At 53.9% G+C, this 68292-nt stretch overlaps 3 protein-coding genes across 9 annotated transcripts in view; 2 read left to right on the forward strand and 1 right to left on the reverse strand.

The window, feature by feature from the left end:
- LGSN (lengsin, lens protein with glutamine synthetase domain) overlaps positions 1–52 on the reverse strand; it is a 5075-nt gene extending 5023 nt beyond the window's left edge. The window contains exon 1 of the mRNA XM_054399188.1: positions 23–52. Coding sequence (XP_054255163.1) covers positions 23–52 — 30 coding nt within the window. The remainder of the gene's footprint in view (positions 1–22) is intronic.
- Positions 53–15889: 15837 nt separating this feature from the next.
- Positions 15890–20798, forward strand: PTP4A1 (protein tyrosine phosphatase 4A1). 4 transcript variants are annotated; one of them, XM_054393722.1, is made up of 5 exons: positions 15890–16006; positions 17829–17921; positions 18703–18833; positions 18974–19048; positions 20681–20798. In XM_054393722.1, the coding sequence occupies exons 1-5, from the start codon at positions 15902–15904 to the stop codon at positions 20796–20798; spliced, it is 522 nt and encodes a 173-aa protein (XP_054249697.1). In that variant the 5' UTR covers positions 15890–15901. The 4 variants fall into 4 exon arrangements, with proteins under 4 accessions (XP_054249697.1, XP_054249705.1, XP_054249714.1 ...); XM_054393730.1 differs by having other exon boundaries at positions 18742–18833; XM_054393739.1 differs by lacking the exon at positions 18974–19048.
- Positions 20799–31070: 10272 nt separating this feature from the next.
- Positions 31071–54537, forward strand: PHF3 (PHD finger protein 3). Of its 4 annotated transcripts, none has more exons than XM_054399300.1 (15): positions 31071–31203; positions 32136–32300; positions 33264–35010; positions 41353–41665; positions 42586–42763; positions 43363–43513; positions 43628–43784; positions 44444–44560; positions 45271–45402; positions 46953–47085; positions 47855–48050; positions 48836–48983; positions 49431–49520; positions 50730–50925; positions 51638–54537. In XM_054399300.1, exons 2-15 carry the CDS (start codon positions 32156–32158, stop codon positions 53761–53763), a joined length of 5829 nt encoding a protein of 1942 aa, XP_054255275.1. In that variant the 5' UTR covers positions 31071–31203; positions 32136–32155; the 3' UTR covers positions 53764–54537. The 4 variants fall into 4 exon arrangements, with proteins under 4 accessions (XP_054255275.1, XP_054255277.1, XP_054255276.1 ...); XM_054399302.1 differs by having other exon boundaries at positions 31092–31203; positions 32227–32300; XM_054399301.1 differs by lacking the exon at positions 31071–31203 and adding an exon at positions 32003–32024.
- Positions 54538–68292: the final 13755 nt, after the last annotated feature.

Consider the following 68292-nt stretch of genomic DNA (forward strand, 5'->3'; position numbering starts at 1 on the left):
TCAACCATTCAGAGTTTCTTACCTGCTGAGTAAGGTCTTTCCTGCTGCTCATGTCCACTTCATTCTAGTTCAGGTCCCCATCAGAAGTGCCCTGGTCAGAGCCCAGCAGGAAGCCATTTATAGCCACGAAGACAATGGAGCTGAGCTGAAACAGAAGTGCTGTCAGGTTCTTTTTCCCAGAACGGCAGGCAGACATGAACCATGCAGAACAAGCCCAACGTGCCATGGCCAGGGGCACCAGGTTCTGGAACAGGCCTGAAGTGCAGAGTGATGCATGGACACAGAGGCAGCTGAGCAGCAGAGGCCTTTGTGCAGCCTTCCTCCTCACAAAGGCCTCTTTGTGTTCCAACAAACCACTCCTGTTCTGGAACAGGAGCTATTGTGGGCTCCTGCCAGGGCAAACCTGTGTGGGAAGGACCAGCAGCAGGCTGCTGTGAGGCACATGGGCAGGGCTCTGGAAGGCCACACCATGGGGGTGGCTCTGCCCTTCTAGAGCCTGGTGTGTTCATGGCGAATGCTGGGGCTGCCTGAGACACAAGAGAGGGCAAAGGGCTCTGAAAAGGTTCCAAGCAGATGGTCCAGCTTCTCCTGCTTGGACAGGAATTCAAAGCACCATATCTTTGCCTCTGAAACACCCCCAGGGATGGGCATTCAGCCACCTCCCTAAGCAGCCTGGGCCAGGCTTGAAGAACTCTTGCAGGCAAGAAGTTTCTGTTAATGTCCAACCTAAAGCAGGGGAGATTTGGATTGAGTATTAGAAGAAATTTCTTGAGTGGTGCAACTTGAGGTCATTTCCTCCTATCACTTGTTACTGGGGAGCAGAGCCTAACCCCCAGCTCACTGCAGCCTCCTCTCACAGAACTGTAGAGAGCAAGGAGGTCTCTTCTAAGCCTCTCTTCTCCACACTGAACACCCCCAGCTCCCTCAGCTGCTCCTCCCCAGCCCTCTTCTCCAAACCCTTCCCCAGATCTGTTGCCCTTCTCTGGTCCTGCTCCAGCCCTCAATGTCCTTCTGGGAGAGAGAGCCCAAACCTGAACCCAGCACTCAAGCTGTGGCCTCCCCAGTGCCAGGTCCAGGGGCACAATCCCTGCCCTCTGCTGCCACCCACACCATTGCTGCTCCAGGCCAGGCTGCTGGTGGCCTTCTTGCCCACCTGGGCACCCCCTGGCTCATCTCCAGCTGCTGGCACCCAGCACCCCTAGGGCCTTTTCTGCTGGGCACTTTCCAGCCACTGCCCCCAGCCTGGAGCCTTCCTGGGGTTGTTTTGACCCAAGGGCAGGACCCAGCACTTGGCCTTGTTGAACCTCAGCCCACTGGCCTCAGCTCATGGATGCAGCCTGGCCAGGTCCCTCTGCAGAGCCTTCCTGCCCTGAAGAAGAGCAGCACCAGAGGGGATCTGATCAATGCTGATCAATACTACAAGGGTGGGGGTCAGGAGGATGGGACCAGGCTGTGTTCAGTGGTGCCCAGGGACAGGACAATGGGCACAGAGTGGAACATCTGAACATGAGGAGGAACTTCTGTACTTGTAGGGTGCTGGAGCCCTGGGGCAGGCTGCCCAGAGAGGTGGTGGAGTCTCCATCTCTGGGGACTTTCAAAATCCAGCTGGATGCTGTTGAGGGCAACCTGCTCCAGGTGCTCCTGCTCTGGCAGGTTGGACTGGATGATGTCCAGAGGTCCCTTCCAACTCCTGCCATGCTGTGACTGTGGTTCTGTGGCTGGAGAGCAGTTGTGGAGTCCTCTGCTCACATTAGGTGGCACCATCCTCACAGGCCTGGGGTTTACAGGAGCTGAAAAAGGCTCACTGAAAGCTTGATGCAGAAGGCACTTGAAGTGCAACCAGAAGTAACACCTGGTGTTCATGTGGAGAAGAAAGAGTCTTGCTGCTCTCAGGGTGAAAGAAATCTCCATAGAATCATAGAATCAACCAGGTTGGAAGAGACCTCCAAGCTCATCCAGTCCAACCCATCACCCAACCCTAAGCAATCAACCAGACCATGGCACTAAGTGCCTCATCCAGTCTCCTCTTGAACGTCTCCAGTGATGGTGACTCCACCACCTCCCTGGGCAGCACATTCCAGTGTTCAATCACCCTCTCTGTGAAGAACTTCCTCCTAACACCCAGCCTGGACCTCCCCTGGCACAACTTGAGACTGTGTCCTCTTGTTTTGCTGCTGGTTGCCTGGGAGAAGAGACCAAACCCCCATCTGCCTACAACCTCCCCTCAGGTAGTTGTAGACAGCAATGAGGTCTCCCCTGAGCCTCCTCTTCTCCAGGCTAAAAACCCCAGCTCCCTCAGCCTCTCCTCACATGGTTTGTGTTCCAGACCCCTCACCAGCTTCGTTGCCCTTCTCTGAACACTTTCCAGTACCTCAACATCTCTCTTAAATTGAGGAGTCCAGAACTGGACACAGGACTCAAGGTATGGCCTGACCAGTGCTAAGTACAGGGGAAAAATAACCTCCCTTGACCTGCTGGCTACACTATTCCTGATCCAGGCCAGGATGCCATGGGCTCTCTTGGCCAGCTGGGCACACTGCTGGCTCATGTTCAGCCTACCATGACTGAAGGGGAGCTGCACAGAGTAGGCAGGAGGAGAGCAGAGATGCCAAGGGGTTTACTCTGGAAAACAGCAGCCGAAAGCCACTCAGACCTCAACTTGGTGAGCTAGGCTGTGGTGCTTAGACCTCAACTTGGTGAGCTAGGCTGTGGTGCTTTGGAGGATCCTTGGCCCTCAAAGTTCTTCTTGGAGTGAGGGGACCAGAAATGAACCCAGCAGTGGAGGTGTGGCGTCAGTAGTGCCAAGGAATGAAGGCAGGGGATCCTCACCCCTCTGCAGAAGTCAGTCACAGCCTTGTCACTGCTGGAAGCTAAGCCCAAGTACATCTGAGCCTGGAGAGCTGGCTGAGCACTGCAGCTGCTGGCAAGGCCAAGAATTGTCAGTCCCTCCCTGCCCCCTCCAAGGGTTTCCACTCTACAAGTGAGGATTTTCCTTTGCTGTAAGCCTGCACACATTCCTGAGAGGAACACTTTGTCCTCCAGCTGGCAGAAGGCTGGGCTGAATATTTGCCACTTAGTGCTCTGCAAGCTGCTAAGCTTCCTGTGAGAGCAGCAAAGCCACCCCAGAAGCCTTCTGCTGCAAATAGAGTCCTGCAGCACTGGTGTGGCACCACCCAGGTGGGAACAAAGCAAGGGGATGCTGCATCAGCGAGTGGGCTGCAGGTGGGGCAAGGGGAAGCCCTTACCTACATGGGCACAGGATGAAGCCCACAAATGGTACTCAACCAGGAGACCTTCTCCAGGGACAGCATGGAGAAAAAGGCAGTTCTAGGGCCAAGCATGAGACAGAACAGGAAGAAGGGTGGGATGTGAGAGTAGTCCTGAGCTGGAACTGCAATGGAAAAGCAGGAGACAAGACCTGTGAAGGTTCCAGAGGTTCTGGAAGAGGTGCAGAAGCTGGGCCACAACAATCTCAGGCAACCCTCCAGCCATAGGGAGGAGTGGTTGGACAGCTGGGGGGGTTGAACCTGGGCCAGCTGGAGAGGAGTCAGGGGGTGTCCAGGTGGCCAAGAAGGCCACCAGCAGCCTGGCCTGGATCAGCAATGATGTGGCCAGCAGCAGCAGGGCAGGTATTGGGGCCCTGGAATGGGCACTGGGGAGGCCACAGCTTGAGTGCTGGGTTCAGTTATGTGGCTAGAGGAGAGGAGATACCAGAGCCTGGACCCCCTCCCTCTTTGGTTTTGGGTGGGGGGTTTCAGATAAGCCCATCCAGTCCAATGCCAACCTGCCGGACTGCAGGCCATGCCCTGGAGCTCCTGTGCTGGCTGCAGGGAGCTAGTGTGGGGCTGCGCTGCTGGTAAGTGGCAGGAGCAGCTCAGCAGCACGAGGCAGGTGTCACTAGGCAACACCAGTATCCATGGCTACCTCCATCCCAAGCCACCTGGGGATGGGCTTCCCAGATGACTCATCGAGCTGGAAAAACACTTGGTTGAGAGGATCCAAAGGAGGCTGCCACAGCACAGCACCCTCTCTGCACCAGCATGCTGCCTGCTGCCGCTGGGGAGAAGCACTGAGATAGATCTCACCTGCCTGGGACCTGTCTGCTCCAGCTCAGGCTTGGAGAGCCTCATGTCAGATATCTGGACACAGCCATGGAGCTTTGGCCAGTGCTCAACAGGGTTTGATCTCTTCCTTGGGGACAGTGAGGGTGGGGAGACACTGGAACAGGCTGCCCCCTCTCTGGAGGTGTTCAAGGTCAGGTTGGATGAGGCCTTGAGCAAGCTGGGCTGGTGGGAGGTGTCCTTGGCCATGGCAGGAGTTGGAACTGGATGATCTTGAGGGTCCCTTCCAACCCAGCCCATTCCATGATTCTATGAAATACCCTGGAGAAGCTTTAACTGCTACAGCAAAAGTGGTGCAGGAGCAGGGCAGGGGTGGGAAGGGACCTCTGGAGGTCATTAAGTCCAACCAACCCCCCTGCCAGAGCAGGGTCACCCAGAGGAAATCACACAGGAACAGATCCAGGTGGGACTTAAGAGTCTCCAAAGGAGACTTCAAAAACCTCAGCACCAACTGTTCCCCAGAAGGGTATCACTGGAGTTCAGTTCCCACACAATATGCAATGGGGTGGCCAGCAGGACCAGGGCAGGGTTGTCTCCCTGGACTCAGCACTGGGGAGGCCACAGCTTCAGTAACAGCTGCAAGAGTGGTCTAGCAGAGGGTGCCCAGGGAGGTGATGGAGTCCCCATCCCTGAAGGTGTTCCAGAAGGGTGTGGCCATGGCACTTGTGGCCATGGTTTGTGGGCTATGTTGGGGTTGGGTTGCTGGTTGGGCTGGATGGTCTCAGAGGGCTTTTCCCACCCAAACAGCAACAAGATCCTATGAATGCAGATCTCCAAGCCAAGGAGGTGCTGATGAAAGCCATGCTCCACCTTGCCCATCTTGCCTTGATTGGACTCATTTAATTATTTACCACTGGAATGGGCAGGTCCTTGGAAACTTAATCTCCTTACCCTGATGAAAATCCTGCCTGTCAGCTGTGCTGGCTCAGCCAAACAATCCCCAGGGAGAGCAACCAGCTTAGGGGAAGCTGCCCCAGCTCTGCTGATCGCTCTTAACCCAGCAGGTCAGTTGGAGCTGCACATAATGAGCCCATTTTTTACTTAGCAAGCCTTGGAGGAAATCCCACTGCCAATGTTCCTAAGCTCAGAGGGCAGACATTGAGGACACTCAGAGACACCACAGGATCATGGAATGGTGGTGTTGGATGTGACCTCTAGAGATCATCCAGTCCAAACCTCACAGCCCCTCCCCAGCCTGCCTGTAGGTCCCCTGCAGATACTGAAATGCAGCTCTAAGGTCCCTTCCGACCTGACCCAGTTTAGGATTATATGATAAGCAAGAAGTCTGAATCTGGACATTGTGCCAGCCAAGGAGGTCACCAAGAAACCAGGAAGCCAACAAATATAAAGCAGAAACAATCCTGAAGATGAAAAACTAAACTAAAACAGACAACTCCTCCCCCCACCCCCCAGAGATTGTGCAGAAGCAATCATTTAAATCCTAGGGAAAAACCCAACACAACAGATCCTACAGACCAATTCCTGTCCAGCTGAGGTCAATCTAAATCCAGATGAAGCAAGGTAAAAATAGCAGCAGGAGAAATTCACCATAGCAAACGAGTTCTGCAGAGGAAAAGCCCTTTTGTCTGAGAGGGAAATCAGAGAGAGACCTGGAGGTGTGAACTACTCTGGCTGTGCCTGCCCTGCTCGGGCCTGGACTCAAAGATCCCCAGAGGGCCCTTCCAACCCCTACCATGCTGTGATTCTGTGAAGTCAAAGAGCTAACCAGCAAGCCCTCCAGTGTGGACCTGGATCCCACACAGAGAGCAGGAATGGAAGGAGACTTCATTGCTCTCTACGGCTCCCTAAAAGGACCTCTGGAGCTCACCCAGCCCAGCCCCCTGTTCCAGCAGGGCACCCACAGCAGCTTGCCCTGGAGCACAATGGCCAGGGGGGTTGGAAGCTCTCCAGAGGAGACTCCACAACCTCTCTGGGCAGCCTGCTCCAGGCCTCCAGCATTCTCACAGCAAAGAACTTTCTCCTCCTGTTCAGGTGGCACCTCTGGGTTCTAGTTTGTGCCCTCTGCCCCTTGTGCTGTCCCTGGGCACCACTGACAAGAGCCCAGCCCCAGCCTCTTGCCCCCATCCTTTAGTACTTGCTGAGCATTGATCAGATTCTGTCTGGGGCTGTTCTTCTCCAGGCTCAGCATTCCCAGAGCTCTCCTCACAGAGCTGCTCCAGGCCCCTCGGCATCTTCAGAGCCTCCACTGCACTCCAGAAGTTCCCTGTCCTTCTTGAGCTGGGGAGCCCAGAACTGGACACAACACTGCAGATGTGGCCTCACCAGGGCAGAGTAGAGGTTCAGAAGAACCTCTGTTGACCTGCTGGCCACACTCTTCTTCAGGACACTGATATTTAGGAGTTGATACCTAAAGACTCAGGTCTCAAACACAAGAGCAGTATTTTGAAGTTGAACCTTCACAAACTCCACAGAAGCTGCTCTCTCACAGCTGAAAGAGCAAGAAATTACAGACCACTTCAAAGTGGGGCAGGGACACTGTGTGACTGCACGCTGCAGACCACATCCTGCTCTGCTTCCTCTGGGGCAGAAAGTGGAGAATGGATTTGTGTGAGGATGAGAAGGAGCTTTAGGAGTGAAAAAAACTTCACCATGAGCCCTGAGTGCTTCCTCCTGACACAGTGCAACAGAGCTGGAGAGTAGGGCTGGGGAGGAGCAGCTGAGGGAGCTGGGGGCATTTAGTGTGGAGAAGAGAAGGCTGAAGGAGACCTCCTTGCTCTCTACAGCTTCCTGTGAGGAGACTGCAGTGAGCTGGGTGTTGGGCTCCGCTCCTCAGTACAAGTGATAAGAGGAAATGGCCTCAGGTTGCCCCAGGGGAGGTTTAGGTTGGAGATGAGGAAACAAGAGTGGCCAGGGATTGGAACAGGCTGCCCAGGGAGATGGTGGAGTCTTCTGACAGGGACTGGGAGTGCCAGGACGAGGAACAATGGCTTTGAAATGGAAGAGGGGAGATTGAGACTGGAAAGGAGGAAGAAATTCCTGATAGTGAGGGTGGGAGGCACATTGCCCAGGGAGGCCGTGGATGTCTCCTTCCTGGAGGTGTTCAATTCCAGATGGATGAGACCTTGAGCAACCTGGGCTGGTGGGAGGTGTCCCTGCCCATGGCAGGGGGTTGGGACTGGATGGTCTTTGAGGTTCCTTCCAACCCAACCCATCCCATGCCTCTGTGCCTCCCCTTCACTGACACCTGTATCACAGGCAGCATTCCCTGGAGGAAGGGGCAGCACCAGGCTGAGTGTCCCCTCCTTTCCCACACCACTTCTGGACTGCTTTCCATCTGTAAACCGAGACATGGTGATTTGTTTTATCTGGGCTCAGAAGCACAGCATAATCTGGGGGCAAAATGCTCTAAGAGCTTCCTATTGACATTAAAGTCACTAAAGAGGTTTTGCAGCCCCCGAGCACCAGGGGAGCTGTAGGGATTAAATGGAGCCATGGCTGCTCCCCCACTGCTCAGCCTCGCTCGCCCCAGGAACCAGAAGGCGATGGCCTCGGGTCGCACCAGGGGAGGTTTAGGTTGGACATCAGAGGAAACTTCCTGACCGAAAGTGTGGTCAGGCCGTGGGACACGCCGCCCAGGGCGGTGGTTGAGCAGGGAGGCCCAAGGCGGTGGTGGAGTTCCCGCGTGGGCTGCGGCGCTGGGCTGATGGTTGTTCTGGGAGCTGTTTTCTAGCCGAACCCCTTCCACGCCCCGAGAGCTGTTCGGCGGCGGCACTCCCGCTCCCTGCCAGCCGGGCTCCGCCGAGTCCCGCCGTGCCGCCGCCGCCCCCCGCTCCATTCACAAACCGGTTCCTGCCGGCTGTCTCCGCCTCCGTCGCCGTGCCGCGCCGGACGCGCAGCCGGCGGCGGGTATTGGGCGGCCGGGCGGCGCTGGCTGACGTGCTGCGAACGCGGGGCGGTCTCCGGAGCGCTTGTGCAGAGTTGTGAGGGGGGAAGGCGGCGCTCGGTGTCCCTCCTCCCGCTGCTGCAGCCGCGCCAGCCCCGCAGAGCCGCCCGCCGGTCGCAGCTGTATGGTCCAGCCTCGCTCCTCCGCCGCCGCCGAACCTCCGCCGGCAGCTCCGCGGCCTCCAGGGCTTTCTCCTCTTCCTTCTTCTTCTTCCGCCGGTTCTGCTTCTCCTGCCCCCGGCGGTGGCGCCCGCAGCCCGGCTGTATGATCAGGCTACAGTCTTCAATGAGTAACCATATTCCTGTGAGTGTCCTCCGAGCCCTGTCCGGCTCCGCTCCCCTCTATCCAGTCCTGCCCCAGCCCCAGCTCCTCCATGTTTGTCTCTTTGTTCTGCCGCCCCAGCCACGCCGTCGGCTCCGGCTGGCTCCTGGCTGCGATGAGCTGCGGCTCCTCCCGGATGAAGTCCCGCCAGCGCGACCTTCCTCCCTCTGCCTGGAGAGGAGAAGGAGGAGAGGGAGCGGAGGCGACCCCTCCGCTCGGTGCGGCCACAAAGGCGCTTTGTGAGCCCGGCTGCCGCACGGCCCCACCCGCCGGCCCGGCCTGCCCTCGACGCCGGGCTCCGGATGGAGGTGTCCGCCGGGCAGGGCAGAGCCCCTGCGGCCGCGGCTCCGTGGCCCTGCGCCGTGCCGCGACGGGGTGGTGAAGGGCTGGGCGGCTACAGGCGGGGGCCGGGCGCGGCTGCTCCGGGACCAAGATGGCTCCGCGTCGGGAGCCCGAGCGAGGCGTGATGCGAACCCGTGACCGCCGCGGCTCCGGCGGCGCCCGGCCCGCGGGGGGGAGGCCAGCTCCGGGCAGCGTCTCCTTGGCCCCGGAGAACGACGCGGAGCAGGCCTGGGGCCAGCCGCGGCTCGGGGTGGCTCAGGGCTTTGCGGGCAGGTCGGGGCTTGTCTGTGGGCAGCCCAGGTGGGTGGCGTGGCCGGGCCGCGGCTGCTCTCGGCCGTGCTGGGCCCCGCTGTGAGTGCGAGAGAGGCCGGGAGGCTGCTTTGTCTCCGTAAGAGTTGCGAATGCTTCCCAAATGAGCTTTGCGCGGCCTTTTGTAGGGCTGTGGCGTGCCTGCGGGGCGGCTGTGTGGGTATCAGGCTGCTGGTGATCGTCGTCGGCTCAAGTACAGGCAGAGCCCCTGGCTGCTGAGCAGACCTTGCCGTCTGGCTTTGTAAGGAAGGCATTTCCTGCTGGAAGTGGATCGCAGCGCACCAACAGAGCTTTCCCTTTCCTCGTCTGTTTGCTTTCTAAATGTATTTATTATTTACTGCCTTGTTAACTGCCTGTAATTGGCCTCGATGATCTCAAAGGGCTTTCCCAATCTAGGCAATTCTGTGCAAATTGATTATGGACTCTACTGTTCATTTCTTATCTATTCTCCTGCTAACCTCAGCATCAGGAACAGGTTGCCCAGGGAGGCTGTGGATGTCCCCTCCCTGGAGGTGTTCAAGGCCAGGCTGGATGAGGCCTTGAGCAACTTGGGCTGGTGGGAGGTGTCCCTGCCTGTGGCGGGGGGGTTTGAACTGCATGGTCTTGAAGGTCCCTTCTAACCCAGGCCATTCCTTGACTCTCTGAATCTGTGACCACAGAGCACATTGTATTTTAAGTGCAAACACTTTAAGGTTTGGTGGTTGTTCATACCCCCTCCAAAAACAGGGAAGCCAAATGGCAGGACAGGCAGGCTTAGACTCATAGAATGGTTTGGGTTGGCAAAGCCCTCTAAGATCATCCAGTCCAAGCATCAACCAGCACCACCATGGCCGCCAAACCGTGGGCCCAAGTGCCATGGCCACAGGTTTCTGGAACACCTCCAGGGATGGGGACTCTACCACCTCCTTGGGCAGCCTGTGCCAGTCCCTCACCACTCCTGCAGCAAAGAAATTTTTCCGCTTCTCCAACCTAGCCCTCCCCTCTCACAATTCCAGGCCGTTTCCTCTCCTTCTGTCACCTGAGCCTAGGGAGCAGAGCCAAACCTCCAGCTCACTGCAGCCTCCTGTGCAGTTTTGCACAGATCTTGGCTGCTCACTAGTAGCCAACTACACACACTGCAGGTCATGGAATGGCAGGGGTTGGAAGGAACCTTCAGGGTTCACCCAGTCCTACGCCCTGCCAGAGCAGGGACAGCTGGGGCAGGTCACACAGGAACACTTCCAGGTAGGGCTGGAAAGTCTCCAGAGAAGGAGACTCCACAACCTCTCTGGGCAGCCTGCTCCAGGGCTCCAGCACCCCTCTAGTAAAGAAGTTTCTGCTCATGTTGAGGTGGAGGTTATGTGCTGACAGGTGCTGTGGCACAAGGGTCTTGAGATGCTGGTGCTAATTTCTGCTGGAGACTTGGTCTTGAGGTTCTTGTGTTAACAGCTACCTGCTGAAGAGAGCTTCCCAATATGACTCCTTGCATCTGTGGAGCCTTCCCGAAGCGGTGACTCAGAAGCATGAACCCTGGCTCCTTGTAATCTCATAAAGCTGTCAAGTCAGAAAGAAAAACCCAATCAAACCCTGCAGCTGCCACCTAAATGTCAGCTCTGATTGCACATTGATGGAACAGCAAAGGGGATGGGAATTGGCTGAGGAGCAGAAGCATTTCAGGGGGGGAATGTTGGAAGGAAGACAGAAATGACACAGAATCAGAGAATGGTTGGAAGGAACCTCTGGAGCTCACCCAGTCCAACCCCTTGCCAGAGCAGGGACACCCAGGGCAGGACACACAGGAACACAGCCAGGTGGGGCTGGAAAGTCTCCAGAGGAGGATACTCCACAACCTCTCTGGGCAGCCTGCGCCAGGCCTCAGCACCCTTATGCCAAAAAACTTTCTCCTCATACTGAGGTGAAACCTCCTGGGTTCCAGTTGGTGTCCACTGCCCCTTGTCCTGCCCTGGCCACCCCTGAACAGAGCCTGGCCCGTTCTTGCCCCTCACCCCTCAGGTATTTGCAGGCATTGCTCAGATCCCCTCTCAGCCTTCTCCTCTCCAGGCTTAGCAGCCCCAGGGCTCAGCCTTTGCTCCTCACAGAGACGTTCCAGGCCCCCAGTCAGCCTCATAGCCTCTGTTGGACTCTCTCCAGCAGATCCCTGTCTCTTGAACTGGGGAGCCCCAGACTGGACACAAGACTCCAGCTGTGGTCTCAGCAGGGCAGAGCAGAGGGGCAGCAGAACCTCCCTAGCCCTGCTGGCCACACTTCTGATAGCCCCAGGGTGCTCTTGGCTGCAGGGGCACATTGCTGTCCCGTGGGGAACTTGTTGCCCACCAGCACTCCAAGGTCCTTCTCCATGGAGCTGCTTCTGTAATAAAATATATATTTTCATGACCTTTCAGGACACTTCCCAGCAGGACAACCCATAGTCTGTGCTGGTGCCTGGGGTTGTTCCTCCCCAGATGCAGGACTCCTTGTTGAACTTGCTGATGTTCTTCTTCCTCCAGCTCTCAGCCTGTCCAGCTCTCTGGATGCCAGCACAGCCTGTGGGGTGTCAGCCACCACCACCAGCTCCATATTCTCAGTGAACTTGCTGAGGGCCCTCCTCCAGGGCACTGATGGTGACATTGAACAAAACTGGACCTAGCACCGATCCCTGGGGAACACACTGGCCACAGGCCTCCATGTGGGCTCTGTGCTGCTGATCACAGCTCTCTGAGCTCTCTTCTTGAAGCCAGTTCCCAGCCCACCTCAGGGTCCCATCCTTTGGCCCACAGTGGGAGAGAAAGAAGTGACAGAGTCATCAGGAGCCAGGGGAGAGGGCTGGCATTGTCCTGCCAAAAGGAACTGCTGGCAGTGGGGCTGGGGGTAAAGAGAATTTATCATTGTCCAAGGGCTTAGACCTTGTGAAGCCTCCCTGCTCTGCCATTCCGTGTGGAAATGCTGCTCTTCAGGACTAACAACAGCACCCAGGCAAGGCATTGATGAGGTCTCAGCTGGCAGGAACTGTCACCTTCTTCAGTCAGTTCAAATCCAGTTCATCAGCTCAAGGCAGCTCCCTGCAGCTGTGCAAGAAGCCTGTGGCCATGGCTCTTGGGGCCAGGGTTTAGTGGCCACGGTGGGGTTGGGTCGATGTTTGGGCTGGGTGATCTCAGAGGGCTTTTCCCACCCAAACCATTGTGTGATTGAGATAAATGTTGCAGGCCAAAGTCCAAACAGCTTTCTGCACAGACACAGCTCCTTGTCTGGCACTTCTACCTTCATCAGACTCCATGAAACAGCAGCAACTCTCCCTACACTTCTCTTGCTGGGCTAAGAACTGGGTGAGGGCCAGGCCCAGAGAGTGTAGGGGAATGGAGTTAACTCCAGTTGGTGGCTGGTCACCAGTGGTGTTCCCCAGGGCTCAGCCTGGGGCCAGGTCTCTTTAACATCTTCATCAATGGTCTGGGTGAGGGGTTCAGGCACCCACAGTCAGCCTGCAGATGACACTAAACTGGGTGGCAGTGGAAATCTGCTGGAGGGGAGGAAGGCTCTGCAGAGGGACTGGGCCAGGCTGCATCCATGGCTGAGGTCAGTTGTATGGAGTTCAACATGGCCAAGTGCTGGTCCTGCACCTGGGACACAACCCCAGGAAGGCTCCAGGCTGGGGACAGTGGCTGGGAAGTGCAGCAGAAAAGGACCTGGGGGTGCAAGGTCCCAGCAGCTGGAGATGAGCCAAGGGGTGACCCGGTGGGCAAGAAGGCCACCAGCAGCCTGGCCTGGAGCAGCAATGGTGTGGCCAGCAGCAGCAAGGCAAGAGTGGTCAGGAACTGGCAGAGGCTGCCCAGGGAAGTGGTGGAGTCCCCATCGCTGGAGGTGTTCCAGAAAGGTGTGGCTATGGTGGGGTTGGGTTGCTGGTTGGACAGGGTGATCTCAGAGGGCTTTTCCAACCCAAACACTTCCCTGGCTCCCTGCTGCATCTCTGATGTTGCCCAGACTCCCTGGGTCATTTGTTGGTAGGAGGCAGCCTTTGCCCAGTTTGCTGTTGCAGGAAGCTCAAGCAGGTTCCTTTGCAGGGAGGTGGAGTGGTCCCTGTGGTGGCTTCTTCTCCCTGGTATCTGAAGGCTTCTCTGCCCGTGGGGTTTTTCATGGGCCAGGCAGAGCTGGGAGCAGTCACATGGGCTGGGTTTCATCACCTCTGGAGTTGCATCAACTGCTTCTGCAGGAAGTTTGGAGATGATTCCTTCTCTTCCCTCACTTGCATACTGCAGGAAGCCTCCTTCCTTCCCTGAGGGTGCTGCAACCATAAACCTTTGGAATCTCCCACCTGGAGTCTGTCACCTTAGGCCTCAGGTGGCTTCCTCTGGCCCCAGAAGGGTGCTGTCCTCACTGTGGGTATCACACTGCAGTCAGTCATGGCTCAGAAGATCAGGAGATGCATCTTGTCCCTGATAGCTATTGTCCCTGATAGCTAACAGAGATGGACGTCTGCCACCAGAAACAGCTCAGCATGGAGTCACAGAATAGGTTGGTTTGGAAGGGACCTCAGAGATCATCCAGTTCCAACCCCTGCCATGGGCAAGGACACCTCCCAGCAGCCCAGGTTGCTCAGGGCCTCATCCAGCCTGGCCTTGAATACCTCCAGGGAGGAGGCAGCTACAGCCTCCCTGAGCAGCCTGTGCCAGTGTCTCTCCAGCCCCATTGCCAAGAATTTCTGCCTCACTTCAAGATATCTTCTTGCTGGAACAAAGCAAAATTCTCTAAGTTCTCCTAAGAAGTGGTAGTGACCCAGTCATAAGGACCATGACTGTGTCCCAGCTTCTGCTGACAGCTGCTCTTGGCACTTGACCTTAGCTTGCCAAGGTTGTTTTCCAGTCACAGAACCTTAAAAAGCTTTTCCAGCTGAAACCATTCTCAGATCATAGAGTCTAGGCATGGCCCTCAGCACCACATCTCTGCCTCTGTGAAACACCTCCAGGGATGAGGATTCAGCCACCTCCCTGGGCAGCCTGGGCTTGGAGAATCCTTTCAGGCAAGAAGTTTCTTCTAAAGTCCAACCTAGCCTTCCCCTGGTGCAACTCAAGGCAGTTTCCTCTGCTGCTTTCCCTTGTCACCACCTGCCTGCCCCAGTTAGAGGCCATGGTCTCAGTTCTCACTCCCCCTCCATCCTACTGTGCCCCAGCTCTCCCAGCTGCAAAGGTCTTCTCACCCTCGTGAGCCTTCTGCTCCTGGAGCTCCCTGGGATGCTGTTCTCTTTCTGGCTCTGCCAGCCTCCACTCCTCACCCCGTGCCAGGGCACAGGCCTAGCTCCGAGTCCTCTGAGCAGCTTAGCAGGAGATAACCCTGGGATCTGCCAGCCCCTGTGGGAAGCAGCCCAAGGCCTCTTGCAGCTCCAGCTGCTTAGAGCTGGCCTGTCCCTCTGTGCTGCTCTGCTCCTCATTGGAAGTGCCTGGAAAAAGCTCTCTCTGGTTTCTGCTGTTCCAGGTCTTCCTAGCTCTGTCCCTAGCACTCTGAGGCTCCCCTCCCTCTTGCTGGGGCATGGCTGCTCTGCAGATGACAGCTCTGGGAGTTCTGAGCCTCAGTTTTCCTGGGTCCTGTTACTCTTGTTGGCTTTGGACTTCAGAGGATCCTTCTTGCTCCTTTTCCATGCTGATTTGATTTAGAATTCACTGGCCCTCAAGCTGCCACAAACCAAGACACTTGAGAGAGGTCTTTTTAGCAAGTCACTGGCAAGCTCCATCCCACAGCCTGTAAAGAAGTGGTAGTGGTGGCCCAGGGCACAGCAAAGTGTCCTATCAATTTCTGTCTCATCTCTGGTAGGAAGCCATGTGTGGGAGTAAGGTGCAGCCTTGAGGCTACTCTCCAGGAAGCTGTCTGAGAGCCTGCCTGGAGGTGTCTGGTTTGGTGTTCTGAAGGTCCTTTCAGTACTCCATCATGCAGCTGCACCACCTGCTGCACTCCAAGCACCCTGGAAGTGTTCCAGAAAGTTGTGGACTGGAAGATGTCAGAGGGCTTTTGCAGCCCAAACAATGTCATGGATCTGTCAGACTACCCTACCTGGACACTTTGTATTACTAACTGTGTTTATTTCCAAGGAATCCTTCTGAGAGAAGTAGAGTCACAGAATGGGTTGGGTTGAAGGGACCCTAAAGATCATCCAGTGCCAACCCCCTGCCGTGGGCAGGGACACCTCCCACCAGCCCAGCTTGCTCAAGGATTCATCCAGCCTGGCCTTGAACACCTCCAGGGAGGGGACAGGATTATTGGGTTAAAAAATCCACATTGGGAAACTCCTTAGGGCTTGGGCTTTTATTTCTTTTTGTTTTCAGTGTATAATTGTTTCTGGGCCTCATGGGCTGTGATGTCCCTGGTGGGCATTGCTGGCCTTGCTGTGCCCTGGTTTCCCTCGGTGCTGCTCCTTGCTGTGTCTCACTGACTGCTTTCCCCCTGCTGATGGTGCTCTCCTGTGTTTTGTCCCCTCTCTCTGCAGCAGTTCTGTGGTGTTCTTGGTCACACATTTATGGAGTTTCTGAAGGGCAGTGGAGACTACTGCCAGGCACAGCATGACCTCTATGCAGACAAGTGAACTGTAGACAGTCATTCCTACTCCACCAAGAAGCCCCCTTGAAAGTGGTCGACCCAGAAGTATTGATTTGAAGTTTGGCAGAGCATTTCCACAACAGAATTCCAACCTGGATGGGGTAAACCTCAGTGCACTGCCTTCCTTGTTTTGCCTCAGTATTACTGGATTGAAGAATTGCTGCTGCTGCTTCTTCTTAGGAGGTTCATTTCATTGCCCATTGCCCCCTAGACGTCATCCTTCCCAGCACTGAGAAGCTCACGTGGAGCAGAGTGAAGTAGACATCAGGTTCTGTGCATCACTTCTCCAGTCAGGTTTTTGTTAGTGGTTCTTTCATCACCTCCCTGCCTATTGAATTGAGTCACCATGGCGCGAATGAACCGCCCAGCTCCTGTGGAAATCACCTACAAGAACATGAGATTCCTCATCACACACAACCCGACCAATGCAACCTTAAACAAGTTCATAGAGGTAAGGCCACCACACAGCTCCTCCTGATCTACCTTGTGCTCAGTGCCTCGCCAGCTTCCTCTGGCACTTTGCACCTTGACTGCTTGATGGTGGAAGCCCTCTGGGTGGGGTTGGGTTGGATGATGACATCTTAATGGTCAACAGCTCAATGTCCAGATTCATTCATAGTGTCTTGGAATGGGGTAGGTTGGAAGGGATCTTCAAGATCATCTACTTCCAAGCCCCCTGCTGTGGGCAGGGACAGCTCCCACTAGTCCAGGCTGCTCAAGGCCCCAGCCAACATGGCCTGGAGTACCTCCAGGGAGGGGAGATGGAGATGAGTGAAAAGTGGTGTCCCTCAGGTGTCCATATTGGCAGCAATGCTTTTCAGTGTCTTCATCACTGATACAGAGCCTGAGGCACCCTCAGCAGGTGTGTAGGTGGCACCAGGCTGAGTGGTGAGGCTGGGAAGACAAGATGGGATTGGAGACATCCAGAGGGACCTGGACAGGCTGCGGAGGTGGCTGAGGAAAACCTCATGAGGGTCAATAAGGCAAAGAGGAAATAGCCTCAGGTTGCCCCAGGGTAGGCTTGGGTTGGACATTAGCAGAACCTTCTTGCCTGAAAGGATTCTCCAAGCCTGGACATTAGCAGAACCTTCTTGCCTGAAAGGATTCTCCAAGCCTGGCCCAGGCTGCCCAGGATGGTGGCTGAATCCCCACCCCTGGAGGTGTTTCAGAGCTGTGGTGCTGAGGGCCATGGGTTAGCCCCAGCTGTGGCAGAGCTAGAGAAGGGTTGGATGAGCTGGCAGGGCTTTGGCAACCCAAACCATTCCATGATTCCTCTGTAGCTGAAGAGGATCCTCTGAGTGTCACAGTGAGGTTGTGGCAGTGGCCTTGCTGTGCAGGTAGTGCTGCTGGTGGTGCTTGGACGTTGAAGTAGTTGAGTGACCAAAGCCAGGTGCCTGGCAGGTATTGCTTGTACCTGAACCTATCACCTGGCCCTCCCATCTGGCACTAGGAGCTGTGAGGTACACAGGTCAGAGTGTCCCCATGTGAGGTAAGGAGTGGCTCCTCCAAAGCCATCTCCTATGATGCCTGAGCTAGCAGTGCAGCCCCTCAGGAGCACCAGTAAGGGTCTCACCAAGCTGTTGTTTGAAGCAGAGGGATAGAAGGGTGAGATCTAAACCTACCAGAGAAGTCCCCAAGTGAAGTAGGTAGCTTTGCAAACCAGGACACCTCCTGTTCCTTTCAAAGGAGAGACCCTGTGGGGGCAGAGTGCTCCTGGCACCAATACTGAGCTGCACCCGGGCTTCCAGGAAGGAAAGCCTCATCCAGCAGAGCAGGACTTGACCTTCAGATGGGCTTGCAGAAGCTCAGCTGGTATCAGCAGACAGGTTCTCAGGTAGTTCAGCTTTCTGTGGTCTGCAGCTTCTTTCTGTCAAGAAGGGGCCAGGCTCTGTTCAGGGGTGTCCTGTGACAGGGCAAGGGGCAATGGACACCAACTGGAACCCAGGAGGTTCTACATCAACAGGAGCAGAAACTTCTTTGGTGTGAGGATGTGAGCCCTGGAGCAGGCTGCCCAGGGAGGTTGTGGAGTCTCCTTCTCTGGAGACTTTCCAGCCCCACCTGGCTGTGTTCCTGTGTGCCCTGCTCTGGCAGGGGGTTGGACTGGGTGAGTTCCAGAGGTCCCTTCCAGTTGCCACCATTCTGTGGTTCATTGGCCAGCATTTGTGTGTCGAGTTGCTGGAAAGTTGTGGAAGAAGTTAAGCTGTGAGGAGGTGGTCAGGTTGGGGCAGCCAGTGTGACCCTAAAGCAGCCTTTGGTCGCTGTGCCCTCCCCAGGAACTTAAGAAGTACGGAGTCACCACCGTGGTCAGAGTGTGCGAAGCTACCTACGACACTGCCCCGGTGGAGAAAGAAGGCATCCAAGTGTTGGTAAGTACATGAGGGGTAGCAGGGTTGGCATCCAGGTGTTGGTAAATAAATGAGGGGCAGCAGGGTTGGCATCCAGGTGTTGGTAAGTAGGGGGGCAGCAAGGTTTGATCCCAGCCCATCCCCTCACCCCCACAGCTGGCTTTTAGCTCTGGAATTCTGTTCCAGCAGCTGCTGGAGACATCTCTCAGCTTCACAGACATCCTCTGGCTGGAAGCAAGAAAATTGGGTTTGAGCCAATACATTTTCTTGATGCCAAATAGATTGGACAAGGGGCAAGGGCCACAAACTAGAACCAGGGAGGTTCCATCAGAACATGAGGAGAAGCCTCTCTGGTGTGAAGGTGCTGGAGCCCTGGAGCAGGCTGTGCAGAGAGGTTGTGGAGTCCCCTCTGGAGAGATTCTAAACCCACTTGGATGTGATCCTATGTGACCTGATCCAGGTGCCTCTGCTCTGGCAGGAGGGTTGGACTGGCTGATCTCCAGAGGTCCCTTCCCACCCCACCATGCATGGATTCTGTGAAGATATTCCTAGCATTGCCATAATGATACCTTTAGAGATCCACAAGCATGAGTGGCTCCTTGGCTGTCATCTCCTTGTGCCATCCTTTTGCATGGATGCACCCCTGGGGGTGTTCCAGAAACCTGTGGCCATGGCACCTGGGCACAGGGTTTGGTGGCTATGGTGGGGTCAGGTTGCTGCTTGGGCTGGGTGATCTCAGAGGGCTTTTCCAGCCCAAAGAGTGTGTGATCTCCATGTCCTGATGGCAGTGCTGTCTCTCCAGGACTGGCCCTTCGACGATGGGGCTCCCCCCTCCACCCAGATCGTGGAGGATTGGCTGAACCTGCTGAAGGTGAAGTTCCGGGAGGAGCCTGGCTGCTGCATTGCCGTGCACTGCGTGGCTGGCCTGGGAAGGTGGGTGAGGGGAGCCTGCTGGCCTGCCCTTGCTGCTCACACTCCTGAACACCATGCTCAGTGAGGCCTTCAGCAGCCTGGGCTGGTGGAAGGTGCAGTGGCAGCAGCTGAGCTTTGCTTCTATTTGTTTTTTTCCCCAGAGCTCCAGTGCTGGTTGCTCTTGCACTGATCGAATGCGGGATGAAGTATGAAGATGCAGTGCAGTTCATCAGGCAGTGAGTATGGAGCCCGCAGCTGGCTGCTGCTGCATTGGCACAGCTGGGCCTGTCCTGGGACACTCAGGGAATGTGGCAGTGCTGGGCTGGGCTTCTCACTTCGTGAGATGTGGCACTCTGGGGATGTGGCTTAGTGGCCACGCTGGGGTTGGCTTGATGTTGGACTGGATGATCTTAGAGGGCTTTCCCAACCCAAACAGTTCTGTGATTCTGCATTTCTGTTTTTGGGGTGAGATCTGGAGATCTCAGCTCTTGACCTGAGGGATGGAGGTGTTCTGTGGCTGTGGGAAACAGTCAGGGACTGTTGAAGCAAGGTTAAAAAAAAAAAAAAAAAACAACCAAAGGCCCCCCCCCCCCAAAAAAAACCCCAAACCAACAAAAAATCCAAACAAACAGAAATCCCCAAACCAACACAAACCCCAAACCAAAAACCCAAATAAACAAAACCCAAACAAGTAAAAGACCCCAGAAAAACACAAAACCCAAACAGAGAAAAGCCAAACAAAAAAAAAAGAGAGCCGAGACAAAAAACCCCCAGAAGTCTAAATGACTGAAAAAGCCCCCAAGTGACCCAAAAGCACCCAACAATCAAGCCCAAAAGCCCCCAAGTGACCCAAAAGCACCCAACAATCAAGCCCAAAAGCCCCCAAGTGACCCAAAAGCACCCAACAATCAAGCCCAAAAGCCCCCAAGTGACCCAAAGGCCCCCAACAACCCAAAGAGGAAACACACAAAGAAGCAAAAAGTCCCCAAACCAACCCAAATGCCCCCAAACCAACATAAGGGAGCCCCAAAGAAAGCAGAAAACCCCCAAACAAACAAAAACCCCTTGAACAGGCACAAAAAAGCCAGACAATAAACCCCAAACAAACAAGTGCCTGAGCAAACAGAACTCCCACCCTGGACCCCAGGGCAAGAGCCCAGTCCCCTGACTTGGGTTTTGTCTGCTGGAGAGCAGCTCTTGGGAACAGACCTGGGGGTGCTGGTGGCCTGCAGGATGCCCAGGAGCCAGCAAGGTGCCCTCGTGGCCAAGAAGGCCAAGGGCAGCCTGGGGGGCATCAGGAAGAGTGTGGCAAGGGGAAGTTCTCCTGCCCCTCTGCTCTGCCCTGCTGAGGCCACAGCTGGAGTCTTGTGTCCAGTTCTGGGCTCCCCAGGACAGGGACTTGCTGGAGAGGGCACGGCCAAGGGCTGCAAAGCTGCTGAGGGGCCTGGAGCAGCTCTGTGAGGAGCAAAGGCTGAGAGCCCTGAGGCTGAGAGCCTGCAGAGGAGCAGCCTGAGAGGGATCTGATCAGTGCTGATCGATACAGCAAGGGTTGGGGTCAGGGGGATGGGGTTAGACTTGGTTCAGTGATGCCCAGGGACAGGGACAAGGGGCACAGAATGGAACATCAGAAGTTCATCTGAGCATGAGGAGGAACTTCTATAACTGAAGGGTGCTGAGCCCTGCAGCAGGCTGCCCAGAGAGGTGGTGGAGTCTCCATCTCTAGAGACTTTCCAACCCCACCTGGATGTGTCCCTGTGTGCCCTGGCAGGGGGTTGGACTGGGGGTTGCTCCCAGTCCCCCTGGCTCCCTGGTGGCTGTGTATGCAGCAGCTGCCCATGGCGCTGAGGCTGCCTCTCCATGCCCCGCAGGAAGCGGCGCGGAGCCTTCAACAGCAAGCAGCTGCTGTACCTGGAGAAGTACCGCCCCAAGATGCGGCTGCGCTTCAAGGACTCCAACGGCCACCGCAACAACTGCTGCGTGCAGTGACCCACGGCTGCCCCACGCCAGCCGTCCAGCCTCACAGCCCAGCGCCGGCTGCCCAGCCCACCGCCCAGCCCCACTGCCCAGCCCCACAGCCCAGCCCCACAACCCACCCCCGCAGCCCAGCCCCACCACCCAGTGCCGGCTGCCCAGCCCCGCCGCCCAGATCCACAGCCCAGCGCCAGCCACCCAGCCCCGCAGCCCAGCCCACCGCCCAGCCCCACAGCCCAGCGCTGGCCACCCAGCCCTACCACTCAGCCCCACCACCCAGTGCCGGCTGCCCAGCCCCGCCGCCCAGATCCACAGCCCAGCGCCAGCCACCCAGCCCCGCAGCCCAGCCCCACAGCCCAGCACCGGCCACCCAGCCCCACTGCCTGCCAGCCTTGGTGGAGAAGTAATTTCTGTGTGTAGAGAAACAGCCACCTGTTCAAGAGCCAGCCAGTGCTTTGTGTGTCCTGTCTCTGTCTGCTCCTTGGTCACATCCCCTCCAGTCATGGAGCTCCTTCCATCATGCCATCGACTCGAGCTGGTTGGTGACCAGATCAGACGTCCTCCAATCATACCATGCACTCGAGCTGGTTGGTGACCAGATCTCCTCCAATCAGGCCATCCACTCTTTCCCACCTCCTTGGTTAATGGTCACATCCCCTTCAGTCATGCCATCCACTCGAGTTGGTTGATGACCAGATCAGAGCTCCTCCAATCATGCCATCCACTCTTCCCCACCTAGTTGGCTGATGACCAGTTCTAGCTGGCTGATGACCAATTCAGATCTTGTCCCACCATGCCATCCACTCTTCCCCACCCCCTTCCAAGCCCTGCCAGCCTGGGTACTGGAGTCAATCAGTGGCAGAGATGAGGTGCCAAACACACACCACCATGTCAACTGTTTCTGCTCCTGGGTGAGCGTAGCTCTGGTGCCCTGGGACCTACCAGCTCAGCTGGACCTTGCTAGCAGGTTTTTGTTTTCTTTTACATTTTCACTTTCTTCCTCTTGACTGCCCTCCAGGCAGCCCTGGCCTGCTCACCCTTTTCCATTTCCCACCCCAGAACTACCAGAATTTGTACAGTTGGTTTAATACTTGGAGTTAGATCAATTCCTCCCTCCCCTGGTGTCTCTACTTCTTCTGTTAGCTCAACCTCTCCGTTTTCCAAACCATGAGTCTCGATCCTCATCTAGAGAATCTTTCGGAATCTTCATGGAGAGATTCTTGGGAGGTCCTCATCTAGAGACTCTTTGGAGATCCTCACCTAGAGTCTCTTGGGATCCTCATGCAGAGAATCTCTTGAGATGTTCGTGTAGTGAGAATCTCTTGAGGTCCTCATGCAGAGATTCTTTTCCAATCCTCATGTTGAGACCCTTTTGAAATCCTCATCTAGGCACTTCAAAGCCTCATCTAGAGACTTTTGGAATCTTCATCGAGAGACTCCTCAGACCCTCGTATAGAGATTTGCAGTCCTGCAGAAGCACACAAAATCTTGAGCACCTCCAGCCACCACCACCACCAACAGAAAGCCTTACAGTACAATTTTACCCCTTCATGTGCAACTCGAGGGCCTGCAAGCAGGTTGGGAGAGGGGCCCCTTCCTATCTGTAGTCAGCTGCTGCCTTTGGTGCAGGAAGTGGAGACCTGAGCCCTTTGGTTTCGTGCAGAAGTTTTTAGAGAGCTAGAAACGCTTTGTTAGGGCAGCTCCCAGCTCCCCAGCCACAGGATCTGCCTGAGGGGTTGGGAACTTCTTTTTCTCTCCCTAGCAAAACTTTCCCCATTCTTTGCTTTCTTTAGAGTGTGGTTTCTTGATTTCCTTCCCTTTGTCTCCCATCCTCGAGTTCCTGCTGTGACTCTGGGCAGAGCTCTGTATGATTTTGTATGCCTTCCAAGCTGCGGAACTGAACTCTTTGGATACTTGATGATAATTCTGATTATTTTGGGGTTTTGTTTTCTGATGTAATTGAGACAATTGGTGATGTGTAATAATTCCTGTTAGCTGAACCATCTATTTATACTGTCTTGGGAATGTGTGGTGATAGTTCTGTGGGAGAAATAACTTTTGCCAGTGTTTCACCAGCTTGTAAAACTCTAGTGCGAGAGCTTCAACATCTAAATAAAAACTGAGATGCACTCACCCCAGCTAGTGCCACAGGCTCCTCACTGCCACCTCCTGGCCTCATGCTCCTCGGCTCGCAAAAGACCTCCAAGCTCATCGAGTCTGATCCAGCCACCCAACCCCACCGCGGATGTCCAACCTTGTCCCAAAGGGCCGTGCCATAAGTCATAGAAGCATAGAACTGTTTGGGTCAGGAAAGCCCTCTGAGCTCACCCAGCCCAGCCTCCCACCCAACCCCACCATGGCCACCCAACATTGGCCCCAGGTGCCATGGCTACACCTTTCTGGAACACCTCCAGGGATGGGGACTCCACCACCTCGTTGGGCAGCCTGTTCCAGTGTCTCCCCACCGTCACTGCAGAACTTCCTCCTGATGTTCAGCCTAAATCTCCCCTGCTCCAGTTCCAAACCATTGCTCCTGGTCCTATCCCTACAGGCCCCTCTGAACAGTCCCTCCCCAGCCTTGCTGTGGGACCTTGCAGATACTGAAATGCAGCTCTGAGGACTCCCTGGAGCCTTCTCCAGGCTGAGCAGAAAGCCTGACCCCCATGTCACTACTGCTTTGGTTTCTGCTGCACACCAGCTCCCAGACTGCCTCTGAAGTTCTCATTTGAATCCCAAATCCCAGCAGGCAACTTGATCTCCTGGCACTGTCCCCATCGGCCCTTGTTACACCACTGGTACCTCACAGAGATGTTTGCTACTCATGATTAGATCACCTTGTCCTTCAGATAAGGACTCACCAAGGCACTGGGGACACAAGGACACTGTCTGTCAGAGCAATAAACCTGTAGGTGAGCCTGAGGAGCAGACCAGCACCCACCCAGGCTTGCTGTGGTGTCCTGTGGCATTGATCTGTATCAATAAAATCACATCAACTCATTGCCAGCATCTATTGGACACAGAGAGAGATGCTGAGACACCCAGAGCATGAGCTGAGACTGTGACCTGTCCTCCCCAGCCTGGAGAAGTGAGCTGAGATGCATTTCATCCACCTCTAGGTACCAGCACTGCAAACTCCATCTGCTGTCCCAGCCTCTGCTCTCAGCTCTGCACGGCTCTGAGAACCAGAGAACCATTTAGGCTGGAGAAGAGCTCTGAGCTCATCTAGTCCAACCCTTCTCTGACTCTGCTCATGGCCCTCAGCACCATATCTCTGCATCTCCGAAACACCTCCAGGAATGGAGATTCAGCCACCTCCCTGGGCAGCCTGGGCCAGGCTTGGAGAACCTTTTCAGGCGAGAAGGTTCTTCTGATGTCTAACCTAACCCTCCCCTGGTACCACTTGAGGCCATTTCCTCTCATTCATGACAGAATCATTTTGGTTGGAAAAGACCTTTAAGATTGGGTCCAACCATTCATGCTCGCACACAGAGTCATAGCTTCATGGAGTGGGTTGGGAAAGGACCTCAAAGCTCATCCAGTTCCAACTCCCTGCCCATGGTTGCTCAACCAGCCCACATTGCTCAAGGCCTCATCCAGCCTGGCTTTGAACATCTCCAAGGAGGAGGCATCCACAGCCTCCCTGGGCAACCTGTTCCAGGGTCTCACCACCCTCACTGGCAAGGATTTCTTCCTCATCTCCAGTCTCAATCTCCCCTCTCCCAGCTCAAAGCCATTCTCCCTCGTCCTGTCACACCCATCCCTTGTCCAAAGTCCCTCCCAAGCCCTCCTGGAGTCCCTTCAGGTACTGGAAGGCTGCTTTGAGGTGTCTCAGGAACCTTCTCCTCTCCAGCCCTTGGTCTATAGGTGCAGGCTTTCCCCCCGCAGCTTCGGCCATGGCAGTGAAGCAATGCATCATACTCTCCAATCAGTAAGTTCTGCTGCTCCTGCTCCAAGTGCTCTCCAGGCTTTGGAGATGAACTCAGCTCCTCTGCGTCTGCTGTGGACAGCTTGAAGGTCACCAAGTGTCTTGGAAAAGGTAGGTCACAGGTAAACTCCATAAATCCCAGACTGGCTGCTATCCATTTTTTGTCCACCTTTATTTGGGAAGCAAACAGTGCAGCACAGGGGCCCTTGGGGCCCAGCCTGAGGAGCAAAGAGGTGCCTGGGGAGATGGCTGAGTGCTGGCACTGCCAGGATTGATCACAAAGGATGGATAAGGTGGGCCGGGGAGGTGGCTGAATGCCCACCCCTGGAGGGGTTTCGGAGCCGAGGGCCGTGGTTCAGTCGCAGTCGGCTCCGTTGGGACCTTTTGGGTCCCTCTCCCGCCGCAGTCGCTCTCTGATGCCCACTCCACGCCTTCCGCGCATGCGCAGCCCTCTCCCACCCCCTCCCACCCCGGTCACGTGACCGCGGGGCCGGCGCCGCTCGCCTGACGCAGCGGGGACGCGCCTCGGGAACGCACCCCGGGGGCAGCGGGCACGCGGCTGGCACGGCGAGCCCAGCCGAGCCGAGCCGAGCCGAACGGAGCCGAGCATTGCCGAGCCCAGGCAGGCCGGGAGCGGCGGGGCCGAGCAGGCAAACGCAGCCCGGCTGGTAGTGGCCGGGGCTGACATCTCCGCCACCCATTGCCTGCGGTGCGGGGCCGCCGCCGCCGCTTTGCCCTTCCGAGGCTGCCGGTCGGCGAAACCGGGTGAGTTAGTGCTGCTGCGGCAGGTGAAGGGGGACGGGGAGGAGGAGAAGGCGGCTCAGACCGGGGGAGGCCGAAGGGCCTGGTCGCTTTGCGCAGCCTCGGCCTCGCCTTGGAGCAGCGCGGCCCGGCAGGGACCCGGTGGGGCCCGGCGTGGCGGAGCGGCCCGAGTGGTTCGCGGCCTTACTTCCGCCGCCACTCGGCCGCACGGGCTGGGTGAGCAGCGGGCGCTGCCACCGGCCCCGCTGCCAGCGCCGGTCCCGTGGTCTGGCTGCGGGCCCGGCAGACGCTGCCCGGCGGAGCCCGGCTGGCTGCGCTCCGCCCCGGGTGCGGCCCCGCGGTTCCGGCGCTGACCTTGTGCAGGCTCCACTCCTGAGGGCTCCAGAGCTCGGGTCCTTTTGCGGCGATCGGGGCCCGGCCTCGCTGCCCGCCGCGGCCTTCCCGGCCCTGCGGGACCCTGCCGCAGGCCCTCCGGCCGGCGCCGTGCTGCTGCGAGCTGGTCCGCTCCGCCTTCCCTGCCCTTTTGCTGCTCAGCTCTGGAGCTGCTGCTGCCTTGCTGCCCCTGACAAACCTGAGCAGTAGACGCCAACTGAGACCCTGCTGCTCTCCCTGCTGTTGGGCTCCTTCTCCCATATCCCAGAGTCAGCAGCATCATCATTAATTTCTGCCTTTAACTCTTGTCTGGAGTCCTCGCTGTAGGAAGTGCAGGCGAAAATGAGCTCATCAGCAGTTCCCCCGGGGATTTGCAGGCCTAGTGGTGCTTCGGGTCCTGTGCTTGAACGAGAGGCTGGATCTGAGGTGGGATGTCCACACTTCTTGCTGGCTGTTGGAATGCAGAGGCTATCTAGAGGGCTTTAGAAGAGATGTGCCCTTTCTAAAGTGTGCTTCTATGTGTGTGCACGGCACAAGAGACCTGCCAGAGCCATGAGGAGAGGCATAAGAAGAGCTTTCAGTGTCATGTAGGTTTATAGAATCATGGAATGGTTTGGGTTGGAAAAGCCCTCTGAGATCATCCATCCCAACCATCAAGCCAACCCCACCATGGCCACCAAACCATGGGCCCAAGTGCCATGGACACGGGTTTCTGGAACACCTCCAGAGATGGGGACTCCAGCACCTCCCTGGGCAGCCTCTGCCAGTCCCTGACTGATCCCTGGAGTTGGTAGAAGGAGCCTGCAGAATGAAGCATAAAAGTGAGGGAGACAGGAACGTGGCAGAATAAGAGCTGGGCCGTACAAGTTGCATCTGTGGTGTTGTCTTTTCTGTAACTGGGAACCCATTGTCAGTACAACAGCTTTGCTTTGTCACTCTGGGTGCCAACAGCAGGCTGAAGGTAAAGGGTAGTAGACACCTGGCACCTCTGTAACACCATTGTTTGTTCTGCACTGTGCCCTCCTGGCCAAGAAGGCCAAGAGGCTCCTGGGGAACATCAAAAAGAGTGTGGCCAGCAGGCCAAGGGAAGTTCTCCTCTACTTTGCCTGGGTGATGCCACTCTGGGAGTACTGTGTCCAGTCCTGGGCTCTCTAGGTCAGGAGGGACTGGGAACTGGGACTGGGAACTGAGAGTCCAGGGGAGGCTGTGACGATGCTGAAGGGCCTGGAGCAGCTCTGCTGTGAGGAAAGGCTGAGAGCCCTGGGGCTGCTGAGCCTGGAGAGGAGAAGGCTGAGAGGGGATCTGAGCAATGTCTGTAAATATCTGAGGGTTGGGGGGCAAGAAGGGGCTCGGCTTTGTTCCGGGTATCCTGTGACAGGACAAAGGACAGTGGACACCACCTGGAACCCAGGAGGTTCTACCTCAGCATGAGGAGAAAGTTCTTTGTTGTGAGGGTGCTGAGCCCTGGAGCAGGCTGCCTGGAAAGGTTGTGGAGTCGCCTGCTCTGGAGCCTTTCCAGTCCCACCTGGCTGTGTTCCTATGTACCTCTGATCTGGCAGGGAGTTGGAGTTCATCTCCAGAGGTCACTTCCAACCCCTGCCAGTCTGTGATCCTGTGCCTGTGTTGTGCTAAGAGCCGAGCTGAACCTCGTGGAATGATTTCAGCTGTTCTGTGAATGGATGTTGTATTGAAATCTGAGTCTTTTTCTCTGTGCTACTTCCTATTGTGAGACCCAAGGCCAAGTGTTCAGTACAGATCCCACCAGGAGATCAATTATTTGGAGGAGAGAATAAACTTTGATTGCTTTATTGAACACTCCAGGCTGGGGGCAGAGTTGCTGGAAAGTGCCCAGCAGAAAAGGCCCTGGAGATGCTGGGTGCCAGCAGCTGGAGATGAGCCAGGGGGTGCCCAGGTGGGCAAGAAGGCCACCAGCAGCCTGGCCTGGAGCAGCAATGGTGTGGCCAGCAGCAGCAGGGATTGTGTTTGATGGAGGACTCTGGCATTTTCACCGCTCCTCAGAGCTCTCTGTGGCTGCACTGCTAGTCCCACGCTATGCAGTCCAAGTGTTGGTCCTGTCAGAAGTGCTTTGTTGATTCTTGAGGACTGATGGCATCTAGGGGACATCTGGATGATGGGAATGGATCTGGTGTGAGCCAGGGCAGCAAGTCCCTTGGTGTGAAAGTTGTGCAGGTGAGGTTTGCTGTCCAGGCCTGCAATTGAGTTGCCTTTTTTCCATGCGTTCATGAGCTGCAAACGACCTGGGTCTCTCTCCTGGCTTTGGGTGCTATAATATCCTTAAATGCTGGAAGAACCTTGGGTTGATTGTCCAATGAGAGGGAATTGATTGGATGATCACATCCAGAGGGTAGTGGTGAACAGCTCGATGTCCAGATGCAGTTGGGTGACCAGTGGTGTCCCTCACAGTCTGCACTGGGACCAGTGCTGGTCAATGCCTTCATCAGTGACACAGAGATTGAGGCACCCTCAGCAGGTGTGCAGGTGGCATCAGGCTGAGAGGTGAGGCTGGGATGGGTGACATCCAGGGGGACCTGGACATGCTGTGGAGGTGGCTGAGGAGAACCTCATGAGGGTCAATAAGGCCAAGTTCAAGGTCCTGCATCTGGGTCAGGGCAGTCCTGGATATCAGTTCAGGCTGGGGGAGATGAGATTGAGAGCAGCCCTGCAGAGAAGGACTTGGGGTGCTGGGCGGGGGGAGAAGCTGAACAGGAGCCAGCAGTGTGCACTGGCAGCACAGAATGCCAGTGGCAGCCTGGGCTGCCTCCAAAGCAGTGTGGCCAGAGCTGGAGAGGTGAAGCAGGTGAGGCTGAGCAGATGATTTGTGCTGTTGAACGTTTTCCGTTTGCTGCTTTGCTGCCACTTTGGGAAATGCCTTTGGATGCTCTGAGCAGGCAGTAGGTGCTGGTCGGCATGGTGTGCATGGAGATGCACTGCAGGGAGTGATTAAAATAGTTTTGGTTAGGGAGCTTTCAGATGAGTCAGGCCACGCTGCTGGTGGCCTTCTTGCCCACCTGGGCACCCTTTGGCTCATCTCCACCTGCTGGCACCTAGCACCCCCAGGGCCTTTCTTGCTGGGCACTTTCCAGCCACTCTGCCCCCAGCCTGGAGCCTTCCTGGGGTTGTTAGTGTCCCAAGGGCAGGACCCAGCCCTTGGCCTTGCTGGACCTCAATCAAATGACCTTGACGCATGGCTGCAGCCTGGCCACAGAAGGTCTTTGTGTGACATTTAGATAGAGAAGAAGCAGCCCTGGGCAGCTGTTCCCTGGAGAGCAGCTTGCTGCTTCCTGCCACTAGGCAGAGCCAGGGGACTTCAGGTCTTGGTTTCCATCAAGATATAACAGTTACAAGAAATCAAGGGGTAGTAATGTCCAACAAATCACAGGATAATCAGTTAAAAAAGGGTATTTGGGGTAATAAATCTTAAAATAAACAGAGAAGGGAGTCTTAGGTCTGCAGTTGGCCATGCTAAGATTTTTCTTGTTGTTTTTAGCATTCTTTATTAAAACACTGGGAAGCCCAGAACTGGCCACACCGCTCCAGATGTGGCCTCTCCAGGAGTACAGAGCAGAGGGGGAGCAGAACCCCCTTTGGCCTGCTGGCCAGACTCTTCTCCCCCTTGGCCAGTGACCATTGTCAGGTCCCTGGGTGAAGGCAAAGGCTGCAGGAGCAGTACAGGAGCTTCTTTTTGGCTGCTGTGCCCATGTGCCCCAGGCTGCAGCTCCCAGCAGGCAGTGGCTGAGTGGTGCAGCAGCATTATCGGGTGGCTGCAGCTGGTGCCCTATCAGTCTGTGCATCCCCACCCCCAGCACAGGGGTGGCTCAGCACAGCAGAAGCTGCCATCCGTCGCCTGCACCCACCTTTTCTGCTGGGCTGCTGTGGAAGATTCGGGGCTGGCAGTTCTGGATCAAGCACAGTGAGGAGCAGGAAACCCCCAGCTCAAGAAACTCCTACCTCAGGAGGTTGAGCGAGGGCAAGGGCAGGGTCCTGCCCCTGAGGAGGCACAACCTCTGCACCAGGACAGCTGAGGGGGGCCTGCTGGGGAGCAGCTCCATGGAGAAGGACCTGGGAGTGCTCAGGTCAAGTTCCCCAAGAGCCAGCAATGTGCCCTGTGGTCAAGAGGGCCAGTGGGGTCCTGAGGAGCATCAAAAAGAGTGTGAGCAGCGGGTCCAGAGAGGTTCTCCTCCCACTTTGCCCTGGTGAGGCCACTCCTGGAGTGTTATGTCCAGTTCGGGGCTCTCCAGGTCAGGAGGGACTGGGAACTAGTGGAGAGAGTCCAGGGGAGGCTGTGACGATGCTGAAGGGCCTGGAGCAGCTCTGCTGTGAGGCAAGGCTGAGAGCCCTGGGGCTGCTGAGCCTGGAGAGGAGAAGGCTGAGAGGGGATCTGAGCAATGTCTGTAAATATCTGAGGGTTGGGGGGCAAGAAGGGGCCCAGCTCTGTTCAGGGGTGTCCTGTGACAGGACAAGGGGCAGTGGACACCACCTGGAACCCAGGAGGTTCTACCTCAGCATGAGGAGAAAGTTCTTTGTTGTGAGGGTGCTGAGCCCTGGAGCAGGCTGCCTGGAGAGGTTGTGGAGTCGCCTGCTCTGGAGCCTTTCCAGTCCCACCTGGCTGTGTTCCTATGTACCTCTGATCTGGCAGGGAGCTGGAGTTGATCTCCAGAGGTCACTTCCAGCCCCTGCCGGTCTGTGTTTCTGCTGTCAGCTCCTGGTGATTGGAGAGGTGCAGCCTGTCTGTGCCCTGCTGCCCAGGCCACCCTTCCCTGAGAGGCTGCTTAAAGCTCAGCTGTGAGCTGTGCAATGAACAGGCTCTGATGGCTTTGCTTGGCCTTTGCTTTCTTTGCTTTTGCTTCTTTTTTTTTTTTTTTTCTTTCTTCTTTCTTTTTGTTTTGTTTTTCTTCAGTTCTTCCTGCCAGGTGCTTGTGGCAGGAATTCCAGCCCTGCCTGACTTGATTGCTCCTCCTTGTTTGCCTGAGCACTTCCAAGTGTTGTTATTTGCCACCAACCTCTTCACTGTGTTTTGTTACTAAAACACTGCAGTTACCTTGTGACCTTGGCACCCGGCCGGGGCCGTGGTGGGGGTGGGTTGCTGGCTGGACTGGCTGATCTCAGAGGGCTTCTCCAGCCTCAGTGAATCTCTGTGTTTTGTAAAAGCACCTGGCTGTTTGTCCTGATCTCACCAATCTCCCACCACACAGGGTCCAGATGTCACTGACCCCATGTAGGACCTTGGGACTGCCACTGCAGGGCCACCCTTAGAGCCCAAAGGAGGAGAAGGCTGCCACAGAGGCCTGACTGCCTCTTAGGGAGTCTATGGTCAAGAGCCACCCCTGGGATCCTTCTCAGGTTAGTGCAACAGTGCAGAAGGCACTGAACTGAGTGATGTGGTTGGTAGGACTGAAGGACAGGATGGGAGCCATCCAGAGGTACCTGGAGAGGTCTGAGGAGAACCTCATAAGGGTCAATAAAGCAAAGAGGAAATGGCCCCAAGGAAATGGCAGTGGTTTGGAACTGGAGCAGGGCAGAGTTAGGTTGGACATGAGGAGGAAGTTCTGCACAGTGAGGGTGGGGAGACACTGGAACAGGCTGCCCAGGGAGGTGGTTGAGGCTCCATCCCTGGAGACATTCAAGGTCAGCCTTGCTGTGTCCCTGTGTCCCTCCAGCCTGCTCTGGTTGGAGCTGTCCCTGCTGCCTGCAGGGGGTTGGACAAGATGAGCTTGGAGGGTCCCTTCCAAGCCAGTGCCTTCTGAGAATAGCAACTGACAAGGCTTGCTTGACTCTCCTGCATGGCCTCCAGCATGCTGCACTCAGAGCTCTTCCACAAGGGGCCGGAGATGCAGATGTGTGACCTGGGCTGGGACTTCTGAGATTTTTCAGTTTCGTCCTGGATGAAAACTGAGGGTTTGTCCCAGCTCCTTGCACTCCTGGGTCAGCTCTTTCTGCTGGTTGCCTTCCTTCACTTTCCCCTAGGTGGGAAGGGACAGTGAGGAGCAACTGATCTTCTGAGCCTGGAGACCTTCCTGAGGCACAAACCTGACACACCCGTGAGACCCTCACCACAGCTCCGAGGGCTGTGGACAGAGTTGGGAAGCTTTGGTTGATGGCTGCTGCTCCACATCCTTCCCATGGAATTTTCTGTCCTGCCTGTCTTCATTTTACCCCTTTTGGTTGGTTGTAGACAGCAAATTTGGCTTCCCCTTCCCTTTGCCTTCCCCTCTCTTGCTCACCAGGACATTTTAAGTTTTAGGCTCTTTGTTTGTTTGTTTTTGTTTCTCCAGTTCTTGGTCTTGATGATATTATGGATGAAGAAGGAGTTCAGGAGAGTGGTAGCGACACCATTGATGATGATGAGCTTGTTTTGCCCAACAGGAGCCTGAGGAGCCGTGCTGAGGAAGCAGCAGCAGTCACCTCACCAAGGAAGTCACCACGGTTGATGGCACAAGGTGATCATGCAGGGCGTGATGTGCTTGCACCTGGGGGCAGCTCCACTTTGATTATTTCCCCACTGCTGGGACCACACCTGGAGGATTGTGTCCAGTGCTGGGCTCCCCAGTTCCAGAGGGACAGGGAGATAGTGGAGAGAGTCCAGGAGAGGCTGTGAGGATGCTGAAGGGCCTGGAACATCTCTGTGAGGAGGAAAGGCTGAGAGCCCTGGGGCTGCTGAGCCTGAAGAGGAGAAGGCTGAGAGAGGATCTGAGCAATGTCTGCAAATATCTGAGGGATGGTGGGAAAGAAGGGGCCAGGCTCTGTTCAGGGGTGTCCTGTAATAGGATACAAGGAACAATGGACACCACCTGGAACCCAGGAGGTTCCATTTCAGCATGAGGAGGAAGTTCTTTGTTGTGAGGGTGCTGAGCCCTGGAGAAGGCTGCCCAGAGAGGTTGTGGAGTCTCCTTCTCTAGAGCCTTTCCAGCCCCACCTGGCTGTGTTCCTGTGTGCTCTGCCCTGGGTGCCCTGCTCTGTCAGGGAGTTGGAGTTGATCTCCAGAGGTCCCTTCCAACCTCTATCATTCTGTGTTTCCAACTGTCAGCTCCTAATGATTCAAAATGGTTTGGATTTAGTGTGGGGTTTGGTTTGGGGTTTGGATTTGGTTTTATATGGATGATTTGTTTTGTTTTGGTGGTTTGGGGTTTTTTGTTTGTGGTTTTTGGTTTTTTATTTGTTTTGCTTCTTTGGGTTGTTTGTTATTGGGTTTGGTTTATTTTCCCTTTTGTTTGGGTTTTTTGTTTGTTTGGGTTTTTGGTTTAGGTTGTTTGGGTTTTTTCCTTCCTTTGGGTTTTTCATTTTAGGAGACAGCTTGTTTCTGTTGGTGGCAGGCTGGGTCAGGTGTGTTCTGGGTGAGTCTTGTCCTTGCTCCTTGTCCCTGTCCTTGTCCCTGCTGAGCCCTTTGCTCCTTTCCTCCCCAGAGGCAGTGCGCAGTCTGCGGCAGAGCACCCTGGCCAAGCGCTCCAACCTTGCTCCTCCTGTCAGCACCAAGAAACCCTCTGCAAAGAGTGGAACTGCTCCAAAAGCTGGACAGAAAGCTGAGAGGAGTCCAGCCAAAGACACAGAGGCTGCTGCAGCCCCCAGGACAGAGCAGTCCCGAGTGGTCAGGCGCAGTACAAGGCTGTCAGGACAGGCGGAGGGGACAGCAGCAGCAGCAGTAACAGCACCCCAGGGTGACACCAAATCTCCTCCTGCTCCCAAAGAGGGCAATGAAAGCCTTGAGCAGGCAGAATCTGAGGAAATATCCCAAGAGTCAGGCTCTACTGATGTAGCAGGAGCCTCTTCTCCACCTCCTGGAGAAACAAAGGAGGTCACAAAAGCTGAAGCTGGACCTGGGCATGCTGAGTCTGTTTGCTTGGGGCCTGCACACACTGAGGGCACTGCAGTTCAGAATGAAGTCAATGTTGTGAGTGAGCCAATGGGCTCTGAAATCTCTTCGGAGGAAAAGACTGAGAACAGACCAGAGGGGCTGGAGGAGAACTTAGAAGAGCATGAGCCAAGTGTGGGAACTGGAGAAGCTGAGGATCCTGCAGCTGGGGTGGATCCAGGTGACGTTTCTGAGCCCTTTCCAGACCTGTCCAGCTCTGGAGCAGAGGGCATTAACTGCAGCTTGGGTTCAGACAGTGTGGGAGCTCCTGGTGAAGAGGCACTCTCAGAGAAAGAACATGGAGCAGAACCTGCAGGTGGTGCCATGGAGATACCTGCCTCTGCATCTGATGAGCTGCTGGACAGCACAGAGCTGGATCAGAAAGACTTGAAAAGTGCAGAGCTTCCTGCTGCTGGGGCAGGAAACAGCAGCTTGGAGAGCACTGTTCCTGAGCAGCCCAACCCAGATGGTCAGCAGCAGCTCAGCCCTGCAGCAGAAGCTCCTGAGGCAGCACAATTGCAGGATGATGAGAAGCAAAGTGGTGCCTCCTCCAAGTGTGAGAGGAACGTCAGGCCCAGGCAGGGTAAGCCTGCAGCACAGACCAAGCCACATCCACCTGCAGCTGCCCGCCAGAAACTGGGCACAGCCCAAGCAGAGCCTGCACGGTCCAGGACAAGAGCTGGGCTTGCTGGGCCTGCTGCAGGCCTGAAGAGGAATGCAGATGAGCAGGAGGGGCAGCAAAATAACCCAGTGAAAATCAGGAAGAAGGAGTCAGATCCAGGCCTGAAGGCCAAGAGCTGTGTGTCAGGGCTTAAAAAGCAGAGCAATGCCATGCTGAAGAAAGCACCCCGAGGCCAAGCTCCTGGGCAAGCCCAGAAGGCCTCAGCTCAAAGAGCAAGTGAGAAATCCCCTACCCATCAAGGCTCTTCGAGACACCCCCTGCACATTCCCAGCCCTGCTGTGAAGCCAGCCCAGCCCCAGAAGCACCAACCTGCGGCCGTGCCGAGAACAAACAGCTCCGCCAAGGGGGAGGCAGACACCAAAGACTCTCCTGTCCTGGAACATCAGAAAGAAGAGGACAGAGACAAAAGCAAACCCAGAAAACCTGAGAAGACTCTGCAGCCTCGGCAGAGGAGAAGCAGCAGGAGCCTTTCCCTGGATGAGCCTCCCCTGTTCATCCCAGACAACATCGCCAGCGTCCGGAGGGAGGGCCTGGAGCAGCCCTGTGCTGCTGCTGACAGCAGGCAGGCCTGGGTGCCCACCAAGCAGTGTGGCTTCTGCAGGAAGCCTCATGGCAACAGGTGTGTGAGGCTCAGCAGCTCAGGGCTGCCTGCACAGCAGCAGCCTGGGGCTGTTTCCTCTCCTGTCTTACAAGCCACTCTGGTTCTCAGCACCCTGCACCCATGTTCCTCACATTCCCTACCCCTCCTGTTGCTAGCCCACAAACCGAGGTGTTGTCCATCCAAAAGAAAGCTCTAGGCAGAGAAAAAGTCTTGGTCCACCTTCAAAGCCTCTTCTCCCAGCTTGGCTCCAAGCCTTAAGGTGGGTAAGGTAAGAGATGGAACCCTGCAGCTTCTCTCTGCAAAGCTGCTCGGGGTACACACAGTTCAGTGTCTTGGGAGAGGATCTGCTGGAGTCACCTCTGACATTTCTGGAGAGGAGGAGCATGAGGGGAGACCTCAGTTTTGGGCCCTCACTCCCAGAAGGACATTGAGGCTGGAGCAGGTCCAGAGAAGAGCAACAAAGCTGGGGAAGGATCTGGACAACAGGGCTGGTAAAGAACAGCTGAGGGAACTGGGGGACAATCCCTGCCCTGCTGCTGTTGCCCATGCCATTGCTACTCCAGGCCAGGCTGCTGGTGGCCTTCTTTGATACCTGGGTATCCCTTGGCTCGTCTCCAGCTGCCTGCACCCAGCAGCCCTAGGGCCTTTTCTGCTGGGCACTTTCCAGCAACTCTGCCCCGAGCCTGGAGGCTTTCTGGGGTTGTTGTGCCCCAAGGGCAGGACCCAGCCCTTGGGCTTGTTGAACCTCATCCCTTTGGCCTCAGCCATGGATGTAGCCTGGCCAGGTCCCTCTGCAGACCCTTCCTGCCCTCCAGCAGATCACCACTGCCACTCAAGTTCATGTCATCTGCAAACTCACAGAGATCTCACCTAAGAGCTTTGCAGGACCTCATGCTGGTGAAACTTTTAGAAAAGAATCACAGGACAGTTTGTGTTATAAGTGACCTTCAAAGGTCATCTCATCCCAACCCCAGCAGTCACCTCTTGCCCCTTTTTGTGTTCCCCCAATGAATGCAGCAGCAGGAAGCTGCTGTTGATGTACCCCTGAGTGTGGGGGGTGGCTGAGGCTGCAGATACCACACAGGGATGGGTTCATAGCTTTCTTTGTGTGCAAGGTCTCTGGGAGGATGCTCAGGCAGGGCTGTCACAGCCCCAGGCTGATCTCACTGTGCTTGCAGCAGGAGCAGCAGCAGCAGGGTGTTGTTTGGATGTTGTTTTACTTCAGGATCAGCACTGGACACGTGGAGTCAGTGTAGATCTCTGGGAATCATTTGGTGGCCACCTGCAGAGGCAATGTTTGCACAGTAGAGACAGCAGATTTGGCAGGGAACTTCTACAAACCTGTGACTTGCATGATCAAGAGATTCAGGAGTTCTGAGGTGTCTGCCTTCAGGACAGGGGCAAGGGGCACAAACTGGAACATCAGAAGTTCATCTGAACATGAGGAGGAACTTCTGTAATTGAAGGGTGCTGAGCCCTGGAGCAGGCTGCACAGAGAGGTAGTGGAGTCTCTGGAGACGTTTGAAACCCATCTGGGTGTATTCCTGAGTGACCTTCTCTAGGTGCCTCTGCCTTGGCAGGAGGGTTGAACTGGGTGATCTCCAGAGGTCCCTTCCAACCCCTACCTTCCATGATTCTGTGACATACATGAGACAGAGCTGTGATGCACCATGTTTCTGGAGCCTCAGCTAGACTGAGCTGCTCAAGGCCTCATCCAGCCTGGCCTTGAACACCCCCAGGCAGGAGGCAGCCACAGCCTCCCTGGGCAGCCTGTGCCAGAGTCTCACCACCCTGGCACTGAAGAACTTCTTCCTCAGCTCCAGTCTGACCCTGCTCTGCCTCAGCTTCAAACCATTCCCGCTTGGCCTGTCTCAGACACCCCCAGGAAAAGTCTCTCTGCAGCCTTCCTTTAGGATCCCTTCAGGTCCTGGACAGGCAGCTCTGAGGTCCCCGTGGAGCCTTCTCTTCTCCAGGCTGCACACCCCCATCTCCCTCAGCCTGGCCTCATAGCAGAGCTGCTCCAGCCCTTGGCTCATCTTTGTGGCCTCCTCTGAATGCTCTGCAGCAGCTCTGTGTCCTTCTTCTGCTGGGGACAGCAGAGCTGGAGGCAGGATTGGAGGTGGGGTCTGAGCAGAGAAGAGTCAAGAGGCAGAATCCCCCCTCCTGTCCTGAGGTCAGACACTCAATCCCAAGGTCCAAATCATCTCCAGGACTGTCAGCTGTCACTCTTCAGTTTTTTCCTCAAGAAAATGTAATTTTTGGTAGCCCAGCCCAAATCCAGCAGCCCTGGTACTGTCTGTGGCACACTTACTATTTTCAGCCACCTTTCTTTTTTCTTTTCTCTTTCAGCTTTACATCTTCCCATCCAGCCTTACAACATGGGTAAATCCTTCTGCACTTCCACCTTTGAAGCAACCTCCAGGCAGAAACTTTGGTGTCTTAATAGTCCAAGATACCAGAACCTCTTCAGACAGCTATGCAAGAGGACATCCTTGATCCTTCAAGCCAGGCTTCAGTTGGCCTTGACTCTGCTTCAGCAGTCTTTGAGCACTGCCTATTGCCCAGCGTCATCACTGGATGTTGAGTGAAGCAGATACATGTGTCCAAGTGGGCTGCTGCTAAAGAGGATTCTTTACATGATTGGTATCAGAGTCAACAGAGATGGTGGATGGAGAGTGGAGATGTACATGTGAGTTAAGGCGGAGAGATTCCATCTGCTGGGAAGTTAATTGTTGGGAGATGTTCAGCATGTTCTGTCCTTTAGGCTCTGCAGTTTTTAACCCCTTCTGGAAATTTAAGACAGGTTCTAGATCTTGATGAGAATTTTTTGTTTGGTTGCTAAAGGTTGGTCCAGTTGAGTTGGTCTCCAATGTCTGAATTTACAAACTGGGGGGAAAAATAGATCTGGTTTTAATCAAAATGGATCAGGTTTTAGTCAAGGTGGATCTGGGTTTAGTCAGGATAGATCAGGTTTTGGACAAAATAGGTCTGGATTTAGTCAAACTTCAACTAGTAGCAGTTGTAGTTGGTAGCTATTCAGCCAGTAGCTTCAAGAGGCTGCATTCTTGGCTTACTCCTGCTAGCTACCACCTTAGCTGAGTCCACCAAACATCTGCTAAGCCAGAGGCACTTGACTGTTTGTCTGGACTTGGACTTTTCTAGACCCAGTTTCAGTGTTGCCAAAGCTTTACTGCTGTTTGCTTGGACTGATACAAGGTGGAGCCTGTGATGGATCCTTGTAGATGAAACTTTGAGTAACCTGGGCTAGTGGAAGGTGTCCCTGCCCATGGCAGGGGGTTGCAGATGGATGATCTTGAAGGTCCCTTCCAATCCAACCCATTCCATGACTCTCTGATCTTGAAGGTCTCTTCCAACCCAGACCACTCTGTAATACCAATCAAGCAAGCTGGAGCCCTAAGCTTGCTCTGTAGTAGTTACATGGAGTAGTAGTTAGAGCAGCTCCTAGCCTGAGTAGGAAGATCCATAAATCAGGAATCACTTTTTCCTGGAATCCTCTTGCAAAAGAGATTTCTGGGACAATAAAGAACCAGAGTTTGCAGGTCAATTCCTCACCCAAGAAAGAGATTAGATTGCAGAGCTAGCTGCAGTTTCAGCCTGAAATCCGTCTATAAAATCCATGGGGCATGTAATCTAAGCCATCTGGTTCATGTTGTTTAAAAGTCTGAAATCCATCTGCTTAGTATAGTTTAAGCCTAGAATCCATCTGATGAATGTAATTTAAGCCTAAAATACATCTAATGTAGTTTAAGCCGAAATTCCATCAATGTGATGTAGTCTAAGTCTAAAATGCATTGATTTGATGTAGTTGCAATCTAAAATGTGTCAATCTTGTGTAGTTTTTAAGCCTAGAATCCACTGATTTGATGTAGTCTAAGCCTAAACTCACGCCCCCCCACCAGAAGCTGTGAAAGCAGGCAGAGCATCAGTGCATGAAGCTCTTCCTGCCCCATTTGAAACTGGAGCTGTGGTCAGTGCTGTAAAGATCCTGACAAAGCCCTGCCTGCCCAGGAGGGCTCCTCACACTGGGTGTACTACAGAGAAATTCCACATTCTTCTCACACTGGGCACAGAGTCTTGGAATGGGTTGGGTTGGAAGGGACCTTCACACAGTCACAGAGCGATTGGAAGAGACCTTAAAGGTCATAGAATCCTAGAATGGTTTGGGTTGTAAAAGGCCTTCAAGATCATCCAGTTCCAACCCCCTGCCATGGGGGATACCCTTACCTGGTGCCACTTGAGGCCACTTCCTCTCATTCATGGTGAGAGAATCATTTTGGTTGGAAAAGACCTTTAAGATCAGGTCCAACCATTGATGCTTGGACACAGAATCACGGATTCATGGAGTGGATAGCAAAAGGACCTCAAAGCTCATCCAGTTCCAACCCCCTGCCATAGGCAGGCACACCTCCCACCAGCCCATGTTGCTCAAGGCCCCATCTAGCCTGGCCTTGAACACCTCCAGGAAGAGGGCACTTAAGTCTTGGTGATAGCTAATTAAAGTTTTCGGAGAGTTTTCACCAAAACAGTTTCATTTTAGCCCAAGTCACCCTTTACAACACGTTGCAAATCCTCTTCATACCCAAAGTATACTCACCAAAATGAGTTTTACTTTTGGGGTAACAGAGTGGTTAGAGCAAGTCCTGAGGTGAAAGCTGTGCTGGAAGTGAGATGGAGTTTGGACTTTGGAACATAAGTAAGGGGTAGGAGGAGAGGAGATGACCTGGGGGGGAAGGTTAGGTTAGAGAGAAGGAAAAATTTCTTTGCTGCAGGAGTGGTCAGGGACTGGCAGAGGCTGCCCAGGGAGGTGGTGGAGTCCCCAACCCTGGAAGGTGTTCCAGAAAGGTGTGGCCATGACGCTTGGGACCACGGTTTAGTGGCCATGGTGGGGTTACTGGTTGGACTGGATGATCTCAGAGGGCTTTTCCAACCCAAACAATTCCATGACTCTGAGTTGGCTTTGAATAATCAGAGCTGAGCAACTCAGGTGGCATCTACCTTATTGAAGCCAAACCAAGCAGGCACTGCACAGAGGGGTGTAGGTAGGACCCAAACTCCGAGAAGGGCAATAGAAAGCAGTTTCCTGCTGTTATTCCTGGCATGGAGAGTCTGCAGATGTGGTGTAAAATGCAAAGGAATTCAGAGCAGCCAGATGTTCCCATCTTAGCTGTCACAGCAGGAACAGGAAAAGAAGAGATGGCCTCAACTTGGAGCCAGGTGGAGCTTGGTCTTTTCTTCCTCAGGTGGTAGGACAAGAGGAAACGGCCTCAAGTTGCAACAGGGGAGGTTTAGTTTGGAGATTAGAATAAACTTCTTGACCGGCAGAGTTCTCAAAGCCCGGCACAGGCTGCCCAGGGTGATGGTGGAGTCACCATCCCTGGAGGTGTTCAAATACATGTAGACATGGCACCTGGGGACACGGTGTGGTGATGAACTTGGTAGTGCTGGGTTGTGGACTGGATGATCTTGGAGGTCTTTTCCATCTTGAATGATTCCATGACCTCTTACTGCTGGGGGAGATGGTGGCTGTTGATAGCTTTCTGCTGTAAGGATGATGGGAAATAAAAAAGAGATGGTACCTAAATGATCCCTCCCTGGAGGTGGTCAGGGCCAGGCTAGGTGAGGCCTTGAGCAACCTGGGCTGGTGGGAGGTGTCCCTGCCCATGGTAGGGGGTTGGAACTGGACGGTCTTGAAGGTTCCTTCCAACCCAAACCATTCTATGTCTCTATGAAACTTGCATGAGATTTTCCAGGTCTTTTCCAACACAACATTCCTGCTTTGGAGAGTCGGGGAGTGGATTCCTCTTTGAATGGCTTTAGGCTTTGCTTTGATATATTTCTATCAGATTTCTTTTGTAATAGCAGCCTGATAAACTGCTGCTGGGTAGGATTTGAGGGGAAGGTTCCAAAGCCACACTGAGGTTTTGATAGTCTCTTGGATTACTCTGAAAAAGAAAGGCAAATATGGCACCAAAAAAACCCCAACCCCATTTCTCAGGAGGATCCCTCCCATGGTGTAAGGCTGGAGATGGATGTAAAGCTACTGAGAAAATCACTGTCCAGGTAAGGAGGGACTGGTGAGATGCCCAGATCAGAGCAAGTGTCTTATTCTGCATGAACTGAGGGTGCTGAGCCCTGGGGCAGGCTGCCCAGAGAGGTTGTGCAGTCTCCTTCTCTGGAGGCTTTCCAGCCCCACCTGGCTGTGTTCCTGTGTGCCCTGCCCTGGGTGTCCCTGCTCTGGCAGGGGCTTGGCCTGGGTGATCTGCAGAGGTCCCTCCAGCCCCCAGTGTGTGGTACCTCTTGTGTCTGCAGGCTGTGTGTGACTGTTGCCTCTCTCCTCAGGTTCATGGTGGGCTGTGGCAGGTGTGATGACTGGTTCCATGGGGACTGCGTGGGGCTGAGTCTCTCCCAGGCTCAGCAGATGGGAGAGGAAGACAAAGAATACATCTGTGTGAGGTGCTGTGCTGAGGAGGACAGGAGGATGGAGTGCCTGGACCAGAGTGGGGCGGAGGCTCCGGGCAGACTGGAAGTGCAGAGAGAAGAGAGAGGCCCCGACGGTGACAAAGGGGGGATGGCCAAGCAGACCCCTCCTGGGGGTGACAAGAGCAAACAGGCAGAGGACTCTGGGAAGCACAAAGTCAAGATCTTCAGACGGGTGGGTCTCACCTCATGGTTCGTGAAGGCTGAATTCCATCTGCTTCCTGTGCTTCAATTCTGAGCTAAAGAGGCCCAGAAGATCTCTCCAACCCAAACCATCGCATGGCTTTCTGTGGGTACTTGCCTCAAGCTGCTCCAGGGCTTTCCTTCGCTCCCCTGACCTTCAGAAGTAACTGGAGTCAGGAGTGGTCTTGAGCAGAGAACTTAACTGCAAGTCACAGAATCACAGAGTCGCAGAGGTTGGAAGGGACCTCTGCAGGTCATCCAGGCCAACCCCCTGCCAGGGCAGGGGCGCTTAGAGAAGGTCACCCAGGGGCACATCCAGGTGGGGTTGGAAAGTCTCTAGAGATGGAGATTCCACCACCTCTCTGGGCAGCCTGTTGCAGGGCTCAGCACCCTTCAGTTATAGAAGTTCCTCCTCATGCTCAGATGAACTTCTGATGTTCCATTTTGTGTCCCTTGTCCTGTCCCTGGGCACCACTGAACCGAGCCTGGTCCCATCCCCCTGACCCCCACCCTTGCAGTATTGATCAGCACTGATCAGATCCCTCTCAGGCTGCTCCTCTGCAGGCTCTCAGCCTTTGTTCCTCACAGAGCTGCTCCAGGCCCCTCAGCAGCTTTGCAGCCCTTTGCCGTGCCCTCTCTAGCAAGTCCCTGTCCTGGGACTGGGGAGCCCAGAACTGGACACAAGACTCCAGCTGTGGCCTCAGCAGGGCAGAGCAGAGGGGCAGGAGAACTTCCCCTGCCCTCCTGGCCACACTCTTCCTGATGCCCCCAGGCTGCCCTTGGCCTTCTTGGCCACGAATGCACCTTGCTGGCTCCTGGGCATCCTGCAGGCCACCAGCACCCCCAGGTCTGTTCCCCAGAGCTGGTCTCCACTGTAGGCCTCAGGTTAACTTGTGTACTTCTGTGTTGCAGGAATCTGGAGATGGGAAGAACGTGGCAGAGGCCAGAGATGTTGATGCTAAGAAAGGACAACACCTTCCTGCTCGGAAAGGCACACAGGGTGCTGCAGGCCCTCGGCGCTCCCCCGAGGAGAAAAACGAGAAGCTGAGCAAGGAGTCCCTCAGTGTGCTGGAAAGGGCCTCAAAGCCAGGTACAGCCCTCCAGGCTGGGCCTCAGGGACAGGCAGGGTGCAGGATGGTGACTTTCTTTGCAGGATTAGGGTTGGAAACCATCTTCTGTAGTCCACGTGATGGTGATGGCCGTACCCATGGCAGGGGGTTGGAACTGGATGATCTTTAGGGTCCCTTCCAACTCAACCCATTCCATGAGTGTTGGTCCTGTGCAAAAGCCAATCTCTTTAGTTAAAGAGGAAGGCTCTTGGTTTGTTTCTTTTAAGGATTTTTTTCCCCTGGATTAATCTGGAATACAAAATCAAAATGGAATAAGAACCAAAACCAAACCCACAGCCACCCTGCTGAATCCATTCCTTCCTCTTGAAGGTTCAACCATCCAAACCACCCTGCTGAATCCATTCCTTCTCCTGGGAAGTCAGACCAAACCCACAACCACCCTCTGAGTCCATTCCTTCTGGAAGGTTCAACCAAACCCACAGCCACCCTTTGAGTCCCTTCCTTCTTCTTAAAGGCCTGCCCTGAGCAGTTCGCAAGTGAATCTCAAAGCCGTTTAGCAGAAGTCCGTGTCTCTGGCAGTGGTTTGAGGAGCTGACAGGTTTTCCTGGTGTTTTGCTAGGTGTCCATGAGAAACCAGAACTGAAGAAGAAGAAGAACGAGAAGGGCTCCGTTCCTGCACCGCATCTCCCAGCTCTGCCTGCTTCCAAACCTTCTGCTGACCAGATAAGGCAGAGTGTCAAGCAGTCTCTGAAGGAAATCCTAATGAAGAGGTAAAGCATAGAGGATTAAATGAAAGAAGTCATAGGATTTGGTTTCAGAAGGCAGAGGAAAGAGTAAACTGATTGGAATCCTCTGCTGATTTTCCACCTCGTGTCCTCTCCCAGGCTGAGTGACTCCAGTCTAAAGATCCCTGAGGAGAGAGCAGCCAAGGTGGCCACCAGGATCGAGCGGGAGCTGTTCTCTTTCTTTCGGGACACTGACTCCAAGTACAAGAACAAATACAGGAGCCTGATGTTCAACCTCAAAGATCCCAAAAACAACGTAGGTGCTGCTTGCTGTGCTCTGCAGGCAGCCTGCAGACGGGGGGGACAGTCTGCTCCAGGGGACATGGTAGAGAAGTGGGTTCTGGAGAACCTCATTCAGGTTCCTCAAGGCCGGATGGGCTGAGGAGAACTCATGAGGTTGAACAGGGCCAAGTGGGCTGAGGAGAGCCTCCTTGAGGTTCTGTGAGGCCAAGTGGAAGGTCCTGTGCTGGGGTCAAGGCAGTCCTGGATATCAGTCCAGGTTGGGGGTGATGAGATTGAGAGCAGCCTTGCAGAGAAGGACTTGGTGCTGCTGGGTGAGGAGCTGGACAGGAGCCAGCAGTGTGTGCTGGCAGCTCAACCAAGCTGCAGGTTCTTGCATTGTGCCTTGTTGAACCTCCTGCAGCTGGCACTGTCCCATTTCTCAAACCTGCCAAGATCCTTCTGGAAGCCATCTGTGTGCTCAAGTGAGTCCTGCACCACACAGATTCGTGTCCTTAGTAGACCTGCTGAGGGTGCCCTCAGTGCCGCTGTCTGTGCTGGTGACAGAGATGTTGGACAGCACTGGACCTAAAGCCACCTGATCCCTGCAACTCTCCAGACTCTGCTGCTTTTCTGCTTCCTCTCCTGCTGTTTTGGTCCTGAGAGCAACAATTCAGTTTTTCTTTTTCCTTCTAGATTTTATTCAAGAAAGTCCTGAAAGGAGAGGTTACTCCAGACCACCTCATCAAGATGAGCCCAGAAGAACTGGCATCCAAGGAGCTGGCTGCTTGGAGGCAGAGAGAGAACAGACATGTGAGATTGGGCAGGTGGTGGTGGTGAATCATCTTGAGCTCCTGTTGGCAGCCTGGGTGCATGTCGAACAGAATTCAGGTTGCACAAAGCAGGAGGATTCCTCCTTTGTTTAGTGATCAAAACCCAAAGGGCTTCCTACAAAGCAAGAGTGGCTCAGGCTGGAAGGGAGCTCAGAGCTCATCTCCTCCAACCTCCCCACTGTGCCCAGGGACACCTCTCAACTAGACTCAGCTGCTCAAGGCCTCATCCAGCCTGGTCTTGAACACCCCCAGGCAGGAGGCAGCCACAGCCTCCCTGGGCAGCCTGTGCCAGAGTCTCACCACCCGGCATTGAAGAACTTTCTCAGCTCCACTCTGACCCTGCTCTGCCTCAGCTCCAAACCATTCCCCTTTGGCCTGTCTCAGACACCCTCAGGAAAAGTCTCTCTGCAGCCTTCTGTGACTCTGTGATTAAATTTAGTGCTTTATGTCTCGTTTCAATCCATGCCCTGTTGGTCACTTGAAATAGAAGAATTTGTTCCTTTTTATCCCCAGAGTCATGGAATGGTTTGGGTTGGAAGGGACCCTAAAGCTCATCTACTTTCAACCTAGTTGCAAATTCTGGTTTGCTGTTGGTACTTTGGTGCAGGTCGAAATGTTTGCGTGGAGCTCAGCAGGTCCTTACCTGGCAGTAACTACCCACTGAGTCCCTGGTGTTTGTTTTATTTGCAGACAATTGAAATGATTGAGAAGGAGCAGAGGGAGGTTGAGAGGAGACCCATCACAAAAATCACTCACAAGGGAGAAATCGAAATTGAAAGTGAGGCCCCCATGAAGGAGCAGGAGGAGGCCATGGAAATTCAGGTAGAGAGCCTGGCAGCACTGTCCTTAGCCCTGGGCTGGGCTGGGCTGGGCAGGGCTCTGGTGCTCACAGCTGGCAAGGGCTGGGGAAGCTTGGTTGAGGTGCAGTTTTCCTGCAGTCTTTGGTAGTTTTGCTGTTTTTTTTCCATTTTCTGTCCATGACTTCATGATGGCAATGGCAGAAAAGAAATCTTAGCTGAAAGAGAGTTAGGAATAGCAATTAATTCATTTAGTAGCAGAAAAGACTCTAAAGCTTAGCTGAAAAATGATTTGGAATAGCAATTAATTCACTTAATGGCTGAAAATGCTCTAAGTCTTACCTAAAATATAGGTAGGAATAGAAATTAATTTAACAGTAGAAAACACTCTAAATGTTCCCTAAAATATATTTATTAATATCCATTCATTTATTATAGAAAAGACAACTTATTATATGGTTATAATATTAATTATATTATTATACTAATTTGTTATTAATAATAATAAATTACTACACTTACTAATATCTATAATGAATTTAATAGTAGAAAAGAGAATAAACCTGACCTGAAAGAGATTTATTAAAACCATTTGATTAATTTGATAGCAGAAAGTACTCTTAAGTCTTAGCTGACAAATAATTTGGAGTAACAATTAATTAATTTAAAGGCAGAAAGTATGTCAAATCTTACCTTAAATACCATCATTAATACCAATTAATTATTCAAATAGCAGAAAATAGTCTAAATCTTATGTGAAATGTATTTATTAATAGCAGTTAATGAATTTAATAGCAGAAAGTACTTGAAATCTTACCTAAAAAAAGCATTATTCATACCAATTAATTTAATAGTAGAAATTACTGTCTTAGGTGAAATATATTCAATAATACAAATTAATAGCAAATCTTACCTAAAATAGCATTATTAATTCCAATTAATTAACTTAATAGTAGAAAATAGTCTAAATCTTACCTGAAATGTATTTGTTAATAGCAGTTAATGAATTTAATAGAAGAACTGACTCTAAATCTTTCCTGAAGTACATTTACTAACACCAGTTCATTAATTTCGTGGGAGAGATTACTCCAAATCTTAGCTGAAAGGTATTGAAGAGTTCAATTTTTTCATGCTTCTGTTAGAGCTTGTTAGATATTATTTAGATGAGACTTGATTTATTTATTGTATTTCATGATTTTATTAGAGTTTAGTAGATTTGATTGAGATGAGACTCGATTTATGTATTGTATTTACTGAGTTTATAGATTTGATTTAGGTGGACTTTGATTTATTCATTGCATTTCCTGATTTGCTTTAGATGAGACTTGGTTGGTTTTATTGGATTTGATTTAGATCAAAGTGGATTTAGTGGTTGTATGGACTGATTTTATGAGATCTGATTCCAGCCTGTGAGGCTCTGCAGCTGCTGCTGAAGTTTGGTGTGCCAGGAGCAAGACCCTTGAGCACTTCTAGCAGTGTGACCCCAGCAGCTGCTGCATACCTCTTCAGTCATCAGTAGATGCTCAGTACTCTCCTGTTGTGTTTAAAAAGGGCACTGTGTTGGGTTGTCCCCAGGAGCCTGGCCTGAAGCTGCTGGAGAAGGCTGAGGAGGCCAACAGGGACCGGGAGGTGACTGACTCTGCATCTCCAGACACCACCAGCCAGCACAAGAACCACCTCTTCGACCTCAACTGCAAGATCTGCATAGGTAGGGCTGGAAAGAGCACCCAGGGCAGCCCAGCAGCCACAAAACTGAGTAGGCTTCCCGAGTGCATCCATGGAATCATGGCGTGGCCTGCTTGGAGAAGGCCTGGAGCTCATTGAGTCCAACCACAGCCAAACATCTCCCTCTGCACAGCTCTTAAACGTGGCCATAAGCTCCTCAGACACTTGCAGGGATGGAGACTCCACCACCTCCCTGGGCAGCCTCTGCCAGTCCCTGACCACTTTTGCAGCAAAGAAATTTTTCCTCATCTCCAACCTAACCCTCCCCTGGGGTGGCTTGAGACCATGTCCTCTTGTCCTACCTGACTGAACCCAGCAGTCAAGCTGTGGCCTCCCCAGTGCCCAGTCCAGGGGCACAATCCCTGCCCTGCTGATGCCACCCACACCATTGCTGCTCCAGGCCAGGCTGCTGGTGGCCTTCTTGGCCACCTGGGCACCCCCTGGCTCCTCTCAGCCAGCATCCCAGGGTGAGTTCCCACTGGGCCAGTCCCACCTTTACCTCTCCCCAGGCTATAAATCTCTCTCCAGTGGATCAGTTCCCACCCCACTGCATTGACAACCTGGAGTATCCTTGGTGTATCCTGTATGTGTGCCCTGCCCTGGGTGCCCCTGCTCAGGCAGGGGGTTGGACCGGGTGATCTCCAGAGGTCCCTTCCAACCCCTCCATTCTGTGATGCCCTGAAGTTCCATGCCCACAGAGGCTGTGTGGTCTGTGTGCTGGCCCCTGAAGGCCCCTGCCTGCCTCCCTGCAGGGCGCATGGCTCCCCCCTCGGATGACCTCTCCTCCAAGAAGGTGAAGGTGTCTGTGGGAGTAGTGCGGAAGCCGTCAGACAACGAGGCCGAGAGCATCGCCGACGCCCTCTCCTCTACCTCCAGCATCCTGGCTGCAGAGCTGCTGGAAGAGGACAGCAAAGACTCAGCCAAGTCCTCACTGCCACCTCTCCCAAAGTAACCAAAGCTGCTGCCAGGGGGGTTTTGGTGAAAGGCATCATTGGGCTTAGCAGAGGGTGGCTTTGGTTGGCAAAGTCCTTCCAGATCCTTCAGCCCATCCATTCTCTGACTCTGCCCAGCCTGGGGCTAACCCATGGACCTCAGCACCACATCTCTGCCTCTGAAATACCTCCAGGGATGGGGATTCAGTCACCTCCCTGGGCACCCTGGACCAGGTTCTGAGAACCCTTTCAGTCAAGAAGGTTCTTCTGATGTCCAAAATAACCCTCCCCTGGTGCAACCAGAGGCCACTCCCTCTCTTCCTGTTTCTTGTTACTAGGGAGAAGCAACCAATCCCCACCTGGCTCCCACCTCCTCTCAGGGAGCTGTAGAGAGCAGTGAGGTCTCCCTCAGCCTCCTCTTCTCCAGACTAAACACCCCCAGGTCCCTCCTAAGCTATTCCATGAGAGATGCTGTTGTCTGCCTGGGCCATCTCCCAGTGCCCTCTCCTTTCTTTCACAAAGAAACTCAGGTTCATGGAATCGGTTGGGTTGGAAGGGACCTTCAAGACCATCCAGTTCCAACCCCTGCCATGGGCAGGCATGCCTCCCACCAGCCCAGGTTGCTCAAGGCCTCATCCATCCTGGCCTTGGACACCTTCAGGGAGGGGACATCCACAGCTACCCTGGACAGCCTGTTCCAGTGTCTCCCCACCCTCATACTGAGTTAGAATCACGACCTTGGGGGCTTTTGAGGTCTGTCATGTTCTAGAAGTGGGGTTTTGTATTGGGTTTTGGTTTTAGGTCAGAAACCCCTGGAACTGTGGAATGTGAAAGTCTGTTCCTAGCACGCCTGAACTTCATCTGGAAGGGCTTCATCAATATGCCTTCAGTGGCCAAGTTTGTCATCAAGGCTTACCCGGTGTCTGGCTCCTTTGACTATTTGACAGAGGTATTTCTATTGACTGCAGAGGAAATTAACCATTCATTCATTAACTGTGGGGACTTGTTCCACTTGTGGGCTGCTAATAATTCAGTGATGAAAGGCGATGAAGGACATGGACCTGTTGGAGAGGGTCCAGAGGAGGCCACAAAGATGATCAGAGAGTCCCTGCTGACTCCCTGTGGGGACAGGCTGGGAGAGTTGGGGCTGTTCAGCCTGGAGAGGAGAAGGCTCCAGGGAGACCTTAAGGCTGTATTTCAGTATCTGCAGGGGACACACGGGAAGGCTGCCTGAGGGCGCTGCTGGCTCCTGGGGAGCAACTCAGCACCCAGCACCCTTAGGTCTCCGAAGAGCCAAGAAAATGAAGCATGTTTTGAATGCCTGAAACAGGTCCTGTGCAAAGGGCTTACAGCAGTTCGTATGCTGTGTTCAGAGTTCTCTTGTCCTTGCTCCTAGGATTTACCTGACAGTATCCAAGTAGGTGGCAGGATCTCTCCTCACACTGTCTGGGAGTATGTAGAGAAGATCAAAGCTTCAGGGACCAAGGTAAGATGCTTGCTTGGTGGAGAGCTGCTCTTGCCATGAGCCCTGTTCACCCTAAAATCTTCATTGCCTTCTTTGCCCTGGGGTATCTGAGACACACCTGACAGTTGTGGGTGACTGGTGTGTGTGTTTGGAGTGAGATAGGTGGCAGCTCCTGGGCTTGATGTTCTTATCACCTAACCTTAGCCTGCCATTTGCTGCTAAGGAACACTTGGATTCATGGAATGGTTTGGGTAGGAAAAGCTCTCCGAGATCATCTGGCCAGCCAGAAACCCAACCCCACCATGGCCCCAAGTGCCATGGCCACACCTTTCTGGAACAACTGCAGGGATGGGGACTCCACCACCTCCCTGGGCAGCCTCTGCCAGTCCCTCACCACTCTTACAGCAAAGAAGTTTTTCCTCCTCTCCAACCTAACCCATTCCTGGCACAATTCCAGGCCAGTTCCTCTCCTTCTGTCACCTGAGCCTAGGGAGCAGAGCCCGACCCCCAGCTCACTGCAGCCTCCTCTCAGGGAGCTGCAGAGAGCAATGAGGTCTCCCCTCAGCCTCCTCTTCTCCACACTGAACACCCCCAGCTCCCTCAGCTGCTCCTCCTCAACCCTGTTCTCCAGACCCTTCCCCAGCTCTTTTGCCCTTCTCTGGACCTGTACCAGCCCTCAGTGTCTTCCCTGGAGGAAGGCCCCAAAACTGACCCCAGCACTGAACCCAGCCAGGGGTGGGACTGGATGATCTCCAGAGGTCCTTTCCAACCCCTACCATGCTGGGGTTTTGTGATTCCATCTCAAGGTGTGTTGTTTTGCATTTGCCTTTGCTGCCCTTCCCAAAGCTCAGCTGAGGTCCCTCTCGGTGACAGCCAACCTTCTATCAGCCCTTGGTTATGTGCCACCTCATGGCACCTCCTGTCTCATCTCCAATTTACTCAGGAAGCCTTTAAAGAGCATCAGCCCCAGGCTCTGGTCATAATTCTGGGGCTGCATGCTGCTCTTCTCCCACTTCCAGTGGCTCTCTTGGACGCAGAAGCTTTGCCCTCTCCCTGGAGGTATTCCAGGCCACGCTGGTTGAGACCTTGAGCAACCTGGGCTGGTGGGAGGTGTCCCTGCCCATGGTCGGGGGTTGGGACCGGGTGATCTTGAACGTCCCTTCCACCCCAGTCTCTGAATGGGTGAATGCCTGCAGTCAGCACTGTCCCTTGTCCCTGTTCCTGCCCCAGGAGATCTGTGTGGTTCGCTTCACCCCTGTGACCGAGGAGGATCAGATCTCCTACGCCTTGCTCTTCGCCTACTTCAGCAGCAGGAAGCGCTACGGCGTGGCTGCCAACAACATGAAGCAGGTGAAAGATTTGTACCTCATCCCCCTGGGCTCCTCTGACAAAGTCCCACATCACCTGGTGCCTTTTGATGGGCCTGGTAAGTACAGGCTTGGGGGTTGGAGCTTTACTGTCACAACTCTGAGCTGCTGGAGAGCAGCACAGAGGAGCGAGAGGGACCTGGGGTCCTGGTGGCCAGCAGGATGCCCCTGAGCCAGCAGTGTGCCCTGGTGGCCAAGAAGGCCAGGGGCAGCCTGGGATGGATTAGAAGCGGGGTGGTGAGCATGTCCAGAGAAGCTCTCCTGCTCCTCTGCTCTGCCCTGCTGAGGGCACATCTGGAATATTGTGTCCAGTTCTGGGCCCCTCAGCTCAGGAAGGACCCCAGGGAACTGCTGAAGAGAGTCCAGCACACAGCTACAGAGCTGCTGCAGGCAGTGGTACATCTCCCTGTGAGGCCAGGCTGAGGGAGCTGGGGCATGGAGCTGCGAGCAGAGGAGCCTGAGGGCTACCCTCATTGCTGGGGATAAAGATGTGCAGGGCTGGAGCCAGGCTCTGCTCAGGGATGGCCAAGGACAGGCCAAGGGGCAAGGGCTGCAAGCTGGAGCAGAAGAGGTGCCAGGGGAACCGAAGGGAAAACGTTTTCCCTGTGAGGATGCTGAGCCCTGAAGCAGGCTGCCCAGGGAGGTTGTGGAGTCTCCTTCTCTGGAACCTTTCCAAACTCACCTGGATGTGTTCCTGTGTGCCCTGCCCTGGGTGCCCCTGCTGTAGGCAGGCCCTAAGCAGAGACTCAGCTGCTTCTGCTTTCTGTGCAGGGATTGAAGTCCACCGACCCAACTTGTTGCTGGGGTTGATCATCCGCCAGAAGATGAAGAGGCAGATCCCTGCTGTGGCCACTGCTGCTGCTGACTTTGTGGATGAACCTGCTGAGAGCACCTTGAACTCCCTGCCACCAGAGAAGAAAAGCAAGCCAAGCAAACCTGAAGTCTCTCATCATGAGCTGGGCCTGGAGGAAGAGGAGGAAAACGATTTCTTTAACTCCTTCACAACAGTGCTGCACAAGCAGAGGAACAAACCTCAGCAGGCCAGCACCGAGGATGCTGCAGCAGTGACTGAGCCCCTGGTGGAAAGTACCAAGCACGAACCACCAAAGCCTCTCAGATTTCTGCCTGGGGTCCTGGTTGGGTGGGAAAATCAACCTTCGGCTCTGGAGCTGGCAAATAAACCCCTGCCAGTGGATGACATTCTTCAAAGCCTCTTGGGCACCATGGGGCAGGCTTTGGAGCCCAGCAAGGCAGAAGCAAGCTCCAGTGAAAACATTCCCCTGCTGAACGAGCAGGCAGCCTCCAAAGAGGAGGACGTGGACATTGCTGAGGCAACTCCTGAGGGCAGTGAGGCAAAGGATGCTTTGGATGACCCCCCAGAACCCAGCAATGCTACTGCAGCTGTGGATGCAGCAGCTGGAGGGACCTCAAGTGCTTTGAGGAGCGCAGGACCCTTGCTGGGGTTGAGTCTTAAGGGGAAGCCTCCAGATGTCTCCACGGATGCATTTTTAGCTCATCTGTCTGCTGAGAACAAAGACACTGAAGAGGGTAAAGAAAATGACCCAAAGAGGCAGCTGCCTGACAAGGACACTGCTGCCCAGGAAGTCAGAAGGACCACAAATTCCAGCTTCTTCTCCTCCTCCAACACAGGGAAAAAACCCAATGAGAACCCCCTTGCAGCAGGCTGCACCGAAGGTGCCATTGCCACCACCTCTAAAGCCTCTCCCTTCATTAACCTTAAGAGGGACCCACGGCAGGCAGCCGGCCGCAGCCAGCTGGCCACAGAGAGCAAGGAAGGGGAGGCCAGCAGGGGAGAGGAGCGCCAGGGGCCGCGGGGGGCTGAGCAGGCAGAGGCAGACTGCAAGCAGCCTGCTGCAGAAGTGGCCCTGAAGCCCTGCCAGGGAGACGCTCAGGGCGGCGAGGCGCAGCAGGGCCCTGCTGCAGCCCAGGCAGAGGCTGCAGCTGCAGATGCCAAGCAGCCCCAGGAGGATGCCCTGCTGCAGAGCATGGAGGCAGTGGCTGCCTTCAGGAGAGGCCCAGCAGCAGCTGTAGCTTGCTCGGAAGTGGAGAATCCTCCTCGCTTGGAATTCCTCCCCCAGGGCCCCAGCCCTGTCCCAGGCAGCAGCTTCCCACCTGCCAGAGCCACCCATCAGAGCTTCCAACACGCCAAGCCCACCCCAGCTGGGTTTCAGTTCCAGGCCCCTGCCTCCCCCAGCTTCCCCCCGCAGAGCAGCCCCATGTTTACCTTCCCCCCTCACCTGCCACCGCTGCCGCTTCCTCCTCCTGCCTTTGGCTTTCCTCAGAGCCCCATGCTGCCCTGGCCGCCGGTAGCTCATCTGGCAGGGCAGCCCCCACCCTTCACAGGCCCTATGGCCCCAGGGCTCCCACCCGGGAGCTCTGCTCACAAGCAGGCCAGGTTCCCAGGCCCGGAGAGTTTCTTTGGCAGCAAAGAGGGTAGGAGGCCGGAGAGGCGGCACAGCGACCCGTGGGGCAGGCAGGAGCAGCCCCAGCACCTGGAGAGGGCCTTCAGCAGGGGCAAGAGTGAGCAGCACAGGCAGAGGTTCTACAGTGAGTCTCAGCAGAAGAAGGAGAGGCATGAGAAGGAGTGGAGCTGGGAGCAGGAGGCTGAGAGGAACAGGCGCAGGGACAGGACCCAGGAGAGGGAGAGGAAGGGCAGAGAGGAAGGGCAGCGAGACAAGGAGCGAGTGCGGTCCCCGCACACTGCCGAAGGGAAGAGCCCCAGAGAGACTAAGAACCCTGAAAAAAAGGGGGAGAAGCCCAAACCCGAGGAGGACAAAGAGAAGGAGAAGAGCAAAGAGAAGCATAGGGAGAGGGAGAGTGAGAAGAGCAGAGACAGACACAGGGACCACAGCGACCGAAGCAAAAGCAAGAGGTGAAAGGCTGCAGTCAGACAAATCCCATGTCGAGAACCTTTCCCAGGTAGGGCCTCAATCTTTGTCTAAAAGAGAGGAGAAAAGAAGAACACAACCCCCAAAAGCCTGCTAGGATCGTGCCATTTTTTTAATCCATTCTGGGCGTTCTGCAGACCTCGGTCTGCGGCCTCGGTACCACCCAAGGTGCAAAGCCTCAGGTCCTTTGCTCACAAGACCGACTACAAGTAGGGACTGGAACGCTTTTAACGACTTCTCCGTTGCTCTACGGTTCCAAATTTTCACTGCTTCTGAAGCTTGGGAGATTTGGGGTTGTTTCTTTGGTCCTAGCTGAGGCTTTCCTCGAATCCTGGAAATTTTAGTTGCTGCCTTTTGTGCTCTCTTCTAGTTTAAAAGTCATTTTAACAGTGGATTTCAGGCTCTAAAATTCCTTTTTGTTTGTTCTGCACTGATTGTAATGCTTCACAATTCCCACCCATCAGAATCCTTTGGGGTTTTTTTTTAATACAATTCCCACCCATCAAAATCCATTTGTGTTTTTAGTACTCACAATTCCCACCTGTCAAAATCCATTGGGGTTTTTTAATACTCAGAGTTCCCACCTGTCAAAATCCATTTTTTTTGTCTAATAACTCCAATTCTCCAGCCATCAAAACCCATCTTTCATTTCCAAAGTCTCCACACCTCCTCCCACCACCTGACCCCCACTCAGTGCTACACAGAAGTAGTTTTCTGTTGAACTCTCTCAATCAGCTACTAAAATCAATTCGGTTTTCTTTCAGTCCCTTTTCTCATCATCTGAACGGGTTTGGGAGCAGAGATTGGGAGGCTGAGCTGCTGGAATTTTTTTGATTGCTTTAAGCTGGACTTGTTTTACTGACAGAAAACAACATTTTTAAGCTAAAAAGAAAAAAGAACCAGATTTCTAGCAGTGAATTAATTTCTCTTACCCTTTCCTTCCATCCCATTCTTTCATTTCTTCACCTATTTTTCTTCTCTCCCACCCCTTTTCCTTCTCTCCCTGCCACGTTCCTGCCCTGCCTGTGAGTGGTGCTCCCCGGAGCATATACGTGGCCTTTGTGTTTTGCTACCCTTTTTACTGTACAATGTAAATATTTTAAGGGATATTTTGATTCTGAACCGATAAAACTTTCTCACATACTGCCTGTGCTCTGCTTTCCTGCCTGCCACACCACAAGGGAAAACCTGGGGCTGCACCTCCTGCCCGGGGCCTTCTGGGTTTGGGCTGGGAGAAGGGCAGTAGGTTGGCTCCAGAGTGCCACATCTGTTGCATACTCCATGGCTTGGCTCTTCCCCATTTGGGGGCTGAATGGATTTATGGACCTATGAACTTGACCTCTTGTAAAGGCTCTTCACCACTTCCCCATTAATTTCTCTGGTTCCCACTGTGAACATTGAACACTTCTGCTCTCATCAGCTGGATCTTCCTGGAGTCCTGGAAGAGCACCACGTCCTTGACCTTGCCAACGAAGCCCTTCTGGAAGAGCCCTCTGGTGACCTCGCTGACCTTCCTGCTCAGCTCGAAGTCCCCCAGGTAGCAGATGCCGCTGTAGTTGAGCACAGTGTACGTCCTGTGGGGGTTGATGTCTTCAAAGACCACCAGCTCCTCGTCCAGGTACACCTTGATGCAGGTTTGGTTTTGCAGGATGGTGACCAAGTGCAGATGGGCTGCTGCCTGTCGGCGAGAGGGACAGAGATCCTCTCCCCAAGGTTCACCACCACTTTCAGCCTTCCCTTGGCCAGGCCGACGGCCAGGAAGTCATCGTCCTCATCCTGCCCTTCCCCCATCCAGGCCAGCAGACCCTCAGCGTGGCTGGTGCTGACGTTGAGGGAGATGTGGCTCTGCTGCAGGTCCCTGCGGGGGTAGAGAGGGTCTCTGTACTTGATGTAGGAGCTGCCGACAAACTGCGATGAAGAAGGAGACTCTTCTGCGCAGAACCTCCCTGCCCAGCCCAGGGAGCGGAGGCAGGCCAAGGAAGGTAGAGGGCCCGTGACCCGCACTTGCCGCGTGTGCAGAGGCCATGCTGCTGGCAGGTGCTGCCCGCCCGTGACTGTTCTGCAAGCTGCACAGTCCAAGCGTGTTTCTTTTAACAGGAAAAACATTGCTTGGGGAACAAAAATCCCCATTCTGATTGGATGCTACAAAGAAGAAGTGTAGGGAAAGCACCAAAATATTCTGATCTTGGCCATCACTTCATTAACTCTTGCATAGCTGGGGGAAGGAAAAGGCCTTCTGCACTAATCCCCAGCAGAAAGCTCCTTTACATCTGCTGCCTACTAAGAATACTTCTGAGTCCTTCAGCAGTCTAATTCTGGCTGGGTTGGAGGGGATTAGGTGGAGGCAAACCAAATGAGATGGACAATTGGCACCTTTAAGTACACAAGTTCCTCCTCATGTTCAGATGAACTTCTGATATTCCATTCTGTACTCCTTGCCCCCTGTCCTGTCCCTGGGCACCACTGAACCAAGCCTGACCCCCACCTCTGCAGTATTGATCAGCACTGATAAGATCCCCTCAGGCTGCTCCTCTGCAGACTCTCAGCCCCAGGGCTCTCAGCCTTTGTTCCTCTCAGAGCTGCTCCAGGCCCCTCAGCAGCTTTGGAGCCCTTTGGAGCAAGTGGAGTTTAACTGAGCAAAAGGTTCAAATATTTTGAAAAATACTAAAAGAGGAAATGGAAAAAGGAGCCTGAGAAGGGATCTCATTAATGCTGATCAATAGCTAAGGGTAGGAGGCAAGAAGATGGAGCCAGATTCTGACTGCTGTCCACTGACAGGACAAGAGGTAATGGACATCTTTGTTCTCCAGCACTCCTGGATCATAGAATCCTAGAAGGGCTCAGGTTGGAAGGGACCTCAGAGATCATCTACTCCAACCTCCCTGCCTTGAGCAGAGACACCTCTCAACTACACTTGGTTGCCCAGGGCCTCAACTTGGCTGCTCAAGGTCCTTCTCTGTGGAGCTGACTCCCAGCAGGTCACCCCCTGCCAGTTGTCACAGTGCTGAGGCTGTTCCTGCCCAGATGTGGGACGCTCATCACCACCCCTCCTCCCCCAGAGCTGTTCTGGGTGTCTCACACCACGGAGCTGCCCCCATCCCTTCCTGCCCGAGAGCCCAGGTGCTGTGCTGTGTAGAACAGGAACCCATCAGCAGCCAGGGGCTGAAACTAAGAGTTGGATGTGGGTCCTGTGGGGGATGTAGAAGGGTGCAAAGGATATCCAGGAGGAGTGGTTCCTTCTGAAGGATGTATCACTGATGGAAACAGCTGAAACAGCACAGAGGGCTTAGATGTTTGGAGAGGAATGTGAAGGGATGTGGGACATGGGTGAGTGATCGACTCCAACCAGCAATGCAACCCCACCATGGCCACCAAACCCTGGCCCCAAGTGCCATGGCCACAGGTTTCAGGAACACCTCCAGGGCTGAAGCCTCCACCACCTCCCTGAGCAGCTGGTGCTTGTCCCTGAGGGAGTGCAATGACTTGAACTGAAGGAACAAATGGTGCTGAACATAAGCACGGTCAGAAGGCAACATCCAACATCTCACAGCTTTAAATGGCTTGGGGTTTCTAACAGAAAATCCTGAAATTACAGAGTCATAGAATGCTAGAATGGGTTGGGTTGGAAGGGACCTTCTGGATCATCCAGTGCCAACCCTCTGCTATGGGCAGGGACACCTCCCACCAGCCCAGGTTGCTCAAGGCTTCATCCAGCCTGGCCTTGGACACCTCCAGGGAGAGCATCCACAGCCTCCTTGGGCAACCTGTTGGAGTGTCTCCCCACACTCCCTGTCAGTTCTTCCTCCTCTGCAGTTTCCATCTGTCCTCTCCCAGCATCGCCTGTGCTGTTCTCTGTGCCTTGCCTTGCTCACAGTAGTCCTCAAGCTGTGCCCAGAGGGCAGTGGCACACAGGTGTCCCCCCTGCTGATGTGGGGGGAGGTGGTGATGCTCAGGGTCACACATGGACACTGCATCTGTGCAGAAGGCTCCTTTCCAGCCAGGGAGGTAGTCACAGCTGTGGGGGGTGAGGGACAGTACAGGAGCCAACGTTACCCCCAGACGCAGCCTCCTCCCTGGGCAGCCTCTGTCAGTCCCTGACCACTCTTGCAGCACATAAATTTTTCCCAGTCTCCAGCCTCACCCTCCCCTGGCACAATTCCAGGCTATTCCCTCTCCTTCTATCACCTGAGACTGGGGAGTAGAGCCCAACCCCCAGCTCCCTGCAGCTTCCTCTCAGGGAGATGTAGAGAGCAATGAGGTCTCCCCTCAGCCTCCTCTTTTCCACACCGAACATCCCCAGCTCCTTCAGCTGTTCCTCCCTAGCCCCTTCTTCCTTGGCTGCTGCCATACCTGTGGTCTCCAGGCCCTCAGCTCCAAGCACTCACTAGGCAGAGGTTCCTCTCTCTCTGCACTTGCTGCCGTTGCTGCATCTGATCAGGCTGCATGGGGAGTACCTGCACTGCCCCATGCTGCGCCCAGAGCTGGGCTGGCCTGTTGGAGCCCCTGGCCAGCTGAACTCCTGCTCCCTGCTGCTGCTGTGGACCTGCGCATCAAAAATGCAGCCTGGGAAGCAGAAAGGAAAGAAAAAAAAAAATCGGTGGATGAAGTGCAAAGCAGAGAGGAAAAGGGAAGGCAGCCAGGATGGCATTGGCAGCCCGCAGGGAAGGAGCTCCAGCTGAGCTGTGCTGGTTTCCCACAGGGCCTGGCATCAGGAGAAGAGCAGGCAGGCAGTGGTGCACTCCTGAAAGCAAGGAAAGCCTTGGGATCCCTTCAAACACTTCATCCTATCCCATCCAGTCTCATCCAAACCACGCTCATCCCGTCCAATCCAATTCAAACCAATCCAGTCCCATCCAATCCAAACCCATGCAGCCCAATCCCATCCAATCCAATTCAAAGTAATCTGATCCCATCCAATCCAAACCCATGCAACCCAATCCCATCCACTCCAATTCAAACCAATCCTATCCCATCCAATCCAAACCCATGCAATCCAATCCCATCCAGTCCAATCCCAGTCCTAGGAATGTGCATTTTAAAAGTGGGATTTTGCCCAAGCTGAGTTGGCAGCGGTAGAGAATAGTTGGATTTGATCATCCTTGCCTTCAAAAAAGGCAAGAAGGAGGAGCCAGGCAACTACAGAGCAGTCAGCCTCACCTCCATCCCTGGAAATATGATGGAGCAGCTCATCCTGGAGGTAATCTCTAACCACATGGAAGACAAGAAGGTTATCAGGAGTAGCCAACATGGATTTACCAAGGGGAGATCCTGTCTAACTAATGTGATAGCCTTCTATGAAGTTTTGACTGAGTGGGTAGATGAGGGCAGAGCAGTGGATGTCATATATCTTGACTTTGAGTAAAGCTTTTCATAGAATCATAGAATCAACCAGGTTGGAAGAGACCTCCAAGATCATGCAGTCCAACGGATCACCCAGCCATACAGTCTCCCATAACATCCTCATAGAACAGCTCAGGAGATGTGGCATAGATGGCTGTCAGTGAGCTGGATTGCAAACTGGCTCCACAACAGAGCTCACAGGGTCGTGATCAGTGGCACAGAGTCAACTCGGACGCCGGTGGCCAGTGGTGTCCCCCAGGGATAGGTGCTGGGTCTAGTTTTGTTCAATCTCTTTATCAACAACCTGGCTGAGGGTATTGAGAGTACCCTCAGCAAGTTCTGATGATACAAACCTGGGGAGTGGCTGACACCTGAGGATGATCAGGGGACTTGAGCATTTCCCGTGTGAAGAGAGACTGAGATCCCTGGGGCTGTTTAGCCTGGAGAAGAGAAGGCTGAGAGGGGATCTGATCAATATCAATATCTGAGGGGTGGGTGTCAAGTGGAGGGGGCCAGGCTCTTTTGGGTGGTTCACAGTGACAAGACAAGGAACAATGGGTTCAAACTGGAAGATAGAAGATTTCACCTCAACATGAGGAGAAACTTCTTTACAGTGAGGGGGACAGAGCCCTGGAACAGGCTGCCCAGGGGGGTTGTGGAGTCTCCCTCTCTGGAGACTTTCCAAACCCCCCTGAATGCGTTCCTGTATGGACTACACTAAGCGATCCTGCTCTGGCAGGGGGGTTGGACCTGATGATCTCTTGAGGTCCCTTCCAGCCTCTGATAATGCTGTGATACTGTGATCCTGGAGCATCAAGAAGAGTGGGCAGCAGGTCAAGGGAGGTTCTCCTGCCCCTCTGCTCTGCTGAGGCCACATCTGGAGTGTTGTGTCCAGCTGTGGGCTCCCCAGTTCCTGAGGGTGGGGCCTCCAGCACCTCCCCGGGCAACCTCCTCTGGTGCTACTGAAACCAAAAGAGGTAACTGTGGAGTGCTGCTGTGGGACAGGGCCAGAGAAGATGTCTTGGAGAGCTTTCCCTCTGAGCAGAAACTGAAGGGAATTTGGATTCTTGGCATCGTGGCTCTTGGGTGCTTCAGTTAAAGACGGCAAAGCCACAGGAGTCTCAGCAAGGAGGCCCCAGGTGGTGTCCCTCTGGGACAGAGGCTTTCCTCTTGGTTCCACAGCCAACCCAGCACTTGCTGACATGTTAGGGGGGAGGAGCTGAGCTCAACCTCACCTTGGAAGCTGTTCTGGAACCTGGAGCCCTTTGGCAGGAGCTCTGGAGTGTACTCCCCATAGCCTCCCAGGTAAAACTGGCTGAAGACGCTGAGCCCAACCAGCCTCCCAGGAGAAGTGATGGTTATGTTCTTCTGCTCATCTGCCTGCCAAGGAAACATTACCTGTGGTCACAACAATGGAGTTCAGCTCCTTCAGGCCCTCCTGCTGGGGACAGTCCTTCACTGCCTAACACAGAAGGAGTTTCTGAACTTCCACAGCAGCACAGCAGAGAGGGATGGAGTCATGAAGAGTGGGAGAAGAGCTTCTCAGGACTGAGATGGAGATGGAACCTGGCCTGGAAATGGCCTCAAGTTGCCCCAGGGGAGGGTTAGGTTGGAGAGGAGGGGAAATTTCTTTGGTGCAAGAGTGGTCAGGGACTGGCCAGAGGCTACCCAGGGAGGTGGTGGAGTCCCCATCCCTGGAGGCTTTCCAGAAAGGTGTGGCCATGGCACTTGGGGCCATGGTTTGGTGGCCATGGTGGGGCTAGGCTGATGGTTGGACTGGGTGATCTCAGCTTTCCCAACTGTAATGATTCTACCTCAAAGGTATTTGGGGTCTGCTGCCCTCTGCTGCAGAGAGGAGCCAGGCTGCAGGACTCAGACAGCATCACACACAAAAGCTTTCTCTCTTTCCACCCATTTTCAATTCTCTCCCACCCATTTTTCTTCCACCTATTCTTTCATTTCTTCATCCATGTTTCTTCTCTCCCACCCCTTTTCCTTCTCTCCCTGACACGTTCCTGCCCTGCCCTGTCTGCAAGTGGTGCTCCTCAGAGCATGTACATGGCCTTTGTGTTTTGCTACCCTTTTTACTGTACAATGTAAATATTTTAAGGGATATTTTGATTCTGAACCGATAAAATTTTCTCACGTACTGCCTGTGCTCTGCTTTCCTGCCTGCCACACCACAAGGAAAAACCTGGGGCTGCACCTCCTGCCTGCGGCTGCATCTCCTGCCTGGGGCCTTCTGGGTTTGGGCTGGGAGAAGGGCAGAAGGTTGGCTCCAGACAACCGCATCTGTTGCACACTCCACGGCTTGGCTCTTCCCCATTTAGGGGCTGAATGGATTTATGGACCTATGAACTTGACCTCTTGTAAAGGCTCTTCACCACTTCCCCATTAATTTCCCGGGGTTCCCACTGTGAACACTGAACCCTTCTGCTTTCATCTCAGTGTCTCCAGAAAAGATGGATGCTGCTTCCCGTTCTGTGCGCAGAGCGTGTACCGAGCCTCCCCGTGGTGCTCTTTGCAAGGTCAGAATCCGACTGCCTTTGGTTTTTTTCTCTTTCAAATGTGGTAAAATCTTCAGTAGTCTTCACTCCATGGCTTGGGCATTGACTTGGGAGATGTTTCCCAGGTGAGCTGCATTTTCTGGAGTGTGCTTGGCAGCATCTGCTAGCTGGTCATAAGAGGTTTGAGGGGCTAGAAGGGGCTGGACTTAGCTCCGAGGAGATAAGTGGATGGAAAGTGCCATGGACACACTACCAGATGCCAGAAGCAGGGTTTGCAGGTAAGTGTCCTGCTTGGCTGGGATGATCTCTGGGCTTCAGCTGCCTGCAGTTGGCTCCAGGTGGTGCTCATAACACCACAACCAGTATAAAGGGGGAATTTGGATGGGGAGGAGGAGCTCCTGTTAGAGCTTCCTGCTGGGGTCCCTCTCATCCTGCTCCAAGAGGACTGCCTGTCTGGGTGCTGTGCCTGCTGCCCCTCGGTGCTGTGAGTATCACTTTCTAGAGTTTGCCCTTTGTTTGAAGAGTTGATTAAATCCCTTTTCACTTCACTCTGTGGGGTTTCTCTCCTGCCCCCTCCTCTGCTGGGGAGGGGTCATCAGGGGCTAAAGCAACTGCTGGAGCTTAGCCCCAGATGCAAGCTGGGGGCAGCTGGCAGTTACAAAAGCGCTCTTCCCTGTGTCTCAGGGAGCTCTCTGCATCCTTTGCTTGGTGTATTTGAAGAAACCTGAAGGAAACTTACAGCTCCCACCTGGCAGTGTAGGATGGGGACTGGGGCATCCTGAGATCCTGAGTGAGCTTAAGAGCACAGAATTAAGGGCTTGGCTTCTGTGCTTTTGTTTGTCAGATAGGCAAGGTTTCTCTCCTTCTTCAGCCTCTGTCTTGATTAAAACCTCTTTTTGTTATGTTTGGCTCTTTGAGTGGTTTCCTGCAGGAGAAGACCTAGGCATGTTTGATGTGCTTGTTCTCATGCTCCCAGGAAAGAGCCAGAAACCTCTTGAAGGCTCTATGGATAATGATTAATGACCTTCTGCTCCCCTCATTCCTGTTGTCTCCTACCTGCCGAGCTGTGAGTTTGTGTGTTGCAATTTCCCTAATGAAAAGAAGCTTTGCTAGGTGCAATCAAAGCCATCCCACTTCAGCTGCAAATTGGTTACTTCTGCAAGGTTTTTTTTAGTAGAGTTTTACAAACCTGCCTGTCCTGTGGTGACTCTTTCCTTGGCAGATCCACTGCCCCACATCAGAGAATGAGATGCAATGAGGAAAGCTTCCAGAGAGCGAGGCTGTGCTGTGTGAGCGGAGCACAGATGAGTTTGGGACTGGAAAACAAGTTGTGGATGGCTCAAAGTTCAGCAGAGCTGGGAGGAGAGACTCAAAGGAAAGCCAGGGTGTAGGGCAAGGATTCCATGTGTCGAATTGCAACCAGAAGCTGAGGGATTTATGGATTCAGTTAAGTACTTCCCTGGATGGTGGTATCAGCCTCCCTGAGTCTGTAGCACAGGACTGGGGCAGTGTGTAGAGATGACCAGAAAGAGCTTTGCCTCTTTCCTTTTAGGAGGGCTTCAGCTTGGACACAGCCAGAGAAAGAGTTCCTGTAGGAGCCAGCAGACAAACTGGCCAAGGGCATCCAGGGCTGCAGTGAGAGGAGTGTGGCAACAGGCAAAGGAGGTTCTCCCTCCTCCTGTTGAGGGGAGGGGGGTGGCGCCTGCCCTGCCCCCCCCCCCCCCCCCCTTTTTTCAATGGGGACTTTAAAAGACCTAGCTGGATGTGTTCCTGTGCGAGCTCCTCTAGATGACCCTGTTTTAGCAGCGGACTTCAACTGGATGATATTGAGGCCCTTTCCTGCTCCTTCTGTTTTGTGTGGTGATTTCCTCAGCCTTGAGGGTGGAGAGCAGAAGGTGTTCTTGTTCTGGTTACTTTGCTGGGTGAGTAAAAATTGCAGGCCCAAATGGGAAATGCAGAACTGGGATGTTGCTGGATTTGGATTTTCACTGGCAGCAGTGCAGTAAAACAACTGGAATAGGGAAAAGGCAAAGGCCAAACTGATATTTGTCTATGGAGCTTGTGTAATTGAAAAAGGAGGAAAGGAGTATACCCTGGAGAGACCTTTTGGTGTTCCCTGTGCCCTGCCAGGAAACCTGTTGGGGATCTGAAACTGTACTCAGAGCAGGGCAGCTCCCCAGCTCCTGCTGCTTGTGAGTCAGAGCAACACTCTGGTGTGTTGTGAGCCCTGCCCCACAGCTGCCAGGGGCCAGGACCCGGACTCTTACGTCTGTAGCGGTGCCAAGGGCTCTCTCTGCACTTCCCAGGTTGCCTTTCTTCTGTTAGAGCTGAGCTGTGTCTCTGGAGTCCCAGAGTAAACCAAGAGCGAGGGGCGCAGTGTAGTCTCTCAGGGATGGGCCTCGTGTTTCCTCAGTCACAGCCTATGTTGCGCTGGTGCGGTGGCGCCCCCCCCCAGTAGCCTGCCTTGTGGGTGCCACAGCTAAATGCTGCTCATGTAGCTGTGCCACAGCTAGTAGTCCCATCTGGACTCAGCTGAGGCTTCCCTGGCTAGGGCAGAGTGTACAGATGAAGCCCTCCCTACTTGGAGGGTGTGGAGCGTGCAGGTGAGTAGAGGCGAGCGGTCAACCAAGTGAGGCTTTTCTCTCCGGTCACGAGAGTTCCCTGCTCTAATCGTCAACCGACAGCTGTTTGTGCGCTGCCAGAGCGGAGAGAGCTGTGTTCTGCCAGGCTATCGTAAGACAGGTAGACAGGGTGAAGGTGGCATGCGGAGAGACGTCTCCTGGCTGTGGCTGAGAACAAGCTCTGGTGGTCATGAGCACGGTAAAGCTGTGCCAAAGAAACGGTTGGTGCTGAGTCTGAGCTCAAGCCTTTGCCTTTGTGGGTTGTGATATGAGGCTCAGAGGTATAGTGCTGCTGTTCTTTGCTTTGAATTTTATTACTACAAGCCACTTCAGTCCTCGATCTGCCTGACTCTGATAACGCAGTGAGCTTGATCTGGGAACGGTGTTCTCAGGTGTGCCTCTGTCCTTCCTGATGACAAAATATGTTCCAAGTACTCTTGGCACTTTATAGTCACAGACCTCTGTTGGGTTGGAAGGCACCCTCCAAGGTCATCTTGTCCAACCCCCTTGCAGGCAGCAGAGACACCTCCAGCTAGAGAGCAGGCTGCACAGCAAGCCTTACCCGAGAACATCTCCAGGGATGGGGCCTCAGGCACTTTCCTCGGCAGGCCTGGTCCAGTGTCTCCCCACCCTCATCGTGCAGAACATCCTCCTGTTGTCCAACTTAACTCTGCCTTGCTCCAGTGCCAAGGCACTGCCCCATGTCCCCACAGTCTCCTCCCCAGCCTGCTTGCAGGTTCTGTTCAGATCCTGAAATGCAGACCCTAAGGTCTCCCTGGAACCAAAGATCTTCTGGACAATCGAATACCTGAGGCTGTTTTCATAAAGAGTCAGCTTGCAGTTAGTCTTGGGAAATCTCTGCAGGGTCAGCCAGAGCAGGTGCCTGCAGCCAGTGAGTGATTGTGTGACCTTCAAGGAATGAGAGAAATGTCTCTGAAATATGTTTTCTGTGGCTTTACTGCCACCTGGCTTTTACGAGCTCCCTGCCTGACTGCTGCAGGATGATTTTAGCTACCTGTGTTGGAGCCCTGCTGTAATCCTGTTCTCTTGCGATGAAGTTCAGGGTGCCTGTGGACAAAACCCAGAGGCACATGGGGCCTGGCATAGAGATGTTCTCTGTGGTCCCTTAGGGGGCAGGGCTAGAACATGCCAACTGCTATGGAGGACAGTGAGCTTTGCAGTCTGTTATTAGGCTGTCCAGCTTCTTGTGAAAAGCCTTGAGGTTAAGGAGCCAGGATTTTGGCACCTGTAGGCAGAGCAAAAGCAGCAAGGTACTGAAATGGCAAATAAAAGGTTTGGACTGGAATGCAAGCTAAAAGGACAATAAGCTGTAAAATAATAATAATAATAAGCTGATTCATTGTGGCTCCTGCATCTCTAATTTAGGTAGTCCATGTTTGCAGACCCTGTCCATCAGCCTGAACTCATCAGGACAGCTTACAGAACAGAAGAGCACGTTTGGCATTCCTCTCGGTACCGTAGATTATGGAGAAAGACCCTGGAGTCCTGAGCGGACAGTGAGTTGGTCCGTTGGGCAGTAATATGCCCTGGTGGCCGAGAGCCAATGGCTTCCTAGGCTGCATCGAGCAAAGCGTGGCCAGCAGGGCTAGGGAGGTTTTCCTCCCCCTCTGCTTTGCCCTGCTGAGACCGCACCTGCGATACTATGTCTGGTTCTGTCGGCCTCTCCGGTTCAGAGAGACAGAGACCTGCTGGAGAGAGTCCAAGGGAGATCCCTGAGGATCATCAGGGGACTTGAGGCATCATCCCCTGTGAAGAGAGACTATGAGAGCCCTGGGTCAGTTTAGTCTGGAGAAGAGAAGGCCTGAGAGGGTATCTGATCGATGCCCTGTTGATGTCTTGGGAGGAAGGTGGGTGGGTGTCAGGATGAAGGTGCCAGGCTCTGTTTGGTGGGGCCCAGTGATAAGACAAGAACACACAGATAGCAGCTGGAACCCAGGAGGTTCCACCTCGACATGAGGAGATTCTGTACTGCAAGGCTGCTGGAGCCCTGGGAGCAGGCTGCCCAGAGAGGTTGTGGAGTCCTCCTGTTCTGGAGACTTTCCAAACTCACCATGGATGAGTCCCTGTGTGTGATCTGCTCTAAGGGTGATCGTACTCTGGGAGGGAGGTTGGAGTGGATGATCTCTGGAGGTCCCTTCTAGACCCCTAAGCTTCTGTGCTGGAAGAGCTGATAACATCCAGCTTCCATAACGACAGCGAGGGTGGTGTTGCCTATCCTGTACCCTACTGTTCGGCACCACTGTCAGCACGTCTGGAGTGGTGCTGGCTCGGTCGCACCTCCTGCTACAGAGCTGTAATCTGTCATTAAATTTGATGTGAGGAGTTGATAGGCTTTGAACTTTTAAATCTTCTTCAAGAGAAGGAATTAGAATTCCAGCGCAAGTGAGACACGTTGATGCTCACGTTCCTAAGAGGAAAGCTCCTGAGGAACGACAGCACAACCATCAGGCAGATCTAGCTGCAAGAGTTTCCTGAGTGGACCCAAACTGTGATCTTGATACTTGACTGGAAACACTGAGGTGACCTGTTTTACTTAGTTCGGGGGCCAATGAACACGTCAGGACATCGAGGCAGAGATGCAATCTACCAGTAGAATCATGACAGATCCATTGACATTTCCTTGGATGCTATCACACAAGTCATCCATGACCGTGACATTTGTGCTGCTATAAGCAGGCAAAGCGGATCAAGCCCTTGTGGTATGGTGACCGATGGTCCAAGTACAAGTATGGTTGAAGCCTGGCAGATTGACTACATCACTCTACCTCGTTCTCGATCTGGTAAGCAGTATGTGCTGACTATGGTAGAGGCAAGCACTGGATGGCTGGAAACTTATCCAGTTCCTCATGCAACTGCACGTAACACCATTCTTGGTCTGGAGAGACAAATCCTGTGGAGACACGGAACTCCAGAGAGGATTGAGTCAGACAACGGAACTCATTTCAAGAACAATCTTGTAAAAAACTGGGCCAAAGAGCACGGCATCGAGTGGATATTCCACATTCCCTACTATGCACCAGCTGCAGGGAAGATCGAACGCTACAACGGTTTGCTGAAAACCACTCTCAAAGCCATGGGGGGTGGATCTTTGAAAAACTGGGAGAAACATTTAGCACAAGCAACCTGGTTGGTGAATAGTAGAGGTTCAGTGAATCGAGCTGGACCTGCCCAATCAGATTTGTTGCGAAAGGAAGAAGGTGATAGAGTTCCTGTTATCAGAGAAAAGAATCTGTTAGGCAAAACTGTTTGGGTATTTTCTCCTTCAGGAGAGGCCAAACCTGTCCGAGGGGTGGTTTCTGCTGAAGGTCCTGGTCACACCTATTGGGTGATGCAAGAAAATGGTGAAATTCAGTGTATTCCACAAAGAAATCTAACTTTGGCTGAGAGAGGTTAAATTCAGAGTGTTGCGCAGATACAGCATCGCGCCCAAGAGGAGAGTCCATGAGATCTACGGTGCACGAACCCTGAGAGCCCTGAGTCACCTGAGAGTCCCTGTTCCTTTCTTCGCTCCATCTGCGAGGAAACAAGCTGTTTGCTGTTTTTCCTGTGATTTGACTCTTTTGAATCATCTACATCTGAGATAGCCGGAATGGACTATGGTCTTTATTCACCTATTGTTGTAGATATTATTTTAGATTAGATAATGATAGTAGCAGCCAATGGAATTGTTTAGAAGGGGTGGACTGTGATGGTTTGAAACTGTCTTTTTAATTTTTCCTTGCAAAGTTCAGAACAGAGAAAGTGAAAGAATGTAATTAAGTCACTATTGGGTGTAAGAAAGCAAAATAACGATTGTTCTAAACACTTCCATTGGATAGATAGAAATGTTAAGAACTATACCCAAACAAAGTAGGGCATCAGCCATTCTGCGTTCGGCAGTGGGGGCAGTTGCTGGGCTGTCTGGCTGCTGTTTCTTCTTCTCTTCTGGCTGAAGATAACACACTGACCTTGGCAGCTAAGTTAACAACTTTCTGCTCTTAACTAACTCTGCTTCTCTGTCCAGGGGGGTCTGGGGGGGAAGCTCCCTG

Source organism: Indicator indicator, chromosome 2, assembly GCF_027791375.1.
Source record: "Indicator indicator isolate 239-I01 chromosome 2, UM_Iind_1.1, whole genome shotgun sequence".
NCBI classification, from domain to species: Eukaryota; Metazoa; Chordata; class Aves; order Piciformes; family Indicatoridae; genus Indicator; species Indicator indicator.

Excerpts from the sequence above, each read along its gene's own strand:
- PTP4A1 (XM_054393722.1), top strand. The coding sequence starts at position 15,902 with ATGGCGCGAATGAACCGCCCAGCTCCTGTGGAAATCACCTACAAGAAC. Across the intron at positions 18,834-18,973 it reads TGCGTGGCTGGCCTGGGAAG|AGCTCCAGTGCTGGTTGCTC; the intron begins GTGGGTGAGGGG and ends TTTTTTCCCCAG. Across the intron at positions 19,049-20,680 it reads GCAGTGCAGTTCATCAGGCA|GAAGCGGCGCGGAGCCTTCA; the intron begins GTGAGTATGGAG and ends CATGCCCCGCAG.
- PHF3 (XM_054399300.1), top strand. The coding sequence starts at position 32,156 with ATGGATGAAGAAGGAGTTCAGGAGAGTGGTAGCGACACCATTGATGAT. Across the intron at positions 41,666-42,585 it reads AAGTCAAGATCTTCAGACGG|GAATCTGGAGATGGGAAGAA; the intron begins GTGGGTCTCACC and ends TCTGTGTTGCAG. Across the intron at positions 48,051-48,835 it reads TCACTGCCACCTCTCCCAAA|GTCAGAAACCCCTGGAACTG; the intron begins GTAACCAAAGCT and ends TTTTGGTTTTAG.